Raw genomic sequence first — 62,606 nt, 5'->3', positions numbered from 1 at the left:
TATAATACATACGGCATTCTAAACATTTGAAAAAGAAAAAAAAAACTTATGACGAAATCACACATCCTTGAATCATTTTAACATCATCAATTTAATGAATGTGCCGCTAATCAATTTATAGTACATAAATTTTCTTAATAGATAACTACAACACACGTTCCTTAGTGTTACAATTTATAAGTTAAAGCCACATCAGATTAGAAATGATTAATTGAAATTTTATGTCACTTGTTCAAAAGCTGCACTAAGATGATAATTAATACTTGAGCATGTGACCCATTGATTATAAAGCACGTATTGGATCATATGTTGTTGGTTATGAGGTATAACCTCATCACAAAAGAGGAGTTGAAAGTGTAAGAGTTTTTCTAATTGTGGACTACATTAATTGATATTGTAATTTACCGTTTAACGTTTACCGTTTTACGGGGTTTTTGGTCTAAGGTGAGATAGAAGGTTTCTTAATTAGTCTAATATGGCAATTTGGTAGTGTGGGCCGAGTTGAGAGTTGGCCCGTAATGAAAGGACTTTGGAAACTCTATAAATAGTCTTTCAAGTCTCTCCTCTAACCCTAATTCTCACATGTATCCTCACCTAAGGAGCGTTTACGTAATCTTTGCCCACGTGAGGGCCGCCTCATTGAGCCGGTGATACGGAGGGCAATAGGGAGAAGGACTGCGCGTGGAACATTGTGTTTTAAAACTTCCGCTTCCGAGAACAATGGATTCCAAAATAGGTGCGTCAATTCTTTCATTCATTATGCATGTTCTTGTTCTAGTTATGGAGATCTTGGGGCTACATAATTTGTGTCCAACATGTGGTATCAGAGCAACCATAACCCTAGAACTTGAACGCATAAAAGTTTTGCCCTAATCTGTATGGACTAGCCCTAATTAGTACGGATCTTGCCCTAATTTGTAATTTTCGAGATTTTTTGTTCAATAAAAATAAAATAAAATCACATATTCGGACTGGGCTCGACGAGATGAGCAAGACGGTCGGCGGCGCGTCGCCGGGGGAGGCTACACGCGCCCCCACGCGCGGCCACGCGCCGCCTGGGCGTCAAACGCGCGCCACGCGTGAGCTCCACGCGCCGCGCACTCATGCGGCGCGTGAGGGCGCGTGGAGAGTCGGATCGGCGCGTGGATGGCGGCGTTGGACTCGTATGGTGATTTCCTATCTTGTGGTATATTTATTTTATATGTTTGATAATTTTATGGATGTGAAAATACATACGGAACCCTAAATACGTGTATTTTTAGTGTATTTTTGCGTATTTTTCTTATATTTTCTGTGAAATTGGAAATATAAGTGTTGGAGTTACAAATATGTTATCACATAAACATTATAATATGTGATTCATCAATAAAAATCAAATTTTATTGTGAACTAAAGCTGGCTTAATGAGATACAATCATTATGGATAGTAATTGAGCTATGTATTGAGCTGATGAGAAACAGTAACAGTTATGAAACTTTTGTTGCTCATGCATACTCCTTGACACGGTGGTAATCTTTAAATGATGGATATCTTAAGAACTCGTGACCAAACTGATTGTACTGATTAACATATCTGCTGTATGTGGGTAATACATGTCGATTAAGTTACTGCATATTGTACATGAACTTACTGGTCACTTATTAATGTCTATCAAGTTGAATATTTTTATGGTTAAGGAGTATGACAACATCTACGCAGAGCAATATCTACTATTAAATTTTAGATATTTTGTTCTCTGGTTTGACTCAATTTATAGGCCATTGGTTGAAGTAATGATATTTATTACTCAAAAATTGATTAATAAATCAGTTAATGGCCTTGGAGTCATGTTTTGCCGTATAAAACTCATAAGCAATAGTTGATTAGTTGTTAAGCTTGTCGATATGGTGTACCCTGTATTACTATTGATGTTAATTTGTGAGAGATATTTTAGATCAGCATTCTTTTATGTTGTTGTGGTAATATGTAATTGGGGTGCATAAGAGATGTTTTATTCTCTGTTATGGGAAGTTTCTTGTGTTACTGTGATCAATGATCTCATTGGAATCTGTATTTTAGGTTCGTTGTATATATATTTATATATATGTATGATTAATTTTTTATTAATGGATAAAGCAATGTAATTAGCATGATATGTGATTTTAGTGATAACTTGCCCCTATCACTAAAGTTAAAATCACATGTATATGGTGTATGTGAGGAATAAAGTTTATATCCCTGGTATGAGAGAATTTCAAGGATTCAATTGAGTAGTGACCGCCAAAGTGGCACGCTTGATTGGGTTTGAGAAATTTCGGTCTCGTATGATGATTGAGATGTCTCCTGGTCTAATGCGTAGTCATACTCCCAAAGGAGGTGATTGTGTATTAGTTCATGGAGGGATACATGATAGTGTGGTGGAGGAGTGACCGATCCTAATGGTTCATATGCCCAAAGGTGATGAATTCACGAAGATTGGAATATATTCTCATAACCCTTATCATGTGGGGAGTGTACAACTGCATGTCATGTATTCTGCCCAAAGGTGATTATATGATTATGCGTGTAACTCTCTGGATGTGTACTTGTACGTCAAGTTACACAATATTCACATGATGCTAATTATATATATTGCTTGGTTTTCAGTCACTTTTTCTATAATTAATAACTTTATTATTATTGAGGTTTTTACTGCTTCAAATTTTAAGTTATGGACATATGATTTGTTGCTTAAGAAAAGAGCAATTGAATTTTGCTTACTGTCCATGAAGCGTTTCATTCTCGGAACACTTGAAAAGAGGTTTTGCTGCATCTTTGCACTTGCTATAAGATGATGAAAGCCTTAGTTGCTTGAAATTATGTCTTATCTGATATTGAAATTAGGACACATCTGCAAAGATTGTGTTTAAGTCCTAATAACATATACATCTCGTACATGATTAAAAGGTTGTCAGGTTTAACAGTGGTCATGAGTATTTTGGCAAGTATGACGATGCGAAATAGCTTAAAGGGTCATTTGTCAAATACTTGGTAGATTCTGGGGTGGTAATTTAATTACTATACCTGAAAATCCTGACAAAGAGATTTGGCCGAAAGGTGCCATATTGAATATAGTGATGAGTATGATTAGTAAGACCAATTTATCTGGTCTTTTGTGGGCTGATATTATGAAAGCAAGTTTTTCATATACAAAAAGGGGTATTGATTTTATGACCCTAAAGAAGGTATAAGAATTATTGAATCACATACTTTAAAGTTTCTAAAGATTGACGTAATTGTAGAGGATAGCTACTCTCAGATTATTAAGGATAATAGTGTGATGGAAGATCACTGTGTCTTTGTCTTTGCCTATACAGACAATTGTGATACAGACAATTGTAGAATCTCCTATACCATAGACTAAACTTGTTGAGATTTAAGGTACTATTCTTGATATAGTTTATAATGAAATTTCTTGAACCTCTTAAGTGTAGAATGAAGTGGTTGCAGCTTTATTAAGGAGATTTGTTAGGGAAAGACGATCGTTATACCATCGGACTATATAGTCTATTTGTGAGAGCATGATTATAATATCCACTACATGGTTGTTTTAACGACATAAATAAATGTTGTTTCTTATCCTCAATCAGGTATGTGATTAGATGCCATAAAAGGCGATATACAATCTATGAAACATGTTTGGAAACTTATTGACTTGTCTAAAGATCACAAGTTTATTAGTTGTAAATTGGCGTACAAAACTAAAAAAATTTCAAAAGAAATATTGTGGAATTTAAAGCCAAATTGGTAACTAAAGTTTTAACTCTGAAAGAGGGGTGGATTGTTTATGGTAAAGAAATAATTATTTCTTTAAATATTCTTTCAGTGAACGTGGCATTAATAATTTATTTTGATATAAAGTTACGCCAAATAGATACAAAATCTATATTGTGCAACTGGATGATTTTACAGCAGATTTAAATAAACTTGTGCATAGACTGAAAAGTCTTATTTATAGTCTTAAGCAAGTTTCAGACAATATTATTAAAGTTTCATAGTGTTGTTATTTTGTTCAATGGGAACAAAGTAATTCAATATATTGCAAGGTCGTGAGAGGAAATTTATTTTTTCTCATACTTTATGTACATAATATTTTGCTTACAAGTTGTGACATTGAGACATCTTATATCCTTTGTACTAAGGTTTGTAAGGATTATTTTTACCATATTATATTAGATTTTCTCGGAGGACACTTGCTGATTGTATATTGGAAATATTCAATATACATTATTACAAGCCAGGAATTGCTCCTGTTGTTAAGGGTGATGGGCTAAATCTATCACATTGTCCTTATTTAGATATTGAGAAAATCTAATTAAAGGGAGTACCTTGTGTCGGTGCACTTAAAAGTATAATGTATGCTCGAATTTGCACTAGACTAAATGTTGTCTTTGTGACGGGACTTCTAGGCGGATATCAATCAAATCCAGGACATGATCAGGTTCTTTGTCAAGAAGGTTTTAAGGTACTTAAAGAAGACACGAGATTATATGCTAATTTACAGACATATTTAATTCTTGCAGTGAGTAAAGTATTCATATGTTAACTTTATAATATCAATAACAAGATACAGATTTATGTTAGTAGGAAGTGCAGTAAATAAAGTTGGATGTCATCTTCTACTATGTAATATTAGTAACATTCTTTTAGGCTGTTACTTGGGCTATTAGGCTCCAAAACCTCATGAAGGAGTTGATCGTTTTAACTTGATGGATAGACCCATACGATTGTATTGAGATAACAAATTTGTAGTATTATTTATTTACTATAGAGGTCTCAAGGGGTCTAAATATATGGTAGTCAAATATTTTTGACCATAAAGAAACGGTACAGAAAGGTGATTTATAATATAACATATTTTCACATATGATGTGGTTGCAGATCCACTAACTAAAGGCCTACGCCCATGTGTATTTGAGTGACATGTCATTAGCATGGGCCTAGGAGTATCTTCGAATCTTGTTGTTTAGTGGGAGCTATTTTGGCTTCATTCTGATAAAGTTCATATCTGTGGTTCGTTACACTTAGTAACGGTTTGATATGTATTAACTTTTGCATTCAATAAAATATTTTTGAATGCATTGTTATTATGTTGAATACATATTGATAAAGTCTCAAGGGATTGTATAAACCTTGAGTGAAGGCTAGGGCATCCGGGCATCCGGTTATTAGCCTTGTGCATATGTCTTGTGATACATAAAGAAATGTTAACCATAAGGACAAGACATATGTGGGTTCATTGAAACCATAAAGCATTCTCTTGTGGCACAAGTTTTTGTGACACCTAAGGTAAGAGAATGGTGACTGACAAATGGGATCTCTCTACGATAGATGTTAACCATTTGCCACACTACCATATTGAATCCATATCAATAAAGTTGAAAGCACTCGTGACCATGGAAGGCTCGTGTGTATACATGCGATTACTGCCATGATTCGGTGTTTAAGACTTTATGGGATAGGATTGACTATTAAAATTATCTCTGTACTAATGTGCGCACATAAGGTACGATTTCAATTAATATAGTCCAAGTGGGAGAATGTAAGAGTTTTCCTAATGTAGGCTACATTAATTGATATTGTAATTTATCATTTTACGGGGTTGATCTAAGATGAGATAGAATGTTTCTTAATTAGTCTAATATGAGACTAGCTAGTGTGGGCCAAGTTGAGTCTGGCCCGTAATGAGAGGACCTAGTTGGAAACTCTATAAATAATGCTCAAGTCTCTCCTCTAACCCTAATTCTCACAAGTATCCTCACATAATGAGCGTTTACGTAATGCTACACGTGAGGGCCGCTCATTGAGCCGGTGATACGAAGGCAATAGAGGAGAAGGACTTGCGCGTGGAACATTGTGTTTCCGCTTCCGCTTCAAGAACAATGGATTCCAAAATAGGTGCGTCAATTCTTTCTATTCAATTATGCATGTTCTTGTTCTAGTTATGGAGATCTTGGGGCTACACAATTTGTGTCCAACAGAAACTCCCATAGAGACCTTCGTGGCCTAGCTGTTTGATTTACAATAAGGCGGGTTCCACAGATACATTCCTTATTTTAACATGTTGGTGCCCGCAAATCTTATAACTTTGTCTTTCTTACTCGATGTTAAGCAATACTCTCTATCAGATTATCTTTATGATCGGATGAGGATCCAAATAAAACCTTTTAAGGACGTGTGGGTCCGAGGAGATTTACCTTGAACGTTGAAGGCGAAAAGAGCCAGGCAAAAGCGGGAAAAAGAAAAAGTACATGCAGTCCACAAGGGGGCAAATCAGTAAAGTTAGAGAAAATAAAAAAGAAAAATTTCTAAAGCCGGCCACAGTTCCCGGAAAGGTCGGTTGCTTTTCTCGGAAAATTATGTCCCCTCCTCCAGACATTACAAAATGAAACCCACTCAATAATTACAAACGCTTTCCTTTGAGATCGACTTCGTTGATGAACTGTTTACCGTCTCCTTCGTTTCTCCAGAAACCAAACACTCCCAAACTTCAGACACTTCATTACTTCTTGTTAAGCGATGCAGAAGAGAGCTTCGGCTTCCACTTCTTCGGGCCAAGCAAGTCTACTCAAGAGGCCACGCTTGGCTCCAATTGAGTAAGTTCACTCTTAACTTTTCGATGCTTGATTAGTTGTTGCTGATCATGTCAGTTTTAGCATTAATTGAGGGAGATTCAATGAAGAGTTCTCGAGTTGAAGATTCTTGAAATGAGAAATATGGTGAAGCCTGCGTTGAAGTATAACGCTGATTAGCTTTTGCCTCATGTAGTTCTAAGTCGCTCACGTTCAGTTTTTGGTTTGGGAGTTTGTGCTGTGGCTTTAATGAAAGAATTAAAGACCTCAAATGTTGTCGTCTCAAATCTGTTATGCACATTCGTGTGGCAATCGCATTACTTCCTCCTTATTAAAATTGACTTAAGCTGTTAGCGTTTTACTTTGCTGTCCTATTTGCTAAATTATCCTATCTTGATTGTACTTTTGTGCTGACGTCACACAGTCAAGTATGGTCCCTGTGTGAGAGGAATCTTGTGCCAAGGAGCTTTTTCACGGAGGAGGATGTCCGGAGAGTGGTAAGATGAGTAAAATAACCAATTTGGACATACAAAATATAGTCTTTATTTTATTTCAAATGCTGTTCTCTTTGAGTAGAAGCGGATGGATGCATTGCTGGCCAACGAGTCGGTTTCCGGGTTGAAACCCGCATGAGAAATTTCTGCAAGATGTACAGAGAAATATTGTTTGAGTGGTAAAAATGACCTGCTCACTGTTCTAGGCTTTCCCTGTAAAGCACTTCCACTAAGAACATGGTTGAGGCTTTTTATGCTGTTTTGGACAGTATGAAACACAAAAAGATAAGAACTTTCAATCATGTGCCATGGACATTATTGTCTCCTTGAATCTTGGATTATGTGGTCAACGACAATTTGCACGTCGAAGATACCAGGGATTTGGAAACTTGAATTTGATGAATACGTGACAGATGATTTGTTGCCTTTGCTCTTTGCTGGACAGGTAAGAGAAGAGCTGGAGCATGCTAAATCTCACTCGGCTGAATATTGTCAAAGGTGAATATATTTCTTTTGGTTTGTCGGCATTAGCTTGTCTGCATCAATTGATTCCTCTGGTAGAATTTTCATGTGTATTGTCCTGCCAACTTAAAATATCTTCGAATATGATATACCATCAATTCATGATTCTGTTCGGCAAAGTATAATATCTGCACATACATTTTTTTTTTTTTTTTTTTTTTGCTAATGGTGCATTTGGAGATAGCTGCTAATGAACATTACTTGCTTCTGTTATCAATGCATTGGATAAATGTGTATTCCTGCTTTACGTTGACTTTTCTGTGTCGCCTTAGATTAAGCGAATGCATTTAATGAGTCTGGTATCCATCTTTTTATGCTGTAATTAGGTCTGACATTTGTACTAGTAACTAGAATGTTACATATGGATATTTGTCTATCTGTTACAAAAAGTCCACAATACAGCAATTGTTCATGGTGTCAATTTTCATGGTGTAGTTGCACTGGGAATGCTCTTGAAGATATAGTGTGCTCAGTGGAGAATGCTGTTCAGAAACTGGTAAGATAAACAGAGTTTATAAAATTTCCACTTTGTCTCTGACATATCTCCATCAACACTTTAGATATGAGTTGATTATCTGCAGGTCATGAAGTGATTGAATGAACTTATTGATTAGCAAAGTCCGTTACTAGCTAATTGATTTATGCTGACTGTTTGAACGGCATTTATTGAGCATGGAATTTGCACAGTTTCTTTTTTATAAGTAAATACTCATTTTATTGGCCAACCTGTGTAAAATAAAAACAGGGTGGGCTACATCCCGTACAAGTCCAATACAGCATATTGTCCTGCCCATACAACTGACATCGAGGTGCCAAACTTTTCTATCGATGTGAAATCTTAGGAAAGATCAGCCTATTATCCTTAGGGTAACTTTTATTTTTTTAGTGAAGGCCCTTCCACTTGGCACCGTCATATCAATAAGGCCAACTTGCTTGCCTGGTCAATGGGGAGAAAAGGAATCGTTTTGAACAGCTTGTTATAATAAGAAAGCCTTGTATCTTGAAAGTAATTCAGCAAGTTGACTTTGAATCTACTGACACCACACACCAAATGACAACATGACATCATACTCTCCCCTCAAACAGCAAAATACTACCTAGAATAACAAGTTGCAAACTCACAACCATGCCACCAGATAACAGCGACGTTAGTCAACATGAACTTGCCTTTTTTCACATAAACACTCAACATCCGCAGTAAGTGTCTTATTGTCTTTCCCTAATCATAGCGTCTAAAGAGACATTTATAGAGAAAAACAGCTGCATCAAGGACACCACAAGCTTGAGGGATACATTTTCATGCTTCACTTAGTTCTTCTCTCTCCAGTGATAATAAATTGCTGCATTTCAGGCTAATTTCTTCATTAATACCTACAAACTATTCACCTTCATGTTTGGCAAGGCCAAGTAAATTCATCTTCCAGTCAATTGCAGATCTATGACATGAGAGTAGCTGTAGAACTTGTTCCCAAAATTCGGTTTCTGGATTCACGCTTAAATAACATGTGCATTCGAGATTCATCATGTTGTCTGCAACAAGTACGTGACAGATGATTCTTGCAATGCAATTCTTGGCTATCTTTTTGCTGGGCAGGTTAGAGAAGAGCTGGAGCGTGCCAAATCTCACTCCGCTGAATATTGTCAAAGGTGAATATATATTCCATTTGGTGTATTGTCTGTATCTTATCTGCATCAATTGATTCCTCTAGTAGAATTTCCATGTGTATTGTCTTGCCAACTAGAAACATTATCGAGTATCATATGCCATCAATCCACAATTCTGTTCATCACAGTGTGATAGCTGCACATACCTTTTTGTGCTAATCATCAAAAGGACTGTGCATTTGGAGATAGATGCTAATCAAGTTCACTTGCTTCTGTCATCAATGTAATGGATAAATATGTATGCCGGTTTTATGTTGACTTTTATATGTCATCTTAGATTAGCGGAATGTGTTTGATTAGTCTGGTATGTATCTTTCTGTACTGTGATTAGATCTGACATTCATTTGTACTAGTAACTAAATAGCTATGTATGGCAATTTGTCTGTTTGTTACGAATGAGTCCACAAGACAGCAGTTGTTCACTGTGTCAATTGTCATGGTGTAGTTGCAGTGGGAATGCTCTCAAAGATTTATTGCAACAGATAGGCTCAGTGAAGATCGCTGTTCAGAAATTGGTAAGATAAGCAGAGCTTATAATATTTATAGTTTGTCTCAGACATATCTCCATCAACACTACTGATATGAGTTGTTTATCTGCTTGTCATGAAGTGATCGAATGAACTTATCGACCAACAAGTGTGTTGCAAGCTAATTGATTTGTGCTGACTGTTTGAACAGCATTCATTGAGCATGGACTTTGCACAATTCCTTTTTTCTTATTATCAGTAAACATTCATTTTATTGCACAACCTGTGGAAAGAAACACATGGGAGGACTACATCCTATGCAAGTCCATTTATGCTAAGGTCCCACATATAGAGCTGACATCAAGGTGCCAAACATTCTTGTCGATGTGAACTCTTGGGGAAGCTCAGCTGTTATCCCTAGAGTAACTTTTATCCATTGACTGATGGCCCTTCCACTCGACACTGTTGAATCCCTAAGGCCAACTTTCGTCCCTGCTCAGTGTGAAGGATTTGAACAACCTGTTAGAATAAAGAAGACTTATACTTTGAAATATTTTTATCAATTAGACTTAAAATCTAATGACACCACACACCAGATGACAACATGACAACATAGTCTTCTGCATCTATGCTCCCAGTACCAACAGCAAAATACTACCTGGAAAAACAAGATGCAAACTCAAAAACCATGCCACCAGATTACAGCAAAGTTAGCCAACAAGAACTCGCCAATTTCTCCACAAACACTTAACATCAGCAGTAAGTGTCTTATTTCCTTCCTGAATCATAGCTTCTAAAGAGACTTTAACAGGGAAAAAACAACTGCATCAAGGTCACGACAAGCTGGAGGGGATACATTTTCCATGCCTCACTAAGTACTCTCTCTACAGAGATAATAAATTATTGCATTCCAAGTAAATTCATCCTTCCAATCTCTTGCGGATATAGGAAATGACAGTAGCTGTAAAACTTGTTCTGAAAATCTGCTTTGAGAATACACACTTAAAGAACAAGTGCATATGAGATTTTTCTTGTTGGGGGCATAGCACACAAGTGCTATAAGTTTTCACCCTGTCCAATGTGTGCAACCTATTGTGAATGACCAGCCAAGGTTTGTTTTTTTTTTTTTTTTTTTTTTTTTTTTTTTGGGGGCGAGAATATGACTGGCCAAGTTAGAAAGCCATATTTGGGCACATGAGAAAGAGCCACTAGATTATCCAGTATATTTTACTTCGTCTTTGGAGCCAAAGTTTGGAGCAATCAATTCACACAGCCTTCTGAGTTTCAAGCAGATCATCAATACTTGCAGGAGGCCATCTCCTTTCTTTCACCTCAATAATATCCACAACTGTGAGGATATTAAAATGCTTAGGATTGTTCATATTAGCTATATATACAACTGCTGTTTGGTAAACACTGATTTGAAATGTGCCTGAAGAACTTAGCTCAATAAGGTGTTTGATAAGTTGTTTTTAAGAAGGAAGTTTTCAACTCCTTTTGATGGAATGGATTGGTTTTGTATCCCTTCTGCTTCATTTTTTTGATGTCTCCAACTTTGGCAACTCTTCTCTTGGTGGTTTTGAACAGACAGAAACAATGGAGCTTGCAAATAATCAGTCTCCCCACCTTGGAAGGTATGAGTGTACTTTCCCTGTGATGCTGGCTTTCTGTGTAGATTGATTGGTTATGCATTATTGATTATTTTGGGCAACAATGGTCCGACTTACCACTAACACCCCAAAGCAGGCAGTCAGAGTTCAGTGAAAGTCAGGCCAGAATGACTAGGTCATGCGCCAAATTATCGATGCTTCAATTTAGAACTTAATCATTCGTAGCTTGAGAGAAATGGGACATTTTATTTTGTTTTGTTTTATTTTTATATTTTTAAAATTGCATTGTTATACTCTCTGAGACAATGCATCTATTTTTCCTTGTAGTTTCCCTGGCAGTAAGACTTGTCCAAGGGAGATGTTTGGTAGTTTGTCTCTTTGTGTCATTACTTTTCCAATTTTCTGCTTCTATACCTGCTCCTATTTCTAATGGTTGATTTCTGGAGAGAATGCAGGGTTAATGCTAAATCTATGGGAAAGAATGATGTAAGAAACTTACGGCTTCAAATTCAAACCAAACTGCCCGATCCTCTATTTACCGGAAAGAAACTAGAAGGAGAGGGGGGTGCTCGCATTTCTGTTGCCTTGATTGATGCGAACACAGGGGATGTTGTTACATCAGGCCCGGAATCCTCCATGAAGTTGGACATTGTCGTGCTTGAAGGTGACTTCAACAAAGATGATGGTGATGACTGGGCTCAACAAGAGTTTGAGAACTACATGGTTAAAGAACGTGAACGAAAGGGGCCACTTTTGATAGGAGATCTCCTAGTGCCGCTCAAGGGAGGTGTTGGAGAGCTGGGAGAACTTATATTTACTGACAATTCCAGCTGGAATAGGAGTAAAAGATTCAGGATAGGGCTTAAGGTGGCATCGGGTTATTGTGTGAATACACGAATCCGAGAAGCCAAAACAGATGCCTTCCGTGTCAAGGAACATAGAGGAGAAGGTAAGTCTTTCTTAGTCCTTTACAGTACATATAAACCATGTCCTTCCTTTATGACTGACCATAAACATGGTTTCGGACATCCTTTCTTCAATTTTTTAATTGAGAGGTTTATTTCATACAAACCTTTACATCTCCAAAGAAAATTCTGATAAATAAAAAATGATGGGTTTCTTTGTTATTGGCTAAAGCTGACACTTTGGATCAGTTTTAGGAGAGAGTCTGCATGCCTACAGAAGTTTGCTTCTGCTCATCAATCTAATGGTGACTGGAACCTTATTGTTTATTTTCTGTCCATTTACAGCATCCAAGAAACATAATTTACCTGCATTTGACGATGAGGTCTGGAGGTTGAAGATGATTGCCAAGGATGGGAAATATCACCAAAAACTGAATGAAGCTGGAATACATAAAGTGGGGACTTTCTACTGCAATTGTTTACGGACCCCATGAAACTGAAAGAGGTAGGCACTTCGATAATGATTCTCAATTAGGGATTGACTACCAAGAATGTAATTCTTGTGTGTTCACTCATCATAGATTCTTGGGATGAGCTTAAATTCAACAAACTGGAATACCCTTGAAAATCATGCAAAGAGTTGCAAAACAAATTGGAAACTTTATTTGTACTATCCTGATGGTGTGAGGAAGCCTGGTGCTGTCTTCAACACTGATCGTGAACTGATCGGCCTAACTAAAGATAGGATATATTGTGCTTCTCATCGACTTTCTGCTGATGAAAAGGTAAGTAACTAGGAGTCCCTACTAAGCTTTGCCAAGCTAGTTCATGCGCTATGCACTATCGCTTAATTCATATAATTTTTCTTGATGTTTGCTCATAGCTGTGTGGCTTAATAGGTCTTAGAATTAGTCAGAAATATGGAAACTTGAAACAAGGAGTTGGTTGGACATCTAGATGCTTTTGTTTTTGTTTTTCATCAGTAAAAGTAGTATAAAGTTCCTGCAGAGATAATAAAAAGAAAATCTAGATGCTTTGTCTATATCCATAGTTGAAACTTTTATTAATAGATTGATTTTGGGCTTTCGCTTATTGCAATGCGAAGTTGAGTATAGTGACCTTGTATATCTAAGTGGCCCTCTGTACTCCGCAGTTAAAATTATACAAAAAAGCATGAGTAACTTAGAGAGTACTTTCAGTGGTTGATTCGGTGTCATCCATGAAAATCTGAGGCACTTGTCATGGTATTGTCATTTGAACGATTAACACATTTACATTGCAACTATTACTTTCCAAGATATGAAGATTTTAATTACTTGCACAATACAAGTTGATGCGTGATTTATTTCTTCATTGGTCCTTTCTTGATCAACTTTGCATCTTTACCCTGAGGACCCTTGCCTTGATTGTACTCTCCATTACATCTTTCGACTACCTGACCTTTATGTGGTGGAGAACTGGGCGGCGATAGGCATAAAGTGAATTGAGGTTCATTCAAAGTTTCTTTTGTTCTTCTTTCTCGGTGCTGCACTTACGTACTTACTCTTAGTACAAGTTCATCCATTGGAATGCAACATCACTTGCTGAAAAAAGATATTGCTGCTTGAAGTCAGAGTATGCACCTTCAATAGGGGAGATAAGTAATTCCATTAGTCTAGCTTGAGTGATATACCGAGGGTTTTTCTTCCAGGAACATGGAGATACAATTGTGAAAGAGGCCTTCGATAACTGGAATGATGTCATGGAGTTCAATGGAGAAACCTTTTCTTGTTCAGTGCAGAGGAAAAGCTCAAGCTCTTTTTCATCTCAAGTCTTACAAGTTGAAAATTTTGCCCCTGTTCAATGTAAATTGACTCCACAACTCTGTGCCACTCCAGTTGGTCCGGAAGCTTCTCTGGCAAATGTGGGCTCTGCTGCTGAATGTACGTGCTCTAAAACACAAAACTATCTCTCCCTTTAAGCACTAAACTATAGTCCATAAGCTACAACTGTTGCAAAATGAGCTTCATTCAATATACTCTATCCATTTGACTGTACATGTATGAATTTATGTACATGTTTTGTCCAAGCAATTAAAAAGCAACTAAAAATTAGTTGAAAACATGTGTTTGAGTGAGCGATTGGGGGAGGTGGAGGGTAGATTTCCATAATTCCTTCTTCTAAAAACTGAATTTTGTTCCATGGATGGTAAATAAGTAATGTCGATAGTAAATTTTATTATTGATGGTAAGTTAGCAACCAGTAATTTATTAGTCTGGTCGACTATTGTAATTAATGAATAGCACAATTCTACCATCCACATAACCAATAGTAGAGTACAACTTATTTTTTATTTTTACAAGTGCTTAACTCTTTCCCTGTTCTTGCCTTTCATCACCAAAAGCACCCTTTATGGGACCACAACCACCCTCTGCCACATCAGGAGTGCATTTGGCAGCTTAGGAACACTCTATTCTCATACAGATTTCTAAGTTTTTGACTCATTCACCATGTTTTGGTACTTTTAAGTTGAGATGCTTTTTGTTGCTTTCGTCAAATTCTGTGAACTTGATGTCCATGATTTCCTTATTGGTCTTTTGACCACTAATTTTGTGTCTTCCTACCTTGTTTGATCTGTCTGAGAAAAAGACAGGAACATATTCAACACATCTACTGAGTGCCTTTGATATCTATACAAGTCCAACCTGAGTTCTTTGAGTCACCTAAGGTGTAAGATAAGCGTGATAAAGTGACTGGTTGAGGAAGTAGTATTTTGGTCTATGCAGATAGATTGGTGGAAAAGGCCTATGAGAATTGGAATGATGTTAGACAGTTCGATGATGAGGCCTCATCACGTTTGATGTTGTAGGAGATCTCATGTTCTTTTTCTATCTGAAGTTCTAGGCGATCAACAATGCTGCTGCCATCCAGTTCACGACAATATGCTTCTGCCAAGATTGGCCAGTCAAATTGCTTTGGTAGTACCTCCTGAAAGTTCAGCATCGATAGTGGAAGGTATGTTCTCTAACTGCCCAAGAGGAAAAGAAAAAGTTGCTCATAATCACACACTAGCCAAGATGTCCCTACTTCTTTTGTGGTTTTAGATTATCAAAGTGAAACGATGCAGCTAAAACTTTTCACAGTATTAAACACTGTTGGAGGGAAATATGCAGGCTTCCAATAATTTGGGTTTGGAGGTGATTAAAATCAACTGTTCCATAAGTAGCATTGAGTCTGATAAGAATATGCTGAAATATTTTACAGAGGAGGAGCATTGTTGTCTATTCTCATTTCTAATAAAGCACCTGATTGCAATGTCCTAATTATTGGTTCTTGTGATGGGTTTTGGGACCTAAATTTATCTAGTTGAACTGTTCTTAAGAATTGCAACATTCCACTGGAAATTCCCTCTGTCCCTACCGTACTCTAGCTTGGTAGTTTCCACTGCCTGTCCAGGGTTGAGCCCTGTGATACATTAATGGGAGAAAAATCCCTGGATAATCCCTTTTTTCTTACGTCCTTCTTTACTCGCTCGAAAAGGGTCAAATTGTCTGAACCCTTCTATGGTCTCCGTTGATCCTACACCTAGGAGACTTGCTTCTCCTGGCTTGCCCACATTCGTGGTGTGCATTGATGGTAAAATCATATTCCATCACGCTTCTGAGAGTGCTTAAAGGTTGTCACATCTACACTCCCCTGTGTGTGAGGTATATATGGAAAACACGCTGTGTCCTTTTAACCTAATTGATCTTTTGAAAACCATTAAGACTTGTAAAACAATGGGCCGCTTGGTCACTCACAGAGCAAGCTCACTTGAATATCTGCAAGTATATTACTTTCTGTATATTCCTCCTTTATGTAGAGTAGGACATCCAGCACATATTTGTGATTCATAAGATGCTCAATGTTGCTTTACATTGTGTCAAGTGGTGAACAATCACTGTACATAAACAAAATAAAAGAACAAAGAAAAGGATGTTTGCTTGCGTTGTTACCACATCATAGTAAGTAGAACATATCAAGAAGTGCACATTTTTGAGTTCTTTAATTGTTCTTATCCATTTGTATATGAGACAAAATGCTGATTGTTTTAATGTTTTCTCTCTCTCTGTCTCTATCTATCTCTATCTGTCTCTCTCTGTCTCTCTCTGTCTCTCTGTTTCTCTCTCTGTCTCTCTCTATCTATCTCTCTCTCTCTCTCTCTCTCTCTCTCTCTCTCTCTCTCTCTCTCTTCACATAGTGGCATTGCTGCTGCTCGATTGCCAACAGAATCACAAAGTCTCAATTCCCCAAATGCCACGCCAAAGCAAATTATTGACAGTTCAAACCAAGTGGAGCCTTCAACAGATGAAAATATACAGCCATTCGGACCACTGCATGAGTCAACACCAAACTTCCTAGATTTCAGTACGTTGATTTTCTTCCTGTAATGTCAATTACTTCGCAGTAGGGTATTGTTTTGTCCTGTCTTGTGGAAATATTGAGAAGAAAGTTTGGCACTTCTATAATGAAATATGCAGAATTAATATTTGCCATGATGATGAATGTGGTGTGGGTATAACTTGCTGGAACGAGAGTAGAATGTCATCACCTCTATGGCTTTGATTTGGGTCATGATCCTTTTTCACTGGACAGATTCATGCTTGTGAACAGGAGTAGGAATTGTATCAGCTCATTTCTTCTCAATAAGGAAAGCAGTTTTGTTCTTTTTCTTTCTTTGTTTTGCCAAGAAATGGACAGAGCAACCATAGAGAGAGTGCCGATAGAAACACAACACCCCACAACTCCGGAATGGTCAAATTAGCATTAGGAGCCCGCTAATGAGTTTATAAGATGGATATTTTTGTGATATCTGCTGTGATCAGTCCCATTTGGGAACAAGTAAATGCGAGCCTGCCTCAAATGAAACGCTAAATCATATGGCATCTCCAATATGATACTCAACTTAATTTTGTCATACTAAATAAGCTCTTATGAGGTGTTTGATTGGGTCTAGTCAATTTACAACTATTATTACTGCATGCCAAGAGAGTTATATAGGTGTTTGGTAAGATTTTATCTCCAATTATCTCTCTCCAGCAGCTGCATTATCTCATTAATAAAACTTATCTGATGATAAGAACTGATTCAAGTGTAATTATCAAGGCATGTTATACATACTAACTTCTGGGAAACCTGTGATGGACATTGTGATGGCCTCATTAGTAGCATGAGATTCGTGAATGTTCATCTACGGGTCCAAAGAAATTACCAAACATAGTGTTTGAAGTATTGTCATATTCTGATATTATCTGTACTCCTCTTTAGATTTTGGAGATGACGTGATATGTTGGCTACCATGAGGTGATTGAGGGCTTAAATCTTCTGGCTACTCACCAAGCACTGCTTGCTCCTGGACAAACTCCCTGGATTCAACGTTCTGGGCATTGGCTAAGTAGATTTCTTATTTATCTCAATAATGTGAGTTGAACCATGTTTAGTGCATCAGAAACTTGTGAGTTATTGGATGAAATGATGACTTATATTTCAATTAATTGAAGTATTAGCACTATGCCATTTGGTATCCTCAATTTTAATGCAAACATCCAGGTACAGCCCGTTCTATATTTGTTTGTCTTTCTAGTTCTTTAACTGGTTTTTACTAGATTACTGTCGTCGTAGATGGGATGATTTCCGTACACCTGCTGCGAGGGAGAAATCCAACCTATGTGGCTTGCAGGATCCAAATATAAGTAAGGTAGTAGACTATCATACAGCAAAACACAAACCGAAAATATATATATTGACAGAAGATGTTAGCAAAATCAGTGGTAAAAAAGATAATTAAAAATCATTCACCTATAAATCTAGTCAATAATTTACCAGAAACAATGTGCACGAAATCAAATTAAGGTAATCAATTAGATGTAGAGGGTGGCTTCTTTTAGAGGGATTATTGAGCTGAATTTGAAATTTTCCTTTTACTTACAAAGAAATCAACGAGACCTCTTTAATAAAAATATCAAGTTGTTTTTCGATGAAGGTAATAAAAATATCAAGTTCTTCAAGTAAAAAGGTTAAGGACGTAGTTCGAAAAAACTTTAAAGAAGAGCTTGTTTGTAAGTTTTCATATACAGAACATGTTTCGATTATTACAAAAATTAAAATTCCAATGAATGTAAGTGTCGATTTCACGTCCTTTCATGTTCACTGGGCCTAATCTTCTTGGACTTCTTGTGTATGGAAACCTGTCTGGGGGAACCGCCTCTAGATATTTTGCAAAACATGCAAAATCAATACTATTATGACAAAATTCAGAATGTTCTCAGACTTGTGCGTATTAGAAATATTTACACTTCTATGGTACGCGTACTGTACAATACAACTTTACAACATAGAGTTGTAACCAGTATAAAAGCATTATATATAATTTTGTGACGCTTAGGTTGTAATCAAATTTAAATTATCCAATTGTACAATCAGCTGAGTAGTTAGAAATCTGGTTCAAAGGGAGCGAGATTTCTAGCAAATTTGAGTTTAACTTTTAATCTTGCATTTTGATAACTATAGTATCAAGTAATAACAACTCAATCAATCGATCGACTAAGAGAAACAAAAAACGAGATATTAATGAAAATGTAATATTCAATCAAAATGTAATAATAATAATAATAATAATAATAATAATAATAATAATAATAATAATAATAATAGGATCGTGTATGTGTGAAAAATGAAAAACTTGAACTTAAAATTTAATAAAAAGGAAGCATTGATTTTTTTTTCTTAAAGGAAAATGTTGAATGTCTTAAGAGTCAACTAGGGTTCGACCAAAAAAAAAAAAAAAACCGAGGGGACGACTCAACTATGTTTGGGAAGATCGGATCACCAGTAATTATTTTGGCTCCCGCTAAGCTACCGGCGCCGTTATTATGAGGGAATGACAAAGGATTTTCCACCGCTTGTTTTTCTACCTTGCAACAGGCAACTGGAACTGAGGGTGCACTCATCGGCAATTAAAATTCACCAATATTACTTCCACCCTTTTATGATTTTGTGAAAGACAAAAAAAAAAAAAAAAAAAAAAAAAAACGTATAATTCCTCACTGCGGATATAGATCCTTGGGGAAAAAAGCTAATCAAATATTGGTGCATAATTGAATTTAAACAGGCGTTTATTGAAATGGTTTTATAGTCATAGCTCAAATGACATATTGACAGGAAAATTTGTACGATAAAAATAGATCTTTGTTTTTTTTTTTTTATCCCAATCCGACTAAAAAAATTACTGAGCATGGATTGGAATGCGACTAGCATAAAATACCTCCTAAGGGGATTACCATAAGTCTCTTACATCAGTAATGTTTGATTTCCAATTACAAAGGGTCAGCAATGGCTCAAGGCTGACAAGGCTATAATCGCAATTTGAAGAATAGAAAAATAAATAACTAATGAAATACTTATCAAAGTAGCATATTTTCAATTGAAAAATTATTAAGGTTATGGTGTGTGAGGTAGGTCCTAACTCCAAAATTTTTAAAACTTCGATAAAATTTCTGAAATTACAATAGGCAACAAACAACTAGGAGATAATGGCCCATCAGCCTCCCTTGGATCCATTGTAGCCTATACTATTAACTTATTTATTCTTTTAAAGAACTTTTTATGGCACTTTTTGCTTCATCTTTGATGAAGTGGCATGCCACATAATACTCAAGCATATATAAATTACTCCACCTTTCACCCGGCCTTAAGACCTACCTTAACACTTTTTATTTCATGTAGATTTCTAGAGAATTACGCTTCTTGAAATATAAAGAGAATGTTTAGCAAATTCCTATCATTTCCAGCAATTAAAAAACCATTTGCATTCCTGAAAATTACGTTAGAACTTTAGCTGAAGAAATCTTTCTTCTTCTTTTTTTTTTTTGTCCTTTTTAGGAAGCTTTGGCTTCCACCCTTTCAGGTCAAGCAAGTCTACTCAAGAGGCCACGCATCGCTCGGAGGAAGTAAGTTCACTCTTCCCTCTCAACATTTCGATGCTTGATCGATTATTTGATGATCGTGTTCGTTTTAGCTTTATTTGAGGGAATTTTTTTTTAATATTTTTTTGAATTATTTTATTAATTTTTATCCTTTTATACTTTTTTTTTCCTTCTCACTCTTTTCTCCCTCTCCCTCCATCCTCCTTCTTCCTTTGGCTCGGCGACGGGCCGAAAGGAGAGCTTGACCGTGGCCGGACTGAGGCGGCCGGGCGAGCCCCGCCGGATCCGGCGAGGGGGCTCGCCGTCGCGTCCGGCAAGGCCCTCCTTGCCGGATCTAGTGAGGGCTCGCCTCGCGGTCACCGGGTGAGCGAGCTCGCCCGGCCGCCTCGGTCCGGCGGCCAGGCCAGCTTGGCCCCACGGAGTCAAAGGAAGGAGGAGGGAGGAGGGAAGAAGGAGGGAGAGGGAGAAAAATAAGAAAAAAATTAATAAGATATTTCAAAAAATAAAATATTCTTAAAAAAATGTCGCCAACACCGGCCGAAGGTCGCACCGTGACTGCCGATAGGCCATTTTGACCGGATGAACTGATTAGGCATGTAAAATATTGAGGACTTAATTGATAAAAAAATAAATTTATGATTAAATTAGTATAATATATTTTATGACTTTTTTGGTGATTTTCCCAAACGAGGATATATGGCAAAGGAAGCATAACATTGATTAGCTTTTGCCTCGTGACGGTGCTAAATCGCTTTCGTTCTGCTTTTTGTTCGTGGGATTGTGCTGTGGATTAGATACGAAGCATAAAGACCCCCAATGTTGCCATCTCGACTCTGTTTTGCGATTTCGGCCTGGGGCAATCGCATTATTTCCTCCTGATTCGAATTAAACTTTCTTGGAAACTTTTACATAGCCAGTGAGCTGTTATTGTTACTGGGTTACTTTGCTGTCCTGTTTGCCAAATTGTACCATCTTGATTGTACTTTCGTGCTGACCAGATCTTCACGGAGTCAAACATGGCGTTGGTCCGGGAGAAATCCTGTGCCGAGGAGCTGGTTGACAGAGGACGATGTCCGGAGAGTGGTAAGATGAGTAAAGTAGCCAACTTGGACATACTAAAGTACAGTCTTTATTGTGCTTCGATTGCTGATCTCTTCAATTAGGAGCGGTTGGATTCATTTCTGACCTTCCAGTCAGTTTCCGGATAGAAATCCGCATGAGAAATTGCTGCGAGATGAGTAGAAAATTATCGTTTGAGTGGTAAAATTGACCCGCTGACTGTTCTAGGCTTTTCCTGTGAAGCAATTCCACTAATAACATGATTTAGGCTCTTCATGTTTTTTCGGACAGTATGGATCACAAAAAGATCCAGATTTTCAATGAAGTGGCTTGGACATAATTTTTTCCTTGAATCTTGGAAAATGCGGTCAATGACAACTTGCATGTCGAAGGAGAACAATGAAGATACCTGTGACGTGAAACTTGTATGTGATGAAGACGTGGCAGATTGCAATGTAATTCTTTGACATTACTCCTTGCTGAACAACAGGTCAGGGAAGAGCTGGAGTGTGCTAAATCTGACTTGGCCGAGTACTGTCGAAGGTGAATAAATTTTATTTGGTTTGTTAGCTGTAGCCCATCTGCATCAACTGATTCTTCTAGGAGAATTTCCTTGTGTATTGTCTTGACAAGTAGAAATATCATGGAGTATCATAAGCCATCGGTCCATGATTCTGTTGAGCAAAGTGTAACACCAGCACATACATTATTTTTTCAATCACTGAAAGGACGTTGCATTTGGAGATGGCTGCTAATTAAACTTGCTTCTGTTATCAATGTACTGGATAACAAAATGTATTCCAGATTTGCGTTGACTTTTCTATGTTGCGTTACATTAAAGGAATGCATTTGATGAGTCTGGTAGACTGGTATTCATGTTTTTATACTGTAATCAAGTCTGACATTCGTATGAAGTAGTAACTAAAATGTTACATATGGATATGTGTCTATTTGTTACAAATAAGTCCACAAGACAGCCGTTGTTCAAGGTGTCAGTTTTTCATGGTGTAGTTGCATCGGGGATGCTCTCAAAGATGTGGTACAACAGGTATGCTCAACAGAGAATGGTGTTCAAAAACAGGTAAGATAAACAAAGTTCATCGAATTTACACTTTGTCTGAGACATATCCCTTCTGCTTAACTTTTTTTGAGGTCTCCAACTTTGGCAATTCTGCTGTTGGCGTTATTTGCCAGACGGAAGCAGTGGAGCTTGCAAACATTCACTCTTCCCACCTTGCAAGGTACGAATGCACATTCATAGTTAGTAGTTTGTCTCTCTTTATAGTTACTTTTCCAATTTCCCGCTTCCGTACCCGTTCCTATTTCTAATGGTTGTTCTCTCGAGAGAATGCAGGGCTAATGGTAAATCTACCGCAAAGAATGATGCGAGAAACTTACGGCTTCAACTTCGAAACAAACTTGCACTTCCTCTAGTTACTGAAAAGAAACTAGAAGGAGAGGGTGGTGCTCGCATTTCCGTTGCGTTGATCGATGCGGATACAGGGGATGTCGTTACGTCAGGGCCAGAAGCCTCCATCAAGTTGAACGTCGTTGTGCTTGAAGGTGACTTCAACAAAGACGATGAGGAAAATTGGGCTCCAGAAGATTTTGATAGCTACGTGGTTAAAGAACGAGAAGGAAAGGGGCCGCTTTTGAAAGGAAAGCTCCAAGTGAAGCTCAAGGCTGGTGTTGGGGAGCTGGGAGACTTGATGTTTACTGACAATTCCAGCTGGAATCGAAGCAAAAGTTTCAGGATAGGGCTCAAAGTGGCATCGCGTGATAGTAAGACTACACGAATCCGAGAAGCAAAAACAGATGCCTTTCCCGTTAGGGAACGTAGGACACAAGGTATTTATAATAATTTTTCAGTATCGCATTTTTATGGTGAAATCATAAAACTTGTTATATTAATATAGGAAAGTCCCTATAATAACTCCATTCAATGTCTAATAAAAGGCTAAAAAGGAAGACTAGAAGAATTTGAGTAGAAGAATTTGAGCAGAAGAATTTGGAAGCAAAAACAGATGCCTAATAGAAGGCTCAAAGTGAAGACTAGAAGAATTTGAGTAGAAGAATTTCAGAAGCAAAAATAGATGCCTAATAGAAGGCTCAAAGTGAAGACTGAAGAATTTGAGTAGAAGAATTTGAGAAGCAAAAACAGATGCCTAATAAAAGGCTCAAAGTGAAGACTAGAAGAATTTGAGAAGCAAAAAATGCCTAATGAAGGCTCAAAGTGAAGACTAAAAGAATTTGAGTAGAAGAATTTGAGAAGCAAAAACAGATGCCTAATAGAAGGCTCAAAGTGAAGACTACAAGAATTTGAGAAGCAAAAAATGCTTAATGAAGGCTCAAAGTGAAGGCTAGAAGAATTTGAGAAGCAAAAACAGATGCCTAATGAAGGCTCAAAATGAAGACTAGAAGAATTTGAGTAGAAGAATTTGAACAGAAGAATTTGAGAAGCAAAAAATGCCTTATGAAAGCTCAAAGTGAAGACTAAAAAAATTTGAGTAGAAATTTGAGAAGCAAAAACAGATGTCTAATAGAAGGCTCAAAGTGAAGACCGGAAGAATTTGAGAAACAAAAACATATGCCTAATAGAAGGCTCAAAGTGAAGACTAGAATAATTTGAGCAGAAGAATTTGAGAAGCAAAAATGCCTAATGAATGCTCAAAGTGAAGACTAGAAGAATTTGAGTAGAAGAATTTGAGAAGCAAAAACAAATGCCTAATAGAAGGTTCAAAGTGAAGACTAGAAGAATTTGAGAAGCAAAAAATGCCTAATGAAGGCTCAAAGTGAAGACTAGAAGAATTTGAGTAGAAGAATTTGAGAAACAAAAACAGATGCCTAATAAAAGGCTCAAAGTGAAGACTAGAAGAATTTGAGTAGAAGAATTTGAGAAGCAAAAACAGATGCCTAATGAAGGCTCAAAGTGAAGACTAGAAGAATTTGAGTAGAAGAATTTGAGCAGAATAATTTGAGAAGCAAAAAATGCCTTATGAAAGCTCAAAGCGAAGACTAGAAGAATTTGAGTAGAAATTTGAGAAGCAAAAACAGATGCCTAATAGAAGGCTCAAAGTGAAGACCAAAAGAATTTGAGAAACAAAAACAAATGCCTAATAGAAGGCTCAAAGTATTGAGTAGAAGAATTTGAGAAGCAAAAACAGATGCCTAATAAAAGGCTCAAAGTGAAGACTAGAAGAATTTGAGTAGAAGAATTTGAGCAGAAGAATTTGAGAAGCAAAAAATGCCTAATGAATGCTCAAAGTGAAGACGAGAAAAATTTGAGTAGAAGAATTTGAGAAGTAAAAACAGATGCCTAATAGAAGGCTCAAAGTGAAGACTAGAAGAATTTGAGTTGAAAAATTTGAGCAGAAGAATTTGAGAAGCAAAAATGCCTAATGAAGGCTCAAAGTGAAGACTAAAAGAATTTGAGTAGAAGAATTTGAGAAGCAAAAACAGATGCTTAATAGAAGGTTCAAAGTGAAGACTAGAAGAATTTGAGTAGAAGAATTTGAGAAGTAAAAATAGATGTCTTTCCTGTTAGGGAACGTAGGACACAAGGTATGCATAATAATTTTTGCAGTATTGCATTTTTATGGTGAAATCATAAAACTTGTTAAACTGATATGGGAAAGTCCCTATAATAACTCCATTCAATATGTATAATAGAAAAGACCAAAGTAGTATTTTTTATTTATTTATTACAATCTCAATAACAGGCACTGCATCAGAAATAAACTTGAAATTTTAAAAGGAAAAAGAAAAAGAAATTAAAAATTTTAAAAAAAAAAAGAAAGAAAAGGATAAGAATAAAACAAGGTTACACATCTAAATAAGACAGATCGAATCAGTTTTACTGTCCGCGCGGGAAATAAGGGACGCAGTTGGGTGGGTCCTTGACATGCCGAGACTCACCCTCCCTCCCTCCCTTCCTCCCTCGCGCAGATGTTGCCGTCACTCTCTCTCTCTTTCTAAGTAACGTCATATCTTCGTCACCATCGTCATCCGCTACGATTCAGGTAACGCAACGGAAACCTCCCACTAGCTCTTCTCGACTCCGTTCCGATTCCCCTCTATAAATTCACAACCTCCTTCCCCTTGCTGACTCAGCTCGCTTCACTTTCGCTCTCCTTTCGCTTCCCTTTTTCCCTCTTTCTCTCCTCCGTCGCACTCCGTAGCCTCGCTTGCTTTGCTCCTCTTCCCGAAGAAGGTGTATGGGGGCGACGGCGGGTCATACCACGCCTGGTGCCCGTCTGAGCTCCTGATGCTCTGCGAGGGCAACATCAGGGCCGCCAAGCTCGCCCTCGAGAAGGACGGCCTCGTCCTCCCCCGCTACTGTGACTCTGCCAAGGTCGTCAGCTACCAGCCTCCGCCGATCGCCGGTCGCCAGCCACCGGACGCGTCCCACCACTATTTACCATTTCTCTTTAAATAAAGTTGTATCCAACAAAAAGTATTCTAGGGGGAGAAATCGCTGGACGCCTGTCGATGTTGTATATTGGTAGGTTAGTCTTGTAGGAAAGGGAATAATTGTTATTATTGTACCGCGCAAAGAGTGTCGTGCCCATACTCTATTACGAGCTATCAAGGTCTTAGAGAAGAGGTTTGCACGCCTATCGATGTTTGCTGCTACTCATTAATCTAATAGCGACTGAGACCTTACTGACATTTTTCTCTTCATTTTGCAGGATAAAAAACATCATCCGCCTGTATCGGATGATGAAGTCCGGTGGTTGAAGAAGATTGCCAAAGATGGGAAAATCTCACTAAACTGAGTGAAGCTAGAATAAGGGCTTCCTTAGCTAATTTGTCTCAAAACTTCACCTAATAGCTTAGAGATTTTTTAGTTGCACAACAAGTTTTGTTTGGCCTATTGATCTTGGTATTACTGCAATTTCATCCTCTACTCACTTTACAGCGTACAAGAAACACTATCCACCAGCATCTGACGATGACATCTGGAGATTGGAAAGCATCGCGAAGGATGGATCATTTCACAAGAAGCTGGTTGATACAGGAATATGTAAGGTGGAAGAGTTTTTACGACGACTCTCCATGGACCCTGAGAAACTGAGAGATGTGAGATTTTGCAGATGGTTCTCAATTTGGATTGAACTCCCTAAACCAAGAAGAGTAATGACGAATTTGTTCATTGCAGATTCTTGGCATGACAGAGAAGAAGTGGAAAGCCCTCCTAGTTCATGCAAAAACTTGCACTCCGAATGGGAAACTCTACGTGTATAATGAAAATGATTGCGGTGTTATATTCAACAGCGTTGGTCAAGTCAGAGGCCTAACTACGGGCGGGATGTATTATGCTGCTGACATATTTTCTCCAGAGCAGAAGGTACCTGGGAAATTTTTCCTTTTCTGGTATTTGCCATGCAATCTGCAAGGGACACCCTCTGACCTCAGATTATCAGTTAAAATTTTATCTACATTGTCAATATAGCGTAGGCATGATAGTTAATCAGATAGATGTTTCTAAGAATTCAGTGCATTCATTTATGTTGAATTAGTGATTATTTTCTGTTGATGATTGCAATTTCGAGTTCCTAACGGGGTGTCTCTGATGCTAAGCTGTTTTAATCAGCTTTGCAAAAGCCAGGGGAAAAGCAAAAACAAACACAAAATAGAGTTTCTCTGATGATAACTTTCTACTCTTTTTTTTTAGGTAAAAGAAAATGGGCACAAAAGGGGGGCAAAGCCATGTAGAGAAAAGCTTAGCACCAAAAGAGCTCATTTACAATATAAATCATCTACAATGTCGTTTAAAGCATTTACATGCACATATAACTTTCCATTATACCGAAGTCTCAGAATAGAGTTTTCCTGGCAACATCCAGCTGACAATCATCCATTTTAGTCTCCTAATGACACTATGTCCCGTCTCCACTAAAAAATTTTATCACCATTCTCTTGTCTCCATCATTCAGCCCCCTGACAGTCCAAGACCTAATATTGACCTTTATATAAACAATGAAGAGTCCTTTCCACTGCTAACACTCACAACCTCCTTCTTCTGTCGGGAGTTTTATCATTATTGGTGGAACACTGAAGGCGTTTCAATTCGTTGATTTTTTTCAAGGACTTAAAATGCTCAGGGCCATCATTTCCATTCTCAAGCTCCTCGAAAAGACTCATGGCTGTATCTTGGAACGCTCGCAAGGGGACTCCAAGGATCTGGCCAACAGCCTTGATATTGTTAAGCACCCAAAAGGAGACATCCTCCTCACTGTTTACCTCCAAACGATGCAACAGTGGAACTGATAAAAAGAGAATCTTGCCTCATCAATCCCCATCAGCACCAAGACCAATGAATCTCCATCCACATCCAATTCAAACTCCTCCAAAGGCTGTCCTCTTCTTTTACTCTCACCCCTTGAGAAGACATCACCAGAAGCACCCTCTGTGGGACCACAACCACCGTCCGCAACATGAGGAGTGCAGTTAGCAGCTTAGGAGCACTGTATGCTCATACAGAGTTCTAAGTTTTTGACTCATTCACCATGTTATGGTACTTTCAAGTCGAGATGCTTTTTGTTGCTTTCATCAACTTCTGTGAACTTGATGTCCATGATTTTCCTTATTGGTATTTTGACCACCAACTTTGCATCTTCCTACCTTGTTTGCTCTGTCTGAGAAAAAAAGGGAACATATTAGACACATCTTCTTAGTGCCTTTGATATCCATATGAGTCCAGCCTGAATTATTTGAGTCACCTAGTGTGTAAGATAACCCTGATAAAGCGACTGGTTGAGGAAGTAGTAATTTTCAAGTCTTCCAGGTCTGTGCAGATAAATTGGTGAAAAAGGCCTATGAGAATTGGAATGATGTCACACCATACGAAGCTGAGGCTTCTTCAAGTTCCATGTCAGAGAAGATCTCGTGTTCTTTTCTGTGTGAAGTTCTAGGAGATCAACAATGCCGCCATCCAGCTCATAACAATACGCCTCCAGCGAGATTGGGCAGTGATGTTGGTTTGAAAGTACCTCCGAGAACTTCAGCATCCACAGTGGAAGGTATGTGCTCTAATTGACTACGAGGAAAAGAAAAAGTTTCCTATAATTAAACACTAGCTGAGATGTAGCCACTTTTTTTTTTTTGTGATTTTAGATCATCAAAGTGATATGTTGCAACTAAAACCTTTCACAGTAGCGTACATCTTTGGGAGGGAAATATACTGGCTTCCAATGATATAGGTTTGGAGGTGATTAAAATCAACTGTTCCATAAATAGCGTACAGTCAATTAAGAATATGATGAAATATTTTATGAGGGAGGAGCATTGTTGTCCATTCTCGTTTCTCACGAAGTATGTGATTGCAATGCCCTAATTATTGGTTCTTCAGGTGGGTTTTGGGACCTAAATCTATTTAGCTGAACTGTCTGTATAAATCACAACATTAGGAACTTATGGACTCCATATTGATCCCACACCTAGGAGACTTGCCTTTCTTGGCTTGTCTATTACGGGCTTCATCAATGGGATAATAATTTATTTTTAATCTCTCTCCAGGAAATCAAGGCATTACTGCTGCTCCGCTGCCAATACGATCACAGAGTCTTAATCCCCAAAATGCCACATTGAGCCAAATGGAGCCTTCAGCAGATACAAATGTACAGCCATTAGGACAACCTTACAGGTCAACATCAGGCTTCCCATCTTTAAGTATGTTGAAATTTCTCCCTCCAATGTCAATTTCTTCGCGGCATAATATTGGTTATCCTATCTTGTGGAAAAATTGAGAACAAAGATTGGGACATCCACACTAAAAATATACTTAATGAATTTTCGCTGTGATTATATATGTGGTGTGAATATAACTTGCTGGAACAAAAGTAAATTGTCATCATATCTTCGGCTTTGGTCTAGGGTTATGATCCCATTTCATATCCCATTTCATCGGACAGATTCATGTTTGTGTAATGAAGAGTAGGAATTGCATCAGCTCAATTCTTCTCCTTAAGGAAAACAGTTTTGTCCTTTTTTCTACCAAGAAAAGGACAAAGAGCAACCATAGAGAGAGTGCTAATAAAAACTCAATACCCCACAACTCCGAAATGGTCAAATTAGCATTTGGAACCCATTTAACGAGTTTAAAAGATGGATATGTTTTTGATATCTGCTATAATCAAACCCATTTGGGGACTAAACAAGTAAATGTGAAGCTGGCTCGATAGAGAGGCTAAGTAATTCGGCATCTCTAGTATGATACAGGACTCAATTTTGTCACACTGGTAAGCTCTTATTAGGGGTTTGATTGGGTCAACTTACCAAGAGTTATATATGTGCATTCTAAGATATTCCTTATGATCATCTCTCTGCAGTAGTTGCTTTATCTCATTAATATGTATTATCTAATGATTAGGATCAATTGAAGTGTAATTTTCATGGCAAATGCATACTATTTTTTTGGAAAACCTATAAAGGGCATAGTGATGGCCTCATTAGTAGTGTGACATGCAATGATTTCCTCTGTGGTTTCAAGAGCAATAAGCAAACATAGTGTTTGATGCATGGTCACATCCTAATGTTATTTGTATTGCTCTTCAAATACTGGATATGAATGGATTAATCAGCTACTATTGGATGACTAAGGGCTTGAATCTTGTGGCTATGGATCAAGCGCTGCTTGCTTCTTGACAAACTTATGGATTAGACGTCTAGGCTACTGGTCGTGGATCTTCTTATCTATCTCAGTAATGCAAGTCAAGTCATGTTTGGTGTATCTAAAGATTGTGACTTCTTGAATTAGCCGATGATTTCTATTCCAATTAATCGAACTATATGCACTATGCTTTTTGGTGTCCTCAATTCTAATGCACACATCTGGGCACAGCCGGTTCTATAACTGGTCTTTACTAGATTACCCTTCTCATAGAGGGGATGATTTGCATGCTAGCATGTATCACGATAGAAAATGGTAGCAAAATCAATGGTAAAATTAGAACACTAAATTCATTCACCTAATTCATCTCATTAAGGTAATCAATAAAATATGGAGGTGTGACTCCATTTGCAGGATTTTTTGAGGTGAATTTGATATTTTCCTCTTGCTAACAAAGAGATCAGAGAGACCTCTATAATTTAAATATCAAGTTCCTCTAGTAAGAAGGTTAAGGATGTAGTTTAAAGAAACTTAAAAGGAGAGCCTATTTTTTAAATTGTCCTATATGGAAAATATTCAATTAAAAAATAAAAATACCACGTCTTTACGAATATTCGCGAAAGGTAAAAAATTTAAAACCGTAATCTAAAAGCAACAAAAAATAAGTAAAGCCTGTCAATGCAACAGACAAGCCCAAAAGTCCACTTGTATGAGTGAAAACGTCCATCGTAGAAGAATGTCATTGGGCCTAATCTTCTTGGACTCCTTGTGCATATTAGACATGTTTGGGGGGGCCTGCCTCTAGAACATTTTGCAAAATAGGCAAAATCAATACCATCATGACAAAATTCAGAATCTTCTTGGACTTTTTGTGTGTATTAAACATGTTTACAGTTCTGCGGTATACTTATTAACCAGTACAATTTCACTCAATACCATCGTGACAAAATTCAGAATCTTCTTGGACTTCTTGTGTGTATCAAACATGTTTACACTTCTGTGGTGCACCTATGTACAATTTCATGATGTGGAGTTGGAACTAAGTATAGAAACGTTATGCACAGAGATCTATGATGTTACGACGCTTCGCTTGTAATCAAATTTGAATTGCCAATTGTACCATCGGCAAAGGAGCCGGAAACCTAGTTGACGGTGTGCGAAATTTCTAGCACATTTGAGTCCAACTTTTAATCCCGACTTTTGGTTACAATGGTATCAAGTAATAACAACGTGATGGATTAATCCACAAGGCAAAAAAAAAAAAAAAAGCAGATATTCATGAAAATGCAATCTATAATCAAAATGTGATAAAATAATAAGACTCCGTACATGTGAGAATGAAAAACTTGAACCTAAAATTTAATAAAAGGATGCATCAATTCTTTTTATTTTTTTAATGTAGAATGTTTTAAGAGCTAAGTACAACACGACTCAATATATTTTGCCAGATTTGATTAACAGTAACTTTTTTTTATTTTTATTTGAACGAATCAATTAACTCCTCCCATACTTACCAGATAAAGTGGATCTTGTACTAAATGCAATCAGACAACTCAATTTTGTTTAAAACTAGCAAATAAGTAAATCTAATTTAAGTGTTGGATTTTTAATTATTTAGTTTACCTTTTAAAAATCTCTACGAGGCCAATCATTTGCCGGTTCGTGCTCCTCTAGGAATTCGCAATTCGATCCAGTCTGATCCAAAAGGCCTATAAAGCATTGCCATTTTCCGATTCGACCGAGGCCTTGTTTTTGTTTTATGTTTTTTTTTTTTTTTTTGCAGTGGTAGTAGATTGGAAGTTACTGGGCAAACCGAACACGCTGGTTTTTTGCTCGTTGCATGTTCGATAGGCGCGAAATCGCATGAAACCGAAAACTTCAAAAATCGGAAGCTGACGGATTTTCCAGAAAAATTACCAGGACTTGATTTTCCCGGAAAATTACCCCTGTCACGCCACACTCTCTGTGGGACCCGTACTGACATTAGCAACAACTAGTCAAAACTTAAGCTAGGATTACATCCAATTAAGGATTCCATGTAGCTACTCAAATCTGTTAAGATTAGGCGTACAAATATAATGAAATAAAAAGTAAATTCAGAAAAGATAAATCAAGACATAAGGCTTTATTTGATTTATCATTAAACTGGGGTTCCATCCAGACAATAATTTCATTATAATAAACACCTCTCATCTCTCTATTACAACTATCAATTACAAGAGAGAAAGCTTACATATATAGATGACACAAAAAACTTCTAAAGGCCAAAATGTCTTCCTGTCGATGGGAAGCATGAACCACGTCTGAACACCTTTCAGGTACACAAATGTCCTTTTTTTAGCCTCAGGGATGATATTATCGTTGTTGGAGTGTTGTGCTGGGAATATTTTTATTATTCTCAAGCAATACCAAGCGGTGTTTCTCTTCCTTCCTCTGTACGTTCTGGCATTGCACCAGGAGAACGTTTGGCTGGTGAAAGAAAAGTGGGGGATGAAAAGAACAAAAGAGGGAGAAGAGGACAGGAGTAGTCGAGCGTGGATGGGCGAGTTAGTGGGAAGCGAGGATTATAAGGAAAAAGGAAAGAGAGAGAGTGAAGATTTGTGTTTGACCGAGCTGCGTGTATTGGTTTTCAGGTAACGAGTTGGGGGCGTAAATATTGAATTTTCATCCGAATTTTAGCGCGCTACTTTCCTCAGAATATGAACCACACCCTAATACCATTCATGTGAAATGCCTTCTTTTAGTCACGAGGATGATGTTATCGTCGTCCGAGTGTTTGTGCTGTGATTTTTGTTGTTCTCAACCGATACGAGTGTGCTTCTATGCATCCTTTTCCCCGGCTCCCTGCCAAGTGGCGTTTCTCTTACTCGGTCTGTATGGCACGAGGATAACTTTCGGTTGGTAGAAAACTAGAAAGTGGGGGATGAAAAGAACAAAAGAGGGAGCAGAGGATAGGAGTAATCGAATGTGGATGCGCAAGTCGGTGGGTGGTGAGGTGTAAAAGGAAAAAGAAAAGAGAGCCTGAAGACTTGCTTTACGACTTGTTAGTGTAATTCTTTTGATAAATATCGATTAGTAATTGTTAACGTAAATACTCATCGTTTTACGTGACATGGCTAATACTAATGTTAACACTTTTTTGTTTTTTTTTTGTCTTTTAATTTTCCAAACTTTTTTATAAGTTTTTCTATTCTTTCTTTTCTTTCCATCTTCATATATAAGTTTCTTAAATTTATAAATTTTTCTTTTTCTTTCTTTTTTTCCATTGACCATAGGCGAGAACTCCGACGCTCATCGACACCCGCTTGTGGGCCAGTGAAAGAGGAAAAATGAATAAAAAAAAAATAAAAGAAAGAGAAGAGAAAACAGAAAAAGAAAAGAAAAGAAAAACTTGGATTCCCGCGATGATAATGGATATAGGAACTGGATCCCAACGAACCAATCATATTCATAATCTCGCCCCAAATTTTCGCTAAAAGGGCCCAAAGCAGAATATGACATGAAAATGAGGGTCTTAAAGAAATAAACATTTGGAACCGATGGGCCTCGATTAGCCGCCATTCTTGACGTCGCAAAACTAGTGCGCGCCAGCGAACCAATTAACGTTCCATTTATCGTCTACCATAAAGTGCTCCCGTCTAATATCTTGCAAACCTTGATTAATTATCGTAAAGCAAAGATCGTCCATAACGCATTTCTCGGAAATATTCCTGACGTTTCTCGGAAAATTACGTGCAACTTCTTCATACATTACAAAAGAATTGCCCCGTTGATTGCACTCTCATTACTTCGAGTTTGAATTCCTGAATGGACTGTTAATCTTGTGACTACCGATCAGGCGCCGCTTGCTTCTGGATAAACTTTTTTGATTCAACGTTCAGGCATTGGCTATGGGGACCTCTTATTTATGTTAAGAATCTTGAGTTGAATCACGTTTATTATTACAAAAACCTTTACAAGGAAACTACAAAATTTCTATTCCGATTCATCGTAGAATGGGCACCGTGCTTTTTGTTATCCTAAATTTTTATGCACACAGCCAGGTACAACCAACCGGTTCTACATTTGTTTGTCTAAAAAGGAGATTAAATTTGTGGACCACATTACTGGCGATAATTTAGATTGCTATCCTTGTGGAGGGGATGTTCTCCATGCATCCGTTGAAAGGGAGGGATCTAGCGTTAGCAAAAAGAAAGAATGTGCAAGAAATCAAATCAAGGTAATCAATGAGATATAGAGCCGTAGCTTGTTTTGGAGGATCGATTGAGCTGAATTTGACATTTTTTCCACGATCGAAGGAATCAAAGAGAGACTCTTAAAGCCATTAGGCTAGACGAAAATTTGTAAAGGGATATTACGATTGATATCCTTCGAAAAATTATTCAAAATATCTCATACTTATTATACGGTAGCCAATTCAGTGCTTAACTTTTCAATTGTGCCAATTAGTCCTAAATCTTTTGAAGATTTTTCAATTTAGCCCTATGAATTTTTTAATTATGCCAATTTAATTCTAAACATTTAAATGATTTTCCAATTTAATCATTTCAGTCAATTTTAGTTATAAATTGTTGATGTGTCAGTTTAGTTAGTGTTGGCCATCTTATTTGGCATGGATAATGCTGGTGTGGATAGTTTTTGCAATATTTTAAACTTTCTAAATTTTTGTTCATTTTTCCTCTATTAGCCACTCTCGGGCGTCATAAATGGCCTGCAAAGGTTGTTAACCTTAGGTAAGAGCTACCCTCGTCGACCTCAAACGAGGGATGTTTGTGTCTAGGCTAGCGAGTGAGGGCCACCCTTGGGCCCAAGGAAGGGCAACACTCGCCTGAGGCCAAGGAGGGTTGCTCTCATCAAAGCAGATGCCCTCACCTAATTTGGTGAGGAGGACCGTTCCTAGGTGAGGCTGTCAAGTCCCTTGCTAATTGCCGGTGAAGGGAAAATGGGGAAAAAAGAATAATAAAAAGAAAAAGAAAAGAAAAAATCCAGAAAATTTAAAAAGTTTGCAAAAGTTATCCACACCAATGCCATTGTGCCATGTAGGATGGTTGGTTGCTGACTAAACCTTCATGTTAGCGCTTCCGATCAAAATTGACCAGAAGGACTAACTTGACAAATTGTCAAAATATTTAAAATTAAATTGGCCACTATACTATATGTTTAGAAATTTTTAGATAATTTTCCCTATATACCCTTCTTACTTAGATGTTACTGCTTACAAAAAACAAATACACACAGACAAAATTCAATGACGATTATATAGTCTACAATATGGGGTCATGAAATCCCATAGAGTTGCCTCTAGACAATTTTGCAAACTAGGTAAAGTGAATACTATTATGACAATTCAGATTCAAATAGTCAGTAATGGCCTCACTAGTCTCTCTATCTGCCCCACTTCTACGGTAGACCTACTGTACCACACGACTTTACGATGTAAAGTCGTAACTAAGTATAAAAACGTCATACACGAAGATCTATGAAGTTATGACATTTTTCCTATAATCAATTTTAAAGTTATCTAATTGTATAGTCGGTGAAGGAGCTGGGTTTGCCTTTTGGGGAGTGAGATTTCTAGCACATTCGAGTTTGATTCGTAATCCCAAGTTTCGGTAACAATGTATCAAGCGATAATGAATTATTTGATTAGTCAATAATGCACAAAAAAAAAAAAAAAATCAAGATATTCGTGAAAAAATGTATTAAAATATTAACATCGTGTATGTGCGAAAAACTTTAACCTAGAATTTGATAATGGATTGCTAAAAAAAATGTTAAAGATAGACCAAAAGCATGAAAGGGCCAACATTAGAGGAGGTTGCGAGGCCCAACGCAGGCTTGTGGCATGCAGAAAGCCAACACTAAATGGGGAGGGGGAACTTACTTGATTGGAGCGAAGCATGGCCTCTTGGGTTGACCTCGTTGACCCAAAGAAGTGGAAGCCAAAGCTCTCTTTTGCATCCGATATGATCTTTCTTTTTTTTGTTGTGGATCTTAAAGTATCTTTCTTTGATATAGGGGTAATTTCAGTTATTCCTTTCTCTCTTTCTCCTCATTTCTCTCTCCAATGGCAAACCCTCCAGAGAACCCAATCAATTTGCTTTAGGTGTTGTACAATCACCAGGGCCACAATTGCTCGACCACCGTCCGGAATATTCTCCTCGCCATCGCCACCCTAACCTTATTAATCTCGAGTGTTTAGTCAACTTAATCATGCGATGAAAATTTTTAAACAACTTCTATTTATATGCGGTGCACATGCACTGCACTTGTAATCATTACTAGTATCTAAAGAAGATGAGAAAAAGCTGCTGATTTTGCAAGGTAGCATATTTACAGCAATACCCACGCGCTTTGAGCTTCTTAAAGATAGTGGCCAACATGAATCCTCAATCTACATGAAGCATGTGTCACGGGCCGATCGAACAATTCTCGATCAACTCTCAATTTACCCGTGCGGCCTTAAGGTTTTACCCCTAAGCAGCCTCTCACACTCGACTCACAACGAGCTTCTAGAGAGAGAAACACTTGATGAGAGAGAAGCTCTGGATTTTCATATATGTTGTGAATGAGAATACAATGAGGGAGGACACCCTTTATATACAAGTATAAGGTAAACCCTAGCCGTAGATCTCCCTTAGATCTAACGGTGGAGATTACACCTCCCTATCTACCAACCACCGGCATTTATAGCCAACTACCAACTACTCGCATTTATATCGTATGCGTACAAATACAGTATCACCCGCCCCTAGGAGAATACTTTACATTTCGGGAACATAGGTCGAGGTTTATCACGTGTCACGCCCGTGCCATGGAACCCTCTTGGACATGCTAACTTTCGGGCCGTGACATTCTCCCCCACCTAGTCGGGCGACGCCCTCTTCGCATCTTCGGCATGGAAATCTTCTATCTCTTTCTTAAACTGCCAAAGATTCTCCTCGGGCTCCCAACTGGCTTCGCTCTCCGGAAGACCCTTCCATCGGATCATATACTCTCGCTTGGGTGCACAATATCGCTTCCGTATGACTCGATCCGCCAAGATGCTCTCGACTTCTCGATCATATGAGGTTTTGGCTCCGAGTGGCGCCCGTTGTGACTCCCCTCGATCCGGGGCTTCCTTATCAACTTGGAAAGGTTTGAGCATACTTACATGGAAAACCGGATGTACCTTCAGCTTTGGTGGTAGCTCCAGTTTGTATGCGACCTTTCCAACCCGTTGTAGCACTCGAAATGGCCCCTCGTAGCGATGGATCAACCTTTTGTGCACGTCCTTGTATCGAAGAACCACGTGCAGCTTGGCCAACACTTGGTTTCCAACTTGGAACTCCGCATGCCGTCGCTTCTTGTCCGCCCATTTCTTCATGCGCTTGGAGGCTTTATGTAGACACGCCCGGGCCAAGTCCGCCTCTTCTTGCTTGTTCTTGGCGAACTTGTACGCGATCGGACTACTCCCCGGGTAACCCGAAGCAATGGTGCTCGGGGTGTTCGGTTGCTGCCTAGTTGCAACCTCGAACGGACTCTGGTTGGTTGATTCACTCCGCTGCAAGTTGTAGGAGAACTGGGCCACGTCAATCAGCTTTGCCCAATTCGTTTGTGTCATGCTCACGTAGTGCCGGAGGTAGATCTCCAAGAGTGCATTGACCCGCTCCGTCTGACCGTCAGTTTGGGGATGCAGACTCGTTGACATGTTCAGCTCCGACCCCAGCAGCTTGAACAACTCGGACCAGAAACTTCCCGTGAAGCGAGGATCCCGATCGCTCACGATTGTTCTTGGCACTCCCCAGTACTTCATCACATGCTTCATGAACAACTTGGCCGCTTCCTCAGTCGGGCAATCCTTAGTTGCAGGGACGAAGGTTGCATACTTCGAAAATCGATCAACCACCACCATTAGAGTTCGACACCCTTCGGACTTGGGTAGATTGACGATGAAGTCCATGGAAATGCTTTCCCATGGACGAGTTGGGACGGGAAGTGGCTCCAGCAAACCCGGCGACGACCGTTGCTCCAGCTTGTCTTGTTGGCAAACCGGACAAGTCTTCACATACGCCTCCATGTCGTCGCGCATTTGTGGCCAATAGTACCGATCTTCGACGAGGGCCATCGTGCGGTGGATCCCTAGATGACCCGCCCACTTTGAGTCGTGGCACTCGCGCAAGATCTCCTTCCTTAACTTCCCATAGAAAGGCACATACAACCGCCTTCCCTTGGTGTAGAGGAGCTCATCCTCACACAAAAACTGTCGGGTCTTACCTTCCTTGGCATACCCGATGAGAGCTTGGGCTCTTGGATCATGCTCCAGCCCTTCTTTGATGCAGTCGACCTAAGGGCAGCTTGGACGACTCACCATGTGGCTCATCAGCTCCGTCCTTCGACTCAACGCGTCTGCCACGGAGTTGGCTTTCCCCGGCTTGTAATCCAGCGCGTAGTTGAACTCTGCCAGAAAATCTTGCCATCGAGCTTGCTTCGGACTCAACTTCTTTTGGGTCTGGAAGTAACTCGTGGCCACGTTGTCCGTCTTCACGACGAACTTTGATCCCAGGAGATAGTGTCTCCACGTCCGGAGGCAATGGACCACCGCAGTCATCTCCTTTTCTTGAACGGTATATCGTCGCTCGGTATCGTTTAGCTTTCGAGACTCGAACGCCATCGGATGGCCATCTTGCATAAGGACACCTCCTATGGCATAATCCGATGCGTCGGTCTCTACCTCATACAGCTTGGTGTGGTCGGGCAATGCCAACACCGGCTCCTCGGTCATGGCGGTCTTCAGTCGGTCGAAGGCTTTCTGGCATCGTTCCGTCCACTCCCACGCCCTCTCTTTCTTTAGCAAGTCCGTGAGTGGCAAGTTGATGCTCGAGTAGCTCCGGATGAACCACCGGTAGTAGTTGGTGAGGCCCAAGAATGACCTCAACCCTGGCACTTTTTTCGGTGGCTTCCATTCAATGATCGATTGAATCTTGGCCTTGTCCATGCGCACACGTCCACCCCCGACGATGTGCCCCAGGAAAGGATCTTCCTTTTGGGTGAAGGCACATTTCTCGCACTTGACGTACAGCTCGTTCTCGCGCAAGACTTGGAAGACTTGCCTCAGATACTCAACATGTTCTTCCAACGTCCGACTATAAACCATAATATCATCTAGGTAGACCACTATGAACTGATCTAGGAAAGGGTGGAGTACCTTGTTCATCATTGTGCAGAAAGTAGTCGGGGCGTTAGTCAGGCCGAACGGCATCACCAAGAACTCATAGGATCCATACCGCGTCACGCAGGCTGTCTTTGGCTCATCCCCCTCGGCGATCCGAACTTGGTAGTATCCCGATCGGAGATCCAGCTTGGTGAACCACTGAGCTCCCCCAAGTTGATCAAAGAGATCCGCAATGAGCAGGATCGGGTACTTGTTCTTCACGGTCAGCTTGTTCAGCGCCCGGTAGTCGATGCACATCCGGAGTGACCCATCGTGCTTCTTTTGGAACAGGACCGGCGCACCGAACGGGGCTTTTGAGAGCCGTATGTAGCCCGCATCGAGCAGCTCCTTGAGTTGCCTCCTCCACTCTTCCAACTCAGGTGGCGCCATACGGTAAGGCGCCATGGCAGGTGGTCGAGCGTCAGGCACAAGCTCGATCCGGTGATCCACCTCCCTCTTGGGTGGCAGCTTCTTCGGCAACTCCGAAGGCATAACATCCTTGAACGAGTTGAGGACTTGGGTTGCTTCCGTCGGGACTTCCTTCCCTTCACCCTTGCTGTCCTCAATCTTCAAGGCTGCCAGGAAGGTCACCTCACCCTTCCTTGCTCCTTTGGTGAGTCGGATGGCCGAGATCATCTTTCGATCACACTCCGACTCACGATGGACCGGAATCACGCATTGGCTACTCTTGTCCAACACGCATATACATTCCGCAAAGGGAACTACAACATCATGAATCCTATCTAGGAATTTAATTCCAACGACAAGATCGTAGTCGTCAAGTGAAATTACCTCTAGAGTTTCCTTGCCTCTCCATGATCCGAGTTGTAGCTCCACGTCCCTTGCAACCCCGATCGTAGGGACTTCTTTTGAGTTCACGGTCTTGAGCCAACCGGCTCCCTTCTCAACCCGTAGGTTAAGTTTCTTCGCGGCCTCCTCCGAGATGAAGATGTCGGATGCTCCCGTGTCCATGAGTGCACTTATCGTGGTCACTCCGATCTTCACGTCCGCGAACATCAAGCCTTTAGGCTCCTTCGCCTTCTTGGCCTTGATCGTGCTAAGGAGTCGCAGCGATCCCAACCGCGTTTCCTCCCTAGGCTTGTCCCCCTTGTAAAGAGCAGCCAGCTTGGCCTTGTTCGGGCAATCCCGCGCCATGTGCGGACCATCGCAAAAGAAACAGCTATACGAGCGTACCTTCCTTTGTCCACCTCCGTTTTGTCCCGCGTTAGCCCGGTGAGGGTGAGGACCATTCAGCGGTCTAGCTCCAATCGGGTGATTGTTGAATCTACCCCGATCTCCCTCACCAGTGCCCTTATCCCTTGGATGGGTGTCCGGACGGGATGTGGAAGGCGACGCCTTGTACTCCACGAGCGACTCGGCTACGGTCATGGCTGTAGTGAGGTCTCCCACGTTGTACCGCTTTAGCTCTTGCTTCGTCCATGGTTTGAGACCACCCATGAACTGGTGAAATGCTTTGACTTCATTTATCGAGGGGATTTGGAGTAGCAACTCCGAGAACCGCTTGATGTAGTTGCGCACACCACTCTTCTGCTCGAGATGCTTCAGCTCGTCACGAGCTTCCTCTTCGGCGTAAGCGGGGAAGTAGTTCCATCGGAACTCCTCGACAAAACCATTCCAAGTCGTGATAGGATTCCCACACCTATCATCCGACCGGTGATGCCACCACAACAATGCACTATCGGCTAAATACATCGATGCAGTGTTTACCCGAGTTTGGTTGTCGTTGATTCTCATGGCCTGGAAGTATCGCTCCATGTATCACAGAAAGTTTTCCACATCCTTGGCCACCCGCGAGCCCCGGAACTCCTTTGGCTTCGGCGTGTCCACTCGTGGACCTTGCACCGTGATGACACCATTCACGTGTGCAGCTTGTGCTTCAGCGAGCTTACCCGTAAGCTCCGCAATCTCCGTGCGCATGGCCGCCATCGTAGCCTCCAAAGGTTCGTACCGTTGTGTGAGTTCCTCCTGTAGGGTCCCCAGCAACTCGTGGCGGAGTTCTCCCATGCCGGTCTTGAGCTCTTGCACTTCCGCAACCAGCTCTTCCCTTCCGGCGTCAACTCCGTCCATGGTCTGGGTCAGGTCATTGACCGATCCTTGGACATCGGAGACGAACAACTCTAACTTCGTCATCCGTTGTGCAAGATCTCCCATAGGCTCTTTTGAACCACCACGGATCTTCTTCCCTCGGACACCGCCCTTCTCGGCGTTCCGCCCACGATCAGCGCCGTCATCACCCAGGACCAACGCCTCATCAGATCGTGGATCAGCCATTGCACTTGCGCTTGGATCGCAAATAAGCTCTGATACCACTTGTCACGGGCCGATCGAACAACTCTCGATCAACTCTCAATTTACCCGTGCAGCCTTAAGGTTTTACCCCTAAGCAGCCTCTCACACTCGACTCACAACGAGCTTCTAGAGAGAGAAACACTTGATGAGAGAGAAGCTCTGGATTTTCATATATGTTGTGAATGAGAATACAATGAGGGAGGACACCCCTTTATATACAAGTATAAGGCAAACCCTAGCCGTAGATCTCCCTTAGATCTAACGGTGGAGATTGCACCTCCCTATCTACCAACCACCGGCATTTATAGTCAACTACCAGCTACTCGCATTTATATCGTATGCGTACAAATACAGTATCACCCGCCCCTAGGAGAATACTTTACATTTCGGGAACATAGGTCGAGGTTCATCACGTGTCACGCCCGTGCCATGGAACCCTCTTGGACATGCTAACTTTCGGGCCGTGACACATGCATGCAAGTAACATTTCCCATTACCTTCCTATGATCCACAGCCACTGCTTCTCACATACTCTTCAAGTGAATCTCTCGAACATCATCTGTTTATTGTAGGAGTAATTTCAGTAATTCCTCTCTCTGCCTGTCTCCGCTGAAATGCAATAAAAGACTGTATTTTGTGTGTCCAAGTTGGCCGCTTTATTAATCTTACTACCCTCCAGACATCCTCCTCCGTCAAACAGCTCCTGGCGCAAGATTCCTCACGAACCTGTTCGATCCTTGGGTGTGTGAATATCAGCACTAAGGAGAAAGTACTATGATTGACGGACCCGAATTGACATAAAAAATTCGAGACGACAACATTTGAGGTCTTTTATACCTCACATTAAAGCCACAGCACCAACCCACAAACAAAATGACGTCCCAATCTGTCACTTACTAAACCCAGTCCTTTTTGCTTATTCTATATCATCACGTAGTCCAAATCTGTCACTGACTAAACCCAGTCCTTTTTGCTTAAGTCTGTTATCACGCAGTCGGAAGTCTTTTATAAAGATTAGCATTTATAACATGTATTGCAGGATCACCCCAATTTAAGACACCATTGCACGTGCTAATTAATTTATCTTTAACTTTAATTATATTATCAGAAGACTTTCTTTAGCGCTTTAATGCTATAAACAAATATCATATACACATTTCACACAAAGGTCGACACCATGAACACTTGCTTCCATATCATATTCATTTCTACCCGTACTTACATGGGGATTTACACATTCTTTACTAATATATCCATGGCATCACTTTCAAAAGGGTATATACATGGCTGGGAGGGGCCAGAAAGGTGCCCATTCTCCTCTAACCGGCGATCCCCATTCTCTCAAAAAAAAAAAAAAAAAAAAAGGATCTCCACGGCGCTTCTTCTACTTAGGTGCGAGCAGCCCCGGTATTCGACCAGTCAACCCCAAAACAGAGCGGTCCGTGGAGCTCGCCCTTGTAGTTAAGAAACCACGAAATAAAACGCATGAGACTCCATGCTGGGCGTCCGTCGTCTATCCAGAGAACAGCTTCATAAAGAGTAAAAATAAGGGTGGTGTCTGGGTTTGGCACGTCTTGGAATGAGCCCTCGACTTAGGCAATCGCCCACAGCGTGCAACCAAGGTATGTCCATGCTATCGATATGAAAATATAAAGGTGAGCATAGGAAATAACTAATTCCTAGAATTACTTAATCCACCCATACCCACCACTCAGGACAAGCTATTCCAATAAACCAAGGATAAGTCATAACATCACAGCCTAGCCAAGCAAGTCATAACCACATGAAATAAACAAGGTAAAACCGATGACCTTAATTTATTTTAGAACCGAATGCACCTACACTTCCATAGTATTTCACATGCAATTCTTTGCACCATCCGAACACCCATCGACAAGCTAGCAATCCATATGACAGATATCTCAACGAGGCAACATGTTCATACATAATAATCATCAAACAAGACACATGAGATACCATGATTAAAACAAAATGCATTCCTCACAATTTCCACACTCTCACATGCACACTCCCACGCCTTGTGAATTTAATATCTCATGTGATCATTTTTCTACCCTCGAGTCACGGATTTATATTGGGTTGCTGGCTAGTCCACTTGAGTCACTTCCGGGATGCTGGCCATGGAAATCTCACTCTGAAGCATCTCAGCGCATCATCTGAGGCATCCAAGGGTCACTGGCCTTGGGCATCCTAAGTCCCCCAGGGCATCATTGGGTTGCTAGCCGATGAATATCTTTTATGCTCATTTCATTTCACACAATTCACACTTCCACACCTTGAATTAATCACACCGCACCAACATATCTAGTACTCATGGAATTCACGATCATACACAGAGCCAATTTTCACAGCATTCACAAGCATGGCAAGTCACCAGTCAACTTTCATGTCACATAAGGCTCAAATTCTTGAATATGTGCTCACACTATACCTCCGATTTCCAAAAGTAATTGGCATCACAGTAATATTTAACATGCACCATAAGATAGCACAATAAATGTAGTTCGCATCATCTATAGCCCACAAATCGAAATTCCATCATCTTCCCCTTGAATTCTATAAAATTCGGAATAAGGGCACACAAAGTCAATATCGCACAGTTTCGGAATTTAATTAAAAAAATCTTAAATGAGCTCTAAAAATTCTGAATTTTTAATATGTTGCAAATAAGACCCTAAAAAACATCTTCTATCTAGTAAGTTAAGCCTGATTCTATCTGTAATGCCGATTACTTTGCGTTAAGGTGTTGCTTTATCCTGCCTTGTCAAAAAATTGAGAAGAAATTTTAGGACTTCTATACTGAAAATATGCAGAATTAATTAGCTGTGACGATGAATGTGGTGTGGGTGACACTTGCTGCATCGTAAGTAGAATGTTATCACCTCCATGGCTTCGGTTTTGGGTCATAATCCTTTTCATTGGACAGATTTGTGTGTGTGTAGAAGAGTAGGAGTTTCATCAGCTCATTTCTTCTCATTAAGGAAAGAAGTTTGTTCTTTTTCTTTCTGTTTTTGGACAAGAAATGAACGAAGAGCAACCATAGAGGGAGTGCCAATAAAAGGCCACCATCCCACAACTCTGAAAAGGTCAAATTAGCACTAGGAAACCATTGAATGAGTTTACAACAGGAATATTTTTGTGATATCTGCTGTGATCAATCCCATTCAGGAGCTTAACAAGTAAATGTGAAGATGGCTCAAATGAAAAGCTAAGTCATTTGGCATCTCAAGTATGACACTCGACTCCATTTTGTCACACTGCTTTCTCTTATTTAGGGTTTGATTAGGTCTAGTTAACTCTTGAACTGTTGTAATGGCATATAAGGAGAGTTATGTATGTGCTTTGGAATACATATCTTTTGATCATCCCTCGGTCTGCGGGTAAAAGTGCCAAAAAGTCCTAAACCTTTTATCTTTGTATCGATTTAGTTCTAAACCTTTTTTTTGTGCCAATTTAGTCATAAACATTTTTACGTTGTGCCAATTCAGTTATTTTCGACCAATTTTGGTCGGAATTTGCTGACCGGACGCCGGCCGGTTGACGTGGCATGATCGGCCGACGTGGACTACTTCGAATAATATTTTAATATTTTTGAATATTTTGAATATTTTGAATTTTTTTATTTTGAATTTTGAATTTTGAATTTTGAATTTTTATTTTCATCTTCTTCCAGCCGGTCGCCGGACCTAGGCGAGTGGCCGAGGCGACGACCAGCGAGGCTGACCTCGACCTTGCCGGCCACCTCGCAGTGGCTGCAAGGGCGGCCTCACATTAGGCGGCGAGCCTCGCCCGCCAGATTTGGCGAGGGTCGAGCCTCGCCCATGGTCGACAAGGCGAGTCCCACCAGCTCGGCGTGAGGAGGCGGCTGGATTCGGTCCTCGAGGTCTTATAGAACCAAGGCCTATCATCATCCTCCTTCGACACGTTGATGCCCGGGCGGCGCAAAGGCGAGCCGCAGCGCACACCGAGAGCGCCTTCTCGACAATTTTCAGGCTCAAGTCTTCATTTGCTTCCTCCTCCTCCTCCTCGTCGCTGCTTTGCCGTCGAGTGGCACTTGCGGACTTTGGCTCGTGCTCCACGTCGTCTCCTTTGCCGAGCTCGCCGCCGTTGGCTTCGCTTTCCTCCCCATGCTCCTCGCGCCAAGCTGGGGCTCGCCCTCACCGGCCATGGGCGAGGCTCGACCTCGTCGGATCGGCGAGGGCGAGCCTTGCCACCTGGGCCTCGAGGGTGAGCCTCGCCGCCCGGTGCGAGGCCGCCTGCGGCCACTAGCGAGGTGGTCGGTGAGGTTGACCTCGACCTCGCCGGCCGTCACCTTGGCCGGGCCACACGAGGTCCGGCGACCGGCTGGAGGAAGAAGATGAGAAGAAAAAAAAAAAGTAATAAAAATTCAAAATTCAAAAATTCAAAAAAATTAAAATATTATTAAAAGTAGTCAACGTTAGCGTTGATCATGCTATGTCAGCCAGCCGACGTCCAATCAGTAAATTCCGGCCAAAATTGACCAGAAAGGACTGAATTGGCACAACGTAAAAATGTTTAGGACTAAATCAGCACCAAAAAAATATTTAGAACTAAATCGGCACAAAGACAAAAGATTTAGGAATTTTTTGGCACTTTTCCCTTAGTCTGCATTATCTCATTTATACAAATTATTGATAAGGACTGATCAACAGTGTAATTATCGTGGCGAACGCAAACTAACTTCTCAGAAAACCTGTAGTGGACATAGTGATGGCCTCATTAGTAGCGTTAGATTCGACGAATGTTCATTTGTGGTTCTACCGACATACGCAAACATAGTGTTTGAGGGGTGGTCATATTCTCATGTTATCTGTATTGTTCTTCAGATACCGAAGACGGTGGGATCGATTGGCCATGAGGTGAATGAGGGCTTGAATTTTTGGCTACCGGTCAAGCACAGCTTGCTCAAAGACAACATTTTCAGGTTTGACATTCAGGGCATTGGTCACGGAGACTTTCTATTTATCTCAATGATGAGAGTTAGTCATTTTTAGCGTATCAAACGCTTGTGAGTTCCTGAATGAAACGATGACTTCAATTCCAATTAATCGAAGTATATGTACTATGCTTTTTGCTGTCCTAAACTCTAATGCATCTTGTTTTTGCTAGGTTACCGTATGCGTTTGTCTTTCTAGTTCTATAACTGGTTTTTACTAGATTACCTTCCTTGTGGACGAGACAATTTCGATGCATCTGTTGAAAGGTAGCATGTTGCAAAACACAAAACCGAAAAACCTAAGAAATGAATCATGATAAAGATGTTAGCAAAATCAATGGTTAAAAAGAAAACTAAAATTCATTCACCTATTTTATCCAGCCAATATTTTACCAAGAAATAATGTGCAAGAAATGAAATCAAGGTAATCAATGAGATATGGAGGCGCGGCCTCTTTTACAGGATTTATTGAGCTGAATTTGAAATTTTCCTTTTGCTAATTAAGAAATGAAAGAGACCACTTCAATTTAGATATCAAGTTCCCCATTGATGGAGGTGTCAAAAATATCAAGTCATTCTAGTAAAAAGGTGAAGGATGTTGTTTTAAAAAACTTCAAAGAAGAGCTTATTTTTAAGTTTTCATATAGAACGTGTTTAAATTGTTACAAAAATTAAAATTCCAACGACTGCAAGTATCGATGTCACGTCGTTTCGTGTTCACTGGTCCTATGCTTGGGCTTCTTGTGCATTGGGGGCCCACCTCTAGAACATTTTGCAAAATAGGGGAAATTAATACTATTATTACAAAACTCAGAATCTTCTGAGACTTATCATGTGTATTAGGCATGTTTACACTTCTGTGGTACTCCTATTGCATGGTACAACTTTACGACATGAAGTTGTGACTAGCATAAAACGTTGTACACATGTATTTATAATGTTACGATTCTTCGGTCACAATCAAATTTCAATTATTCAATTGTACGGTCAGCCGAGGAGTCAGAAATTTGACTTACGATGAGTGAGATTTCTAGCATATTTCAGTTTAACTTTTAATCCCAAGTTTTGGTAACAATAATATCAAGTAATAACCACTTAATCAATGAACTAATAAGACAAACAAAAAATCGAGATATTCATGAAAATTGTAATATTCAATCAAAGTGCGATAAAAATAATAATATTGTGCATGAGTGAAAAATGAAAAACTTAAACTAAGAATTTTGAAAAAAAAAAAGGAAGCATTGATTTAGAGAGAGAGAGAGAGAGAGAGAGAGAGAGAGAGAGAGAGACTCTCTCGCGATATGATCGAGTTTGTCTTCCTGCCTTCATCTTTGGACTTTATCCCTCGCAACTGGACTCTCACTCCATCCTTCTCCAGTCTCCATCGAAGCTCTTCTCTGGTTTTAACCCCTCCCACGTTGTTTATCTGATTGTGTCTCGTGTTCAACTTTCGAATTTTTCTGTTGCATGTTGGCCGATCCTTGACATGCATCCAAGTCATCTTCAAATCTGCTATTTGGAGCTGTAAAATCATCTTATATAAGTATCGATCTCTTCAAATGGCCACTGATGAGGAAGAAAATTCCTCTCGAATTGCATCTCTATGTCATCGCCTGGGACGCCTCTGCTCAGAACAAGAATTGGAGGTTTGGGAAGATGTCAACGATACGGATAATATAGCAGAATGTCGCCTCATCCTTGTGGGTAATATTTACACAAACCCTACAGTTAACTTACCTGCTTTTCAAATTGCTATGAAGAAAGCGTGGCGAGTAGATTATGTGGACATCTCTTCCAGCGACAATGGAATCTACATTATCAAATGCCAATCTGAAACAGAAAAATGACGGATATTAGATGGTTGTCCTTGGTTATTTTCTGGTCATCTAGTTAATTTACGTCTGTGGCAACCAAAAACCCCCTTACACTGTTACGATTTCTCCAAATGTCCCTTCTGGGTTCATGTTATTGGGCTACCTCTGGAATGGAACACTCCTCAACTGTTAAGCAGAGCAGTTCAGAACATGGGTAGAGTTTTGGAGGTCAAACCTGATACCTCTGGCAGAGTGCGTATTGAGATTGACCTGCAAGCACCTTTAAAATCAGGTAAACTCATCAGCATAGCAGGTAAAGCTCTATGGATCGATTTCAGGTATGAAAAACTCCCCCACTTCTGTTTTTCATGTGGGAAACTTGGGCATTATGCAGCGTCCTACAAAGATTTCCCTTATGATGAAACACAATTTGAGGGACGAGAAACAATGGTGTATGGCCCGTGGTTAAGGGCTAAGGTCAGACAACATAGCCCTTATTGGGATGCCTTTTACAACCCCAAACCTCATTTGGAACCTATGGAAGAAACCATACCTGAAACTCCTCAACTCTACCTATTCCCCTCCCCGCTTTACCTCCACCGAGCTCACTCCTAAGGTATCTGCTCCCCTGTTATTCCAACTAAACCTCAGTTTCAACATCCAGTTCCTCGAACAACAGATTTGGTTCCTGCAAATACAAAATTAAAAGGCATCCCATGTCCTTCTATCGAAACTCTTCCACAGAAGAAACAAAAGAATCCTCTTACTCAGATAGCAGGGGGATCAAGCAAGAAAACAAAGAGATATTCCCCTTATGAGACTAAACTTAACTATCTACCTGAGCTGGATGAATCCCACCTTTTAGATACCCCTGTCTTGATGATACCTCTCAATGGGCTTTGGAGGCTGGCCCGCAACAGCCTCCACGTTACCAATGAAACTACTAAGTTGGAATTGTCAGGGGTTGGGCAATCCCCTGACAATTCAATCCCTTAAGGCTATGATAGCCTCTGAAAAGCCCGATCTAGTCTTTCTAATGGAAACTAAGAATGGAGAAATAGTTTTGAAGAACTTACAACGCCGCTTTCATTTCACTCACTCTTTTTGAGAGATCACGAAGGTGCATGCGTGGTCTAGCAATTTTTTGGACAGATCTTTATGATGTTACTGTTGTTAATGTTGGTCAGAATTTTATTGATCTGATAATTCTGGACCCTTCCTCGGCTGCCTCGATGCACATCACCTGTCTACATGCTCCTGCCATATATCAAGCTCGACAAGATTATTGGGATATAATCATAACTATCTATGCAACTAATTACCTACCTTGGATTTGCATTGGGGACTTCAATGATTTCTTGTTTCCCTGGAACAAAGCAGGAAGAAGGCCAGCTATGTTTTCCAGATTGCAATCCTTTCAGAAATTGATTAATGATTGTGCTTTAATTGAGCTGGAGAACAAAGGTTGTGAAATTACCTGGTCAAACAATAGAGAGGGTGCAGATTTGGTGAAGGAGAAGTTAGATCATGCCTTTTGTTCTTTGGACTGGAGTCCATCTTATCCCTTTACAGAAGTTTTTGCCCTTCCCTTGATTGGATCGGATCATTGCCCTCTTATGCTGCATACTCACTATCAATCTGCAAAGTCAAAAAAGACCTTCCATTATGAAGCTTTCTGGAGTAATCATTCTGAATTTACAGAGGTCGTTAAATCAGCATGGGAAAGTAGTCCTACCTCCTTAAATTCCAAATTACAGACTGTCTCCCGCGACCTTGAAAGATGGAGCCGATCCCGTTTTAGTAATGCCAAACACATCCTTCAATTGCAGCAACATCTTCAAATCATCTCCAACAGAACTTCCTATCATGCAGGAGACAAAGAATTAGCCTCTTCCATCAGAACTGAAATTCAACAGTTATGGAATCAAGAGGAACAGTTTTGGGCGTTGCGCTCCCGCCTAAACTGGTTAACATGGGGAGACAAAAATTCAAGATTTTTCCATGCATGTACTATGCAACGACGACAGAGAAATCGCATTTGTATGTTAATGGATGAAGACCAAAACTGGATACGGGAACCTCAGCAACTTAAAGATAACACCATGGGCTTCTTTTTTCAACTATACCAATCCGTTGGGGCCAGAGACTTTACTCCTTTTCTAGGTCAATGTCCTCCTATTGTTACTCAACAAATCAATGATCACTTACTAAGTCAGGTGACTAAGGAGGAGGTATATCAAGCTACCTTCCAGCTGGGTGCTTCCAAGGCTTCTGGCCCCGATGGTCTCAATGGACTGTTCTATCGACATCACTGGACCATCATCAAAACAACTATCGTCAAAACAGTGCAAGAGTTCTTCCAATCAGGTTTCATGCCTCCAAACTTAAATAAAACAATTCTGACTTTGGTACCAAAAGTAAAACACCCAGAAAGCATATCCCAGTATCGCCCCATTAGCCTATGCAACTTCGCATACAAGATTATATCAAAAGTCATGGCAAATAGACTCAAATCATGCTTACCTAGATTGATCAATCCATAACAAGCAGCATTTGTTAGAGGCAGACAGATTCAAGACAATATCATGATTGTCCAGGAAGTTCTTCACCAGTTCAAGGTTAGATCTAGATCCAAACGATTCAATCTTATTCTGAAAACTGACATGCAAAAAGCCTATGACAGGGTTGAATGGGACTTTCTAGCGGCTTATTTACAACAATTGGGCTTTGCAAATCAATGGGTTACTATGGTCATGGCCTGCATTACTACAACCTTTTTCAGCATCCGATTCAATGGAGAACAGCTCCCATATTTCAAACCTACTCGAGGAATTCGGCAAGGTGATCCCTTATCCCCTTACATATTCATATTGCTTGCTAATGCATTATCTACTGTTATAAATCAAGCGGTCAGCACGGGTCACTTACAGGGGATTCAATTCAACCAAACATGTCCTAAGCTATCTCATTTAATGTTTGCCGACGACTCAGTCTTTTTCCTCAAAGCTACAGTGCTGGAATGCTAGAATCTTACGAATATTCTTAACCAGTACTACCATGCTACAGGACAGCTTATCAATAGAAATAAATCTGGTATTTTTTTCAGCAAGAATTGCCCTATGACTCTACAGAATAATTTAGCCAGAGAAATGCGCATACCTGTGATAAGCAAATATGGCAAATATCTGGGCATTCCTTCGGACTGGGGACGTTCCATACGGGAGATGTTCTCCTGGATCCTGGCCAAAATTAATGCAAAGTTAGCAGGTTGGAAGGAAAATCTTTTATCAAAAGGGGGCAAGGAGATTTTATTAAAAGCTGTAGTTCAGGCTTTACCTCAGTATGCCATGTCCATCTTCAAGCTTCCCCTGTCACTCTACAGATTGATAGAAAGGAAAATATTAGCATTTTGGTGGAGCAAGAACAATAACGATTCTGGTATTCATTGGACAGCATGGACAGAACTAAAGAACTCTAAAGAAGAGGGAGGCATGGGTTTCCGTGATCTTATATTTTTCAACCTAGCAATGCTCGGGAGGCAAGCATGGCGTCTATTCCAGCAACCTAATGCCATATGGAGTCAACTTTTCAAAGGCCTATATTTTAGACACTCCTCTTTTCAAACCGCTACCCCAGGATATAGACCTTCTTGGGGGTGACAGAGCATATTAAAGGGCCGAGATGCAATTCTTCCTAAACTCCGGTGGTTAGTGGGGGATGGTTCAAAGATTAATATTCGAGCTGACAATTGGCTATCAATAGGCAAAATAGGAGGGCAACCAGAGGAGGGTGAACCAATTATCGTTGCTAACATTCTAAACTCAGATACTTCTACATGGAAGAAGGATCTCATCTCTAATCTATTCAATGCCCAGGTTTGTGAATCCATTCTCAATACACCTATAAACTTGGCTCTGGGTTCGGATCAATTAGTCTGGACAGGCACGTCATCAGGTGATTTCTCTGTTAAGAGTTGTTACCAGTACTTATCTTCAACTCAAACACATCTTCCCACCACGGCCTCCTCCTCCTACCAAAACCCTGGTCAACTATGGAAAAAGATATGGCATATGAAGACAGCCCCAAAGATCAGAGTATTTATGTGGTTAGCATGTAAAAACGCTCTTGCGACCAAAGCCAACCTATATCACGACACATTGCCCCCTAACCCAAACTGCAGTCTATGCAATCAGAACACTCCTGAAACCATTGAACATCTTTTTTTCTATTGCCCTTGGACGAGTGGAATTTGGAATCATAATATGATCAAAACCCCTATAACTATTACCTCTGTCCGACGCCTGGATGAATGGGTAGCCTCCAGAGCTGCTCAATCTCGAATTTCCCCAAGCTTTGAAGATCTTGCCTATCTGATGTGGGAAATCTGGCGTCATCGAAATAATGCCATCTTCAGACAGAAAGCCCCCAATCCCACTCGAGTTGTGGAGAATGCTCTAGCCCACAGCCGCATATTCCAGTCTCTCCAACCCTATCAACCTCGATTTCAAGAAGCTAGGGTTAATATTGATCGTCAATGGAAACCTCCGGTTCAGGGAACTATCAAATGTAATGTTGATGGATCTTTCATTCCGGGTGATCGGCAAGGTACGGTAGCTTGTATTTACAGGAATCATGAAGGAATTCTCACCGATATGTTCACGAACACAGTTCCAGCCCTTTCGGCGTTTCAGGCAGAAAATTTTGGCCTTATTCGAGCTCTCCAGCGCTTGATCAATCAGGGCCTTCATCTTCAACGAGTACAGCTTGAATCGGACTGTTTACATCTGGTGGAAGTCCTTCGGAATCGTTAGCCGCAACCTTGGAATGAGCGGCACCTATTCTCTGTTCTTCAAGATCTTCTCTCGCGTTGCCCTAATGTTTCCTTTCAATACGTTCGTAGAGATGCTAACCTAGCCGCTGAATGGGCCGCTAAAGCCCACAGATCTCTCGGCTTAGTCAGACACTGGCTTCTCTTTCCTCCCCCCCTTTCGTTGATATTATTCTCTCTGACGCTGTTCTAGCAGGATGTACATCTTTTGCTCTTTAATATAAATCGGTACTTATGACCAAAAAAAAAAAGTAGGGGACGACGTTTACATTGATCAAACTTCCTAAAAGTATTCAAAATAGCACTGGTGCACTCAAATAGCCATTATTGCTATCAATATAGTTGGCCAGGTTTGATAACCAGTAATTATTTTTTTATTTGAACGAATTAAGTAACCCATTCCTTATTCACCGGATAAAGTGGGTTTCTGACTCAGTGTAACCATTTTAATCGGATCTATTTAAACTTTATCAAACAAGCTTAATCTCATGTAAGCATTGAATATTTAAATTTTAACACTTAATTGAACTATCAAACCGGCCCTACGGACTTCTACCTTTGAAAAATCACTACGAGTCATCGAGTTCAATCATCAACCGGGATACGCCCATCTAAGAATTCGTAGACGACTCGATCCAATCGAATAGGCCTATAAACCATTGCTATTTCTCGGTTTGAGCAGAGCTCACCTTTGCAGTAGTGGCAGGCTAGTTAGTTCCTGGGCGAAGCGATGCCTAAGTAAAACCATATGAAAGCCGGGAACATGCTGGTTTTTTTGCTGGTTGCACGTCTAATGAGGCGTGAAATCATATGAAAGCCGAAAATTCCAAAAATTGGAAGCATGAAACATTTTTCAAGAAAATTAACAAGAGCTGATTTTCGTGGAAAATTAGCCATGTCAGTCATGCCGCTGTACGTTACGTACCTTCCTATGATCCACAACGTCGATTCTCATATATTGACTAAATGTCTTCCACTATTTATTTCAAGTAATCTCCTAAACAACGTTGCCGCAATCCACATTCATATAGGTTATTATATTTTCTCGGAGAAAGGTTTGGCTAATTTTTTCTTTTTGTTGGTAAAATCACTATTTTTAATTGAAGACTTCATGGTTTATTTTTATAAGGGTTAATACCCTAAAAAATTTCAAATTGGTACACTTGTGACCATGGGTGAGCGTTTCTAGGTTCTTGGAACCTGGAACCTACTCTTGAGTACAAGTTCCTTATTTTTGAAACCTGAAACCTATCCGTCGAAACTTGGAACCTATCCTATCACAGGTTCTAGGGTCCAACAAGTTATTTTTTTTTTCTTTTTCATTTTTAGTTAAACAAAATAAAAATAAACGTAACAATAATAAACAAACTTGTCATTCATCAAGGAGAATACAAAACGAATAAAAATATTAATAAAGGAAAATGAATTGTTAACAAGGAATTTAAGTAGGTAAAAGTAGGGGTGAGTAGTTCCAGACTTCATATAAGTTTCTAAAACTTTGAATGTCACGCCCCGATCCTCGAATGCGTGCCTATCCCTCACCTAGTCGATTAATAGCAACGTCTTAGGACGCATTACAGACCTATTTCTTTTAATACGCATGCAGAAGCATAAGATAATCCACAAACAATAAAACATTGGGATAGAAAAGTAGTATTAAAAAACTTGAAATCGGAAATACCCACACACTTATATACATTGCAATTCTTTATGCAAATATATACAAGATCAACTACTAAGTTTGGTCCTACTCAAGCTTGTTCAACAATGAAGTCTAAAAATAGGGGGTGGGGTTTTAGTCCTTCGCTGAGTCCTCATTTGGGTTCTCCCCCTGCTCGATGAACTCTCCTCCTTCCACGTTCCTGTTGGAGCCTACCTTAGCATACTCAGGTGATACTGGGCCTTCAAGATCGGGAGTCACCGGGTCATTCACCTCTCCACCTCTAGGTTTTGCAATGCCCTCTCCATACACTACTTCCAAAGCATACCTAGGCACCTCAAATTCCGGTATCGGGCCCACCCTTCGCCCATCGCTATAGTATTGGTACCATGCCTCGTATTGATGGGGCACCTTCTAGGGTTTACCCATCTCAACCCAGACTGTGGATTTCACTATTACATACTCCAATCCTTCGACATGCCCCGGCATCGGCGCGTGAAACTTCTATTCAGTGATTTCCTCCGGTAAACCAAAACCCATGGGAGGAGGTAGAGGTACTGCCATCTATGGACATGAGATATTTTCCCACAACCCGGATGAGACTAGGTCTCAGCAAGTTCTATCTCCTAAGACTAGATTAATAAATCAATACGCTATCCAGGCTACCTCAGCACACACTAATCAGAGGACTTACCTTGGCCTCAGATTCCATCTGTAAATCAACACAATTCAATAGGCACTAAAGTGATCACATCACAGATCGATATCTTGATTAATCGACCTGGTCAATTACATGTCAGTCGGACCATTTACAGGTCATTTCCATCCATACTATACAATTTGCAGTATAATATACCTAGTCGCCGAGCCACGTGCATTTTCTAAGGTGCCGAATCACCGAGGCGATGTACTTAATCACCAAGCCACGTGCATTCTCTAAGGTGCCATATCACCAAGGCGACGTAGTAATCACCGAGCCCCGTGCATTTTCTAAGGTGACTTATTCACTAAGGCGATGTACTTATTACCAAGTCACATGCATTCTCTAAGGCGATATACCAAATCACCTAGCTACGTGCATTCTCTAAGGCGCCGTTTTCGCCAAGGTAATGTACTAACAATCGAGCCACGTGCTTTTTCAGGTGATATATATATTCAACAATTTATGTGCATTCTCTAAGGTGTCCTATACACCAAAGTGATGTAATAATCGCCGAACCACGTCACACAGCATTTCTTCTCATCTTTTATCATATCCGATAAAATATCGTGTGTGTGCACACAGTTGGCTTAGCCAAAATATAATATTTTCTTTTCAATAACTCCCACATTTTCTATAGTCTACTAAAATATTTTTGGCATTATCAATCGATGCCCGGTTATTTATCAATTGATTTTCCAAAATTATTTAATTTAGGAATAATTCTCAAATTCACGAGATAATTCAATTCAGCACAAAATAAAACTCAATTAAATAAATGGATTGCACCACGACAATCAACATAAAATTCCGGCCGTCGACTATCCTTGCCAAATTTCCTGAAAATAAATAAATAATTAATTAATTTTGAACATTAATAAATAATTGCATAAATCCAATTTAGGCCCGTAATGCCTATTTGGAGCCCGAGACGGGTCGGGAAAAATCCTGAGATGCATTCCATAAATAATATAGGCTATCCTCTAACTAGTTACACTAGTCAAATGCCTAACATGCATCATAATTAATTAATAGTCACTAATCTACTCTAATCTAACTACATAATCTTACTTAATTAACACTAATCAATCCTTAAGCATCATCAACAAACTAAGCAATGATTAGTGAGCTAAACTCACCCGTTTTACAATTCGCTCAGATTGAAACGTCGTAGGGGACGTTTAACTTCAAAGCGGGCCTCGGGTTCGGAACTTGGAACCACTTCAAAATGGCATTCAAAACCTGCTAGAAACCCACTAAATTCTGGTATGATTGAGCTGCAAAAACAGAAGCAAACAAGTCGGTTTGGTGCAGGAAGGCTCGGGGAGTGACAACGGGATGGTTTCGGGCCCAAACCGACAGCTTAGGAGACTTCCTCGGTCACTTGCAGCAGCTAAACAGAGGCTTGGATGGCTGGACAAAGGGCGGAACAGCATGAGGGAGGTAGGCAAGGGTCGGCGTGCGCAGCGGAGCATGCACGAGCGGCGGCATGCGTATGGGCTATGGTGAGGCGGCGATCTGGCGTCTAGGCGGCGTGCGGCTTCAGCTTCTTCTCCCACTACTGGTTTCGCACAAAATGGAGAGAGGGAAGGACGTATGGATGGCCAATAGAGGGTAAAGGAGAGAGAGAGAGAGAGAGAGAGAGAGAGAGAGATGGAGGGCCCCTTGGCCTAGCTTTTCCACCAAGTTGTCCCCCAAAGCTTGTCCAAGAAGCTAACATCCAAGGACTGTCATGCACCAGCCATTTCCAGCTCATTTTCCCTTCTAGAAGACCCTTGAATTAGTCCAAATGTTGTGGGTTGAGAGGTGTTACGAATTTGGTATAAATCTCTCTCCAATGAACACCATTCCTCACTTGATTCAATCTCATTTGACCTTTATAAATTCAATTGATACACCATTGATCATCTTAGCATTTTTCATCACCTATATATCCATCTTGCATCTCAAATTTGAAATCAAAAACACTCTTCGGCCTTTTTTGCACAAAACGGTCATAAACCGATTTCCCAAAAAGTCTTGGTTATGAGAAAAATATTTTGAGACTGAGTCGTGGGTTCTAGAATTTATTGTGACATGACAGAATCTTCAATTTCTGAAATTGAACTTGAATTGAAGGTTAATTTTCATTTGGCGCATTTTTAGCGTGACCTAGACTGTCGGGTAGTTTTTAGAACTTTTTAGGGTAAATGACCCGTGGTCGATTTTCTTCAAACCACTATGAACCCACTCGACTCATTAATGACTCTCAATTGTCATGAAAATTTCGAGAATTCAATTATGGATACAGCGTACCAAAACAACAGTAAAATCAAATTAGTGCCGGTCAACGAGAATTTTCCAATTTAATGGAATCACTCACGATGGGCCACACATCTCAGTCGAACAGACCTATCTCTGATCTCAAATCGATTTTATACTTTGTGCCGTAATGGCCGCTAAAGATGAGCATGGTCGAAAAGTCGATTCTTGGTCGAATTCTCAAGTCTATTTACTTTAAATTCCTTAGTAGCATCCCTAGTTAGTCTAGTTATCTCGAGAATGATCGGCTTTGAGAACAGCCCTATGGGCGCATCAATGAAATGCCCGATCAATTCAGTAGAAAACAAGGTTAGAAATCTGGGATGTCACATAGAACCTATCCATTTAAACAGATTTCTCATTTTTTGGAACCTATAATTTACCTTATATACATTAAAACCTGAAACTTACCCTATCATAAGTTCCAAGGTCAGTTCCAAGGTCCACCCAGGTTCCACCTATATTATTATTACTAACCATAACTTAAATTTAGAGACACGAAAAATATGAATGTTAATAAAGTAAAATCTTAGCAATAAAATGGAAACTTGGACTAGTGTTTCTAGCTTATACACTTATTATCGAACGGTACAGAATATCAGATGATCGCACGAAAACATGGACAAAGAAAAACATTAAAACTTTTTCCGGGTTCTAGGTTACAAGTTCTAGATTTCTCCAACTAAGAATCTAAAACCTATTCGTTAAAATATGTTTATCATTTTTTAGAACTTAGAACCTACCTTGCATATCTTGGAACTTGGAACCTATAGGTTCCTATTGATTCAGTTCTCAAGTTCTAGTATCTCTCATGGAACCATGCTCACCCCTTATTATATTTTCTCAGAGAAAGGTTTGGTTAAATAATTATTTTTGGGCAAAATAACTATTTTTAATTGAAGACTCCATGGTTAATTTTTATAAAGGTTAATACTTTGGAAAAACCCAAACTGATACTCTTGTGATAAATTTATCCAAAACTAATTTTTGAATATGAAAAATCCCAAACTAGTACATTTGTGATAAATTTATCCAAATTGATCATGAAAACCTTAAGCTGATACACATGTGACAAATTTAACCCAATTGATCATAAAAAAAAAAAACTCAAAATTGGTATACTTATGACAAATTTATCCTAAACTAATTTATTTGACTGCTAAAAACCCAAAATTTGTACATTTATGATAAATACACCCTCCATTAAATTTGATTAATATCATAAAAAAAATTGTATAACCGTAACAAATAGAGAGTAAAATTACAAATTAGTATAGCAGTCAATTGTTTCATATCATTTAACTTAGTAATTTGACTGTAAAATTTAACGGAAACTAACAGATGGTAAATTTATTACAAATATATCGTTTGGATTAAATTTATCAAAAAAAGTGTACCAATTTAATGTTTTTGGCAATCAAAAAATTAATTTGAGATAAATTTATCATAAATATACACATTTGCAGTTTTTCAAGATATTAATCATTTTTATATAGGATGACCAATCATTTGCTAGGTTCTAGATATGAATTTGGGATGTGACACTTTGCCGTTAGGTATCAAATGGACAAATATCGAACCTTGAAAAGTGAACCCAAGAAAAAAGAAACGAGGACTTACAAAAAAACTAAAGAAATAATGATCCGTAATAACCTCAACTTTGGATTTTATTAAGCTTTAACTTTGGCTTTATTTGGTCACGTGGATGGGGAGTATAGCAACAAACTTTTTTTTTTATCGTAAAAGATAATTTATTTATAAAGATACGAAATACAATCTGCAGCTATAATGTCTGATAAAAGCAAGTCTAATAGAGGAGGGGGAGAGAGAGAGACGGCCCAAGTAGGAGAGAGGCAGCCCTTGTTGTGGGCTCGTGCGTCCCAATCAGCTACTGAGTTGGCAGCCTGTTTACAAAACCTAACTTGCAAAAGAGGAAGAGCACTACACAAAAGTACTACTTCATGGACGAGGGGGTGGATCTCCCATGGTGGCTCTTGCCAGCTATTGATGGCTTCTACCAAGAGTAAGCAGTCCGAATCAATCTCTAGAGGTGTAGTCACCATTTGTTGTTGTAGTACGTGGCAGAGAGCACAAATCAGTGCCTGAGCTTCTGTCCGCAAAGCTGACGCTGCTGCACGGATCCGGTAAATCCCTCCTTCAACTGCCCAGAATGATCTCTGCAAATTACTGCAATTGATCCCTCAAGTATAGTAACAAACTTATGATTATCGAAAAGCAAAAGTCCGTAATTTTCTCTTATAGAAGTAACAAAAAAAGAAAAGAAAAAAAAAAGTTATTACAGTAACATGAAAGATTATGTAAGGTATTCCTCCGGACAAAAATGGGAACAATGCCTTCATATTTGGGTAAAAATCCACTTTTTGGTGAAACTAAAGAACAACGGGGTGCTCTTCTAGGAGACTCTGAGCTTTTTAATGGCAGATGAAGGCAAAAGAATCTATTTTTCTATAGACACATGCAACGGAGCAAAGTGGAGGGGCCAACATTTTCAGGAGAGTACATGAAGATGAAGTCACTTTTCTCAGGTATGGGCCTCCGATGCAAAATAGAACACACTTCAATGATCAAAGACTCATTACTTTGAGTTCAAGCTCATTGGATAAACATTTGTTGTCTCATTCTTTCTTTCAGAAATATATTTAGGATATTATGTAATTTATATATTATCCTCTATATTGTCATTGATTGATCTGATTTATAATTTTAGATACTCATTATGAAAAGGCTATAAAAAGGCATTTGTATTGCTCATTAGCCAGTGAAAATAACATAATATCTCTTCACTTATTATTCTCAACTCATTCTCTGTTACATTTTCTGTTAGCCTCGTAATATATTAGGACCGCCTTACAATAATTTCAATCCATATTCTTATTTATTGGAGTAATTTCAGTAATTCCTCTCTCTACCCCCCATTTCTCTCACATGGCAAATCTTCCACGGGTCCGCATGGTCCTCCTCATTGTTGCCTCCTTATCAAATACTATTCTAATCTTGATTGTAGTCAACTTATGTGGGGAACGAAATTCTCCTACACCAACTTCCATTCACGTGCACTGCACGTGTAATCATTGCTATTATCAAAAGGAGACGAGATAAGTTGCTAATTTTGCAAGGTGGCATATTTACCGAAATACCCACGCGCGTTTGAGCCTCTTAGACCCTAGTGTTCAACCTAAATCCTCCGACTACAATGAAGCGATGAAGCACGCGAGCAACAATTCCCAGAACCTTCCTATGATCCACCACCACCTCCACCACCACCACTTCACATAAACTATTCAACTCAAGAAAATCTACTAAGACAACATCGTTGCCGTTCACATCCAAATTCGTTCGAGGAGAAATTTCAGTAATCCCTCTCTGCCCTTTCTGTCTTTCTCTATTGAAATACAGCAAAGACTGTCTTTTGTACGTCCAAGTTGCCTAACTTGGGAATTCCTGCAGGCCACGGCGATTACTTCTCACATGTTGATCAAATGTCCTCCATCATTAGAGTAACATGAAAGGTTGATGGGTGGAATTCCTCCAAACGCAAAGGAGAACTCATACGGCAATTATATTTCTAATGATTACCAAAACGAAGTAGAAAAGGCCTGATCCGAATTTAGATGTAAAATGAAACGTTAAACACGAAAATAATATATCGAAACTCGACTGCGACAAATCCCACAATTGTAAGTGGCAGCAAACATTTAGCCTATGATTGATTCAATTATCAAATTATCAATCGCCTAGTCACTTTTATCCTATATGATATGAACCTTCCTATGATCCACAACATCGATTCTCATATATTCACCCAATGTCTTCCACTACTTACTTCAAGTAAATCTCCTAAACAACGCCATTGCAATCCACATTCAAATATGTTATTATATTTGCTCGGACAGAGGTTTTGTTAAATTAATATTCTTTTTTCGCAAAATCTCTATGTTTAGTTGAAGAGGTCGTGGTTTATTTTATAAAGGATGACCCGTCATTCGCTAAGTTCTCGGCATGAATTTGGGATGTGACGTTATTGGTAGTTACCAAACGGACAAAACATGGAACCTTGAAAAATCAACCCAAGAAAGAAAGAGGACTTAGAAGAAAATAAATAAATAATGATCCGTAATAGCCTGAACTTTAGATTTTATTTAGCTTTAACTTCGGCCTCTCTTGGTTAGCCGCCTGGAATTGTCTTTATATGGTTGCGCGGGTGGAGAGTATGGCAACAAACTCATTATTATTGAAAAGCGAAAAGTCCCTAATTTTCTCTTCTAGAAGTAACAAGATAAGTAAAAATTTATTAGAGTAACATGAAATATTTTAGATGGAATTTCTCCGAACAAATATGCGAACAATGCCTTTGATATTTGGGTAAAAACCCATTTTTGGTGAAACTGGAGAAAAACTGGATGTTCTTCTCTGGGAGATTGCGAGCTTTTTAATGGCAGATAAAGGCAAGAGAAACAATTTTTCTATAGACGCATGCAATGGAGCAAAGTAGGTTTCACAACAATTTCGGTAGCAAGCGTTTTGAGAGCATATCTCTTGTCGTGATCTATTTTTCGGTTGCACTACCTAAAACTAGGTTAATGGACTATTAAGTCTTTAAGCTTAGCTTGGGCTCTTCCAAGCCCATACCAAATCGCGACTTAAGGTTCAATTATCTAACATGCGAATGATTAATAATTAGGAGTCGCCACTAATCGATTTATGGTAGGTCGATTAGACACCTAAGTAAAATAATGGGGGGATTATTTTACTCATACGAACCAGAGACTATGTGTACGGGGACTTGGTTACACTAGATTTTTTCTAATGTCCTTTCGATACCATTTCTTTTTAATTTTCAAAAATATTTTTGCAAGTAGCTTTGATTCATTTTAACCTAAATCTCTATCATGCAAAAAGGCGATTACACGAGTGCTCAACCATTATTAGAA

The 62,606-nt window shown here is 39.6% G+C and overlaps 3 protein-coding genes and 2 long non-coding RNA genes across 5 annotated transcripts; all 5 read left to right on the top strand.

Moving 5' to 3' along the window:
- Positions 1–6,468: 6,468 nt before the first annotated feature.
- Positions 6,469–17,784, top strand: LOC120286451 (calmodulin-binding protein 60 D-like). The gene is made up of 14 exons (XM_039301841.1): positions 6,469–6,615; positions 7,016–7,088; positions 7,531–7,583; positions 8,043–8,103; positions 9,202–9,254; positions 9,718–9,787; positions 11,327–11,373; positions 11,805–12,298; positions 12,600–12,759; positions 12,836–13,039; positions 13,945–14,176; positions 15,132–15,248; positions 16,474–16,640; positions 17,541–17,784. The coding sequence occupies exons 1-9, from the start codon at positions 6,539–6,541 to the stop codon at positions 12,746–12,748; spliced, it is 1,077 nt and encodes a 358-aa protein (XP_039157775.1). The 5' UTR covers positions 6,469–6,538; the 3' UTR covers positions 12,749–12,759; positions 12,836–13,039; positions 13,945–14,176; positions 15,132–15,248; positions 16,474–16,640; positions 17,541–17,784.
- Positions 17,785–20,155: 2,371 nt separating this feature from the next.
- Positions 20,156–21,775, top strand: LOC120288458. The gene is made up of 3 exons (XR_005546683.1): positions 20,156–20,221; positions 21,208–21,280; positions 21,747–21,775. It is a non-coding gene; the product is annotated as an uncharacterized LOC120288458 (long non-coding RNA).
- A 374-nt stretch (positions 21,776–22,149) lies between these two features.
- On the top strand, positions 22,150–23,172 carry LOC120295381 (calmodulin-binding protein 60 D-like). Its single transcript, XM_039316460.1, has 2 exons — positions 22,150–22,497; positions 22,611–23,172. Exons 1-2 carry the CDS (start codon positions 22,307–22,309, stop codon positions 23,170–23,172), a joined length of 753 nt encoding a protein of 250 aa, XP_039172394.1. The 5' UTR covers positions 22,150–22,306.
- A 2,314-nt stretch (positions 23,173–25,486) lies between these two features.
- LOC120288298 lies at positions 25,487–26,586 on the top strand. The gene is made up of 3 exons (XR_005546675.1): positions 25,487–25,859; positions 25,945–26,335; positions 26,415–26,586. It is a non-coding gene; the product is annotated as an uncharacterized LOC120288298 (long non-coding RNA).
- A 948-nt stretch (positions 26,587–27,534) lies between these two features.
- LOC120293076 lies at positions 27,535–29,133 on the top strand. Its single transcript, XM_039311817.1, has 3 exons — positions 27,535–27,773; positions 28,044–28,278; positions 28,775–29,133. The coding sequence occupies exons 1-3, from the start codon at positions 27,771–27,773 to the stop codon at positions 29,002–29,004; spliced, it is 468 nt and encodes a 155-aa protein (XP_039167751.1). The 5' UTR covers positions 27,535–27,770; the 3' UTR covers positions 29,005–29,133.
- Positions 29,134–62,606: the final 33,473 nt, after the last annotated feature.

The sequence above is a fragment of the Eucalyptus grandis genome, chromosome 1 (assembly GCF_016545825.1).
Source record: "Eucalyptus grandis isolate ANBG69807.140 chromosome 1, ASM1654582v1, whole genome shotgun sequence".
Classification (NCBI taxonomy): domain Eukaryota; kingdom Viridiplantae; phylum Streptophyta; class Magnoliopsida; order Myrtales; family Myrtaceae; genus Eucalyptus; species Eucalyptus grandis.
This window is presented reverse-complemented; position numbering and strand designations above follow the sequence as displayed.

Bases quoted from the DNA above. Each gene is read 5' to 3' on its own strand.
- LOC120295381 (XM_039316460.1), top strand. From the start codon at position 22,307: ATGCTCAACAGAGAATGGTGTTCAAAAACAGGTAAGATAAACAAAGTT. The intron at 22,498-22,610 runs GTACGAATGCAC...GAGAGAATGCAG, and splicing joins CACTCTTCCCACCTTGCAAG to GGCTAATGGTAAATCTACCG.
- LOC120293076 (XM_039311817.1), top strand. The intron at 28,279-28,774 runs GTATGTGCTCTA...ATCTCTCTCCAG, and splicing joins TTCAGCATCCACAGTGGAAG to GAAATCAAGGCATTACTGCT.
- LOC120286451 (XM_039301841.1), top strand. From the start codon at position 6,539: ATGCAGAAGAGAGCTTCGGCTTCCACTTCTTCGGGCCAAGCAAGTCTA. The intron at 7,089-7,530 runs GTAAGATGAGTA...TTTGCTGGACAG, and splicing joins AGGAGGATGTCCGGAGAGTG to GTAAGAGAAGAGCTGGAGCA. The intron at 11,374-11,804 runs GTATGAGTGTAC...GAGAGAATGCAG, and splicing joins CAGTCTCCCCACCTTGGAAG to GGTTAATGCTAAATCTATGG.